The 60,948-nt window shown below is 46.1% G+C and overlaps 1 protein-coding gene across 1 annotated transcript; it reads right to left on the bottom strand.

Annotated features, from left to right (window-relative positions):
* Positions 1-22,223: 22,223 nt before the first annotated feature.
* Positions 22,224-50,814, bottom strand: MTURN (maturin, neural progenitor differentiation regulator homolog). Its single transcript, XM_040353055.1, has 3 exons — positions 50,452-50,814; positions 26,956-27,078; positions 22,224-24,235 (listed from the first exon to the last, which is right to left on the bottom strand). The coding sequence occupies exons 1-3, from the start codon at positions 50,611-50,613 to the stop codon at positions 24,125-24,127; spliced, it is 396 nt and encodes a 131-aa protein (XP_040208989.1). The 5' UTR covers positions 50,614-50,814; the 3' UTR covers positions 22,224-24,124.
* Positions 50,815-60,948: the final 10,134 nt, after the last annotated feature.

The raw sequence follows: 60,948 nt of genomic DNA on the forward strand, positions 1-60,948 counted from the left end.
TATATTCCTGTAATTAATGTGCTTCTGTTGAATTTAAAATAGGGTGTGTGTGATGTAATCTAATAAACAAATTAAATATAAAACTAATAGAGTTCATGTCATGGTCACACTTTTCTTTCTTCTGTTGCTTAATAGAGCAACATGAACAGCAAGAGCAACAGTGACATCTTCTGGATAATATAATGTATTGCTAGCACATTTAAAGTGACCCTAAACTCTGGTTAAAAAAATATATTATATTCAAGTGTATGTATTCTAAATTTAAAAAAGTACACTATATTGCTCTCAACCAAATATTTTTTTTTTCAACTTCCTGTTGGAGGACAGCTATGTTCATTCGTCATTCTACCACTGTATGTTGGATATTGGCCATGTATGGCATTCATAGTTGGCATAGAGCAGGACACATGATCACAACTGATGTGTACTGCTAATTACAAACTAATCTAAAAAAGAGGGGGACATTAGGCAACTTGAACCTCCTGCTCCCTCCTCATATTTTCTATGGGATTAAGGTCTGGAGAATGGGTAGACCACTCGTGGGCCTTAATGTGCTTGTTCTTGAGCCACTCCTTTTTTCCTTGGCCATGTGTTTTGGGTCATTGTCATGCTGGAATATCCATCCATGACCCATTTCCAATGTCCTGGCTGAGGGAAGGAGGTTCTCACCCAAGCGTTGATGGTACATGGCCCATCGTCCCTTTGATGCGGTGAAGTTCTCCTGTCCCCTTAGCAGAAAAACACCCCCAAAGCATAATGTTTCCACCTCCATGTTTGACGGTGGGGATGGTGTTCTTGGGGCCATAGTCAGCATTCCTCCTAGCGAGTTGAGTTGGTCTCATCAGGTCATAACACTTTCACCCAGTTCTCCTCTGAATGATTCAGATGTTCATTAGCAAACTTCAGACAGGCCTGTGCATGTGTTTTCTTGAGCAGGGGGGCCTTGCGGGCGCTGCAGGATTTTAGTCCTTTCCGGCATAGAGTGTTACCAATTGTTTTCTTGGTGACTATGGTCCCAGCTGCCTTGAGATCATTGACAAGGTCTATAATCTTGTGCCTGACATCCTTGGACAGCTTTTTGGTCTTGGCCATGGTGAAGAGATTGGAATCGGATTGATTGCTTCTGTAGACAGGTGTCTTTTATACAGGTAACAAGCTGAGATTAGGAGCACTCCCTTTTAGAGGGCTCCTAATCTCAGCTTGTTACATGTATAGAAGACACCTACTTATTTCACTCATTAAAATGCAAATCAATTTATAACTTTTTTGAAATGTGTTTTTTCTAGATATTTCTGTTATTCTTTCACACTGTTAAGAAAAAACCTACCATTAAAACTATAGACTGTTCATTTCTTTGACAGTGGGCATTTAAATGTACAAAATCAGCAGGGCAGGGGATAAAAAAAAAATCCCTCCGTGTACTTACCCCCTGCTCAGCATGACCTAGCTGTGGTCAGTCCCAGGAACCAAAACTCCAGCTTCTCGCCATGCTTTGTAAACAAGACATAGAAGACAGACTGTAGTAGTAGTAGTAGTAGTAGTAGTAGTAGTAGTAGTAGTAGTAGTGCTACTACTCAGCTGCATCTATATTTTCATGTTTTACATCATCATATGTAATATCTTTCTATGTGTTCTCTTCTGTCTTCCAGCTGCATAGATGAATGGTTTGAAGTAAACAGGTCTTGTCCGGAGCATCCATCAGACTAGAGCTTGAATGACTCATATGATAGGTACATTTCTATTAAAATGGTGGCCTCTTGAATCTGATGGGAGGGTCGCCGGCCTGAATGTATACACTACAATGACTGGTTTTGTGAAGCTTGTTGTATAAAGAATGCGTCTCCCCCAGAAAAAGTATATTTCTTCACCCCACCCCCCAACATTGCCTACCTCTGTTATTATGTACTGTACCGTGATGTGCCAGAAGACCTTTAGAAAAAAACATGCAGAACAGAAAAGCTAAATATATTGTTGGATATTTCAGTTTTTATTGCCCTCATGGATACTATCCCATTCATAGCCATAAATGTTGTTATAGCTCATTCATATGACCTATTTCAATCAAATCTTTTTGTCTCTCCTTCTAGCTTTATTTCCCTGCTGGTATGAACTGAGTGACCTGAGGAGCGGACATCTACAGAGGCTATCGTGAGGGGAGGCTTGTGAAGGCCTCACTGCCTTATGCCCCATACAGACGGTCGTTTTTTGTGATGAAAAAAAAATGACGTTTGAAGTGATGAAAAAAAACGACATTTTTGAAACTTCATTTTCAACAACGATGTAGCATACACACCATCGTTTTGAAAAATGATGAACAAAGTGACGGCACTCTAAAGGGGAAGTTCTATTCGCCTTGAGGCTGCTTTTAGCTGGTTACTTGTTAGTAAAAGATGATTCGTGCTTTTTTGTCTGTTAAAGCGTGATGAATGTGCTTACTCCATTATGAATGGTAGTTTTACCTCCCGTCTCAAAACTTGCTTCTGGGCATGTGCGGGTTTAAAAACGTCGTTTTGCCCACACACTATCATTTTCATTGACACAAAAAATGACATTTTGAAAAACGACACAAAAAATTCGAGCATGTTCGAATTTTTTTTTGGTCGTTTTTCTGAAGACATAAAACGACATTTTCCCCACACACTATCATTTTAAATGACGTTTTCAAAAACGTCATTTTTTTTCATCACAAAAAACGACCGTCTGTATGGGGCATTAGACCTTTGTGATATTGGGACTCTAAATTCTGCAAATATGAATGAAGACAATTTCCTCAGACTTCTGTGTGCCAAACATTCTCCAGAAGGACACACACACAGGGATTTCCAAAATGCTGCACAAAACAAAAAAAAAAAACACGTTTGTGCCCTGCCATTCCTGATGATGAACATTACTATAGGTGTGGCGTTACCCCCGAAGGAGCCGCTGATTCTTTTGGGATCGGGGTATTAAGTTACCCTGCAGTGTGTCTAGGGGTGATAGCAGTGAGCCAAAACAGTGAGCGAATGTCCAGTCATCAAATGGATTTTCTTGAATGCTTTATTCCAAGGCCCAACACGGCCAACATCAACATGAGGTAGGATAGGAAAGTTTGATGAAGCATGAGAAGAACAAAAGTACCAGGCCTTAGCTATGAAGAGAGCAATCAGTTCGTTGCCACTCTAGCCAGAGTGGGTGAAGTGCCCCCGGACAGACTTCTGCCACAAGCCTGGCAGCCGAAGTGTCACTTGCAGATCGCTGGGAGGAAACAGGCCTCTGCCACAGGCTTAGAAATTCAATGAGCGATGGTTGGATTGAGCGAATCCTCCCAGTAAATTCAGTTAGAGTCACCGGTAGACAGCTGCACTGTACCTGTCAGTATCTCGGTAACCAGACTCCTGATGGTTCGTTCAGAACTCCTGGGTAACCTCTCTCTGGGTTCTCCCTGAGCCGATCCCCCCACCGCGCAGCCTTCAGCCTAGGATCTTCCTAGTAAAGTTCAGGACCCAGCAAGTCGCTGGGGCCCCTTTCAACATCAGGATGGAGCTCCGCATGGTGCGCAACTCTGGCCAGGTAGGCCATGGTGGCGGGGTCCATGGATGCGCGCACCCCAAAGGTGGATGCCGCACCTGGAACTCGGACCCCGCGAAGAAGACCCGAATCAACGGCGTCTGCCACAGATATACCCCTGCCCAGCATGCCTAGCGAGGGAAAAACTCCTTCAATTGGCTGCTGGGGAAAAGTGGCTCTGCCAGAACCTCTCTAGCGCCAACTGTCGACCAGGGGTGGGATCGCACCCCTGGAACGCGGACTGACCCATATGACAGTTCCGGAATGACAGCAGCCCAACTTTAACAAATCGTGAATGGGAGCAAAAATTAACTCTCCCATTCCCCACTAACTTTAGTGTAGTGCCTGTACTGAAAGTAAGGGGGCGCTACATAGGCCAAAGTCAACCCGTCTCCGCATTCATTTTCTAACATGCTTCTAGCCAGGAGGAGCTAATAAAACTTTTTCCTAAGAAGATTCATCCGTAGGATCTTGAACTAGGCTGGGATGAGGACATCTCTAATGCCGCGTACACACCATCACTTTATGTGATGAAAAAAAGCATGCTTCAATTTTATGTGTCGTTTTTCAAAAGTGCACTTTTTACTTCACAGAAATTGACCGTGTGTAGCAAAAAACGTCGTTTTCTAAGACGTTTTTTCATCCACGCATGCCCAGAAGCTACTTATGAAGCAAGCTTCAATGGTAAAACGTGGTGGAACGTAACCTCACTTTGCAAGAACATTGTGAGAAAAACGATGGTGTGTAGGCAACTTCGTCTTTGAAAATTGAAGTTTCAAAAACGTCATTTTTTACTTCACAGAAAGTGTCGTTTTTTTTCATCACATAAAGTGATGGTGTGTACGCGGCATAAGAAATATTTTCTTTTTCTTTTAATCTTGATATATATATATATATATATATATTTTTTTTTTCTTTTTAGATGCCAAATTAAAATCAAAACAGTTTATGGTTTTACGGTACAGATCCAGTTTTTGTACTTGAATGTGAAATTGTACAAGTGTTTTCTGCTTCAGTAGTGTAGAAGTTCCCACATCTACAATTACCTGGTGTCCGTTCAGTGTGTGCATACATGAACAGCCACCGAATGCCTCAACAGAACAGATATTTTTTATGATTAACCCTTTCATCTCAGAGCACCTTTTCTGGGAACCTTAGCCTCTGACTGAGCAGGGATATCCCAGCTGCCTTGAGATCATTGACAAGATTCTCCTGTGTAGTTTCGGGGGTGATTCCTCACCGTTGTAATGATCAATAAAACTCCTCGAGGTGAGATCTTGCATGGAGCCCCAGACCGAGGGAGATTGACAGTTATTTTTTTTTTTAAATATATAATTCTATTACATTTTCAAAAATTGGGCAAGGCCCACAAAATACAATAGGAGCCATCAAAAGTGGAAGTCGCAGCCTCCTTTACAGCATGTCACAGTAAGCAGTAACATACATCAGACCAGTCAGTGTTCATATTGGGAATTGCACAAGTGACATTTACCGTCATACTATAACTCCACGGCTCTAGTGTTGCTTAATACATACACATGGGTATCAAAAGTAAATATCCCTAAATTCTAAACAGTTATTATATCTAAGAGAAGCGATAGATAAGTTATAGTAACTAAATAGAAATAAAGAAGAGAAAAAAAGAGAGCGAGGGAAGGGCTGGGGAAGGGGAGAGGGAAAAGGGGGGAAGGGGAGAGGGAAAAGGGGGGAAGGGGAGAGGGAAAAGGAGGGAAGGGGGAGGGAAAAGGAGGGAGGGGGAAGGGTGGGGTGGGAGAGGGTGGCGTTTGGTTGTAATTGCATTTCTGGTTCAGGTTAGTGAAAAACTCCTGTCTTTTATTTACTGTTCATAGGCTCAAGTCCCGTAAAGGGCCTTACCCTCCTCTGAAAGTATAAACATATTCCAAAGATTCCAGGTTTTCTTGTAAGTTTTATGTCTGTCTTGCTCTGACATTATCAGATCCTCCATCTTATTTATATCCTCCACCTTCTGCAGCCAAAACGCTGTGGTCGGTGGGTTTTGCTCTTTTCAGAGCAAGGGAATGCATGATTTTTCTGCATTCATCAGGTGATGCAGATGTAGCGATCTGCTCCCAAAGATGGGGGCGCTAGTTCAAATTTAGGGAATGTCTGGGCCAATAGTTGGGCCTAGACCTGTTGAATTGTGTACAAATTTGCCTCTGTTCTGGCTGTGGTACTATTTTCCCTTGTTGCCTGTGGGTGGCATTGCCACTTCAGGCCCATGTTGAAATGCAGGTGTACCATGGTGTATTGGCTGTCCCTCCTCGGCAGCAGTACAGTGGGAGTGGTGACCCCGCTGTGCATGCTGGGAGGGGATACTTAAGGGGCAGATGCCGTTTTTCGGGGTCTTTCGCCTCGTGGCCCTCCTGGCGCGAGGTGGGTATGCGTGATCTCAGTTTCGGGGCCACGTTAGCTTGAGGCTGTGTTCCTGTAAAGTATGCCCAGTAATCCTGGCTGGGGCCTATGCGTTGGAAGTGATCCTGTGCTGTCTGTCCTGTGGGAAGAAGCCACTCAATGAAGGAAGCCAGGGGAGGACCTGTCCCGGAAATGACCGAGCTGGAGGCTGGTACTTTGGGAGAGGCCTGGTAACTTATTGAAGGATGCACCATAACCTAGGGTGACCAGACATCCCCAGTTTCAGGGGACAGTCCCCTGATTGAGGACACTGTCCCCGGACCAAGTCTGTCCCTGGTTTTGTCCCCAGATTTGATTTAATAGGGGGCAGGGGCAATGTCAAAGACAGTCAGTGCAGAATTAAAATAAAAAAAATAGAATTACACACCCCCGCTCCGCCATGCCTACTAGCATAGGGGGGTTGTATTTTTCCCATTATCTGTTCCCCTTTCTGATGATCATGTGCTGGTCGGAGCGGGGGGAATATTTCTTCAGTTTCGGGCGCATCCCCATTCTGCTCCGCTCGCATGTTCATCTGCCTTGGCTCAAATCCTGGCCAGCCACCTGCCTATCTCCTTGCCTTCCCTGGTGGAGTGATCTTCCTCCGCTCCCCATCCAGTAGTAGCCGGGCCCTAAAGAGTAATACTTGAGAGGCTGTGAGGCGGGCGGCGACGGGCAGAGTCGCTGATTGCTGCCATTACTAGTAAAGAAAAAATATGTCCCCGGATTTCATTTTAAAAATCTGGTCACCTTACCATAACCTGCAACACCTTACAGTCCTCCGGATTGGCTTAAAGGCTCTTTAAATGTAAGGCAGAAAGTTCTGGACTTTAAATCCTGTGGCAGAGGATTCCTGAATATTCATTCTGTGCTCTCAGACGGTCTGTGGCAGAGACTGTTTCCTATACTTTCTGTGCATCATTCCAGCTACTAGGCCATGTGAGAGGGGTCTATCCGGGTGAGCAATACCCATTCAGGATTTCTCATTATTCTACAAAGCCAGCGACTGTGGATCGAGCACCCCGGAGCTCTGCTTTCCATGTGATGTATGGGTAGTAGCACTGACTTTTTTGTTTATATACTAGGCCCTTCAGTCTGCAAAAAACAGCGTAGGGGTCCCCCCAAAATCCATACTAGACCCTTATCCGAGCATGCAGCCCGGCCGGTCAGGAAAAGGGGTGGGGATGAGCGAGTGCCCCCCCTCCTGAACTGTACCAGGCCGCATGCCCTCAACATGGTGGTAGGTGCTTTGGGGTAAAGGGCCCTGCGCCCCCTACCCCAAAGCACCTTGTCCCCATCTTGATGAGGACAAGGGCCTCTTCCCAACAACTCTGGCCGTTGGTTGTCGGGGTCTGTGGGCGGGGGGCTTATGGGAATCTGGGAGCCCACTTACATAAGGGGGCCCCCAGATCCCGACCCCGCCCCTATGTGAATGTGTATGGGGTACATCGTACACGTACCCATTCACCTGGGGAAAAATGTTTCAAAAGTAAAACACACTAGACAGGTTTTTAAAGTAATTTATTAGACAGCTCCGGGGGTCTTCTTCTGACTTCTACGTGCTCTGCGGCCTCTTCTCCAGCTCTCCGGTTCTTCTTCCCGCGGTGCCTTCTGCCTTCTGCCAGGCTCCTCCACCATCTTCTTCCAGCTCTTTTACTAGCGGTGGCCCAGTCTTCTCCATCATCTTCTTCCCTTTTCTCTTCTCCCGATGCTGACACAACGCTCTCTCCCGCTGTAATGCCGTGTATAGGCATGGGGCGTGGTCACCGAGTGACGTCATCCAGTGACCCCGCCCCCTTATGATGTTACCGACAGGGGCATGATGGGACAGCCCTTAACCTGACCTTATCTGCCACGGTTCACTTGCTCCACCTATCGTCACTCTTTTGTTGTCACCGTGGGTGATCTACCCTCTACCCGCTTTCACCCCTCATTTAATTGTCACTCATCTCCACTGGCTACCCTAGATTCCCAGCCCTTATCCCAGCAAAACCCCCTTTCACCATCACCTGCTCCCTTTCTTACTTTCACCTCCCTCCATCCCTCAGTCTCATTTTTCCTTCACTTCCCTACAGAGATGTCCCGTGGTTTCATGCCGACTCCGGGTGCTGCATGTATGGGTCTTCTCCGTCGAGAGGTTTGCCTCGGCCCCCTATTAGGGATGTGCCCGGAAGCTCGCAAAACCCCATTACCACAGTACATGTTAAACTGCAACCCCAACCAGTAAGTGGCAATCTTGTTGTTGTTTTTTTTTATCTTAGCCTGTCCATGCCCTTTCACATATTCATTACTCACATATTCTAATTTTAGACATACCACGCGCATTCTCCTGATGAGTGGCGTTTAGCCACGAAACGCGTAGAACTTTTTGATACCTTTTCAGATCATGACTTTCAAGTTACTATGCTACATCCATCTTCTCAGGTTCAGTGAAGTCTTAGGTCTTGCAGGCAGTACCTTTAATTACGTTATTACTCAATTTGCCCTTGGTGAACCAGGGAACTTTATTTTAGTCTCCAATGAGACATGATTGTTATCATCATACTTATGTTTATTACCTTGCTTATCAAATCAACCATTATTACCAGTGAGATATTCTTGTTACTATTATGTGTATTGCCAGTATTATGTGTATCGCTGTATTTGATTTTTGCACCTGTATGTTTATACCTACAAAATCCATTAAAGCTCTGCTGTTGACCTATTATTAATTTGCTGCCATATATTTAATTTAAAGTCCCCCCCCCCCCCTGCTCCCTTTCTGGACTTAGAAAGAGAACATGTTCTCTTTTTTTCAGACTGAAATAAATTGTATCGGAAATTCCGTTCGTCTGTAAGGAATTCCGACAGAGAAAAAAACATGCATGCTCGGAAACAATTTGACGCATGCTCGGAAGCATTGAACTTAATTTTTCTAGGCTCGTCGTAGTGTTGTACGTCACCGCATTTTTGACGGTCGGAATTTTGTGTGTCCGTGTGTATGCAAGACAGCTTGAGCGGAATTCCGTTGGAAAAACCCGTCAGAGTTTATTCGATGGAAAAAACGGTCATGTGTACGCAGCATTACAGCCCACTTTCACCTAAGTAAGTGACAACTATGCGATGCATAGTAGCCCATTATGCTTTACCTTTGCAGGGAAACAAAAAAGAAGTAAAACGCATCAGTGTTTACTTCCTCTTTAAAGCAACCTCATAAATGCAAATATCACCCTCCAAAGAAAACCATTAACTTTCTAATGCATTTCCATCCCTACAATATATTATACCATATAGTAGTATTCCCTGTTCCTCTCCTGTTTCAGAAATACAAGTATGGTAAGTCTATATACAAAGAATGTGGAGAAATGCAGATATTGTTCTGTCATGGCTAAATCAGATATCTGAATGTTGAATACATTTTCCAAAATGAAGCTGAGAATTCCAAGAACACAGGAAAACACACACAGGATATTTCAGCATTATTAAAATGGGCATAGCATATGGAAAATTCTTTCGGTCAAACACCTTTAACATTACCTCATCCTAAATTCTGCAGTAGCCAAATATTTGAATTCCTAGCAGACTCTCTTACTAGAATCAATTGAATAGAATCAAGTGGAAGGTGGGTTTGAACTGCCAAATAGACAGATGTAGAACATATGAAATGTGGCCAGGGAAACCGGAGACTTAAATGAGGCTTATTGAAATTCCCATTGTAAGTGTTCTAAACAGAAGATTTAGGTTATCCAAGGTTCATACAGTATTTTAAGGAAGCCTGTGCTAGCTGGTTATTAGGCATATGTAATGGCATCAATAATTTCAGAGTCACTGACTTAGGACAACATACAGATCTGGTAGTATTAAGTTAATTTGCTGCATGCTTGTTTGGAGGACTGAAGAAGGAAGACCTGCTTAACTGTCATATCCAGGGCTGCTGATAGAAATCATGGGGCCCCGTACAGCCTACCTGATGGGGCCCCCTACAGCTCCGCCCCTGGTCCCTCCTTCAGCCCCACCCCTGGCCCCTCCCCAGACACTGCCTTGAAAGAAAGTGCAGGTTTGTCTACAAATGATAATTATTTTTCTCATCCATGCCGCCAATGCCATAATTGTGCTGCAGACAGTGCCAGTCATGACACTAATGCCAAATGCATGTTTTGCCTGCAGAGACAGTGCCACCCATGCTGCCTATGGCATTATGCCATTGGCGGCATGGGTGGCACTGTCTGCAGCACAAAATGGCATTAGCGGCATGGGTGGCACTGTCTCTGCAGCACATTACGGCACTGGCAGCATGGGTGGCACTGTCTGCAGCACAATATGGCATTGGCGGTATGGGTGGCACTGTCTGCAGCACAATATGGCATTGGCGGCATGGGTGGCACTGTCTGAAGCACAATATGGCATTGGCGGCATGGGTGGCACTGTCTGCAGCACATTACGGCATTGGTGGCATGAGTGGCACTGTCACTGCAGGCATTACATGTGTTATGGGCAGTTACGCATGTGCTACCTGCAGACAGTGCCACCCATGCCTCCAATACAATATTGTGCTGCAGACAGTGCCACCCATGCCATGCCGCCAATGCCATATTGTGCAGGCAGCACATGTGTTACGGGCAGTAATGCATGTGCTACCTGCAAACAGTGCCACCCATGCCGCCAATGCCATATTGTGCTGCAGACAGTGCCACCCATGCCATGCCGCCAATGCCATATTGTGCTGCAGACAGTGCCACCCATGCCGCCAATGGCATAATGCCATGGGTGGCACGGTCTGCAGCACATTATGGCACTGGCGGCATGGGTGGCACTGTCTGCAGCACACTATGGCACTGGCGGAGTGGGTGGCACTGTCTCTGCAGCACATTATGGCATTGGCGGCACGGGTGGTAACGCATGTGCTACCTGCAGACAGTGGCACTCATGCTGCCAATGCCATAATGTATAGATGCTTAGATGCTGGCTGCTGCAGTAGTAGTAGTAGATCTAGATTTCCCCCCCCCCCCCCCAAGCAAGCACACACACACACACACCTGTGTTAGCTGGGAGCCAGGAGTTACTTCCTCCCTGATCCTGCTGCTGCCTGGACTGGCCACAAATTATTCCTGTCAGTCAGATGTCAGGTGCTTCTTTTTATTTTCTGCCGAAGCCGCCGCTTGTGTCTCTGCTTCTTGTCTCTGCCGCGTGAAGAACATAGCAGAGCGCCAAGAGCGGAGGGAGAGGAATCGCTCCGCGGCCAGGGAAGCATACGCCGGCCGGGACTTGAGCCAGCATTAGGAGCGGGCGCGGAAGAGAGAACAGACATTCTTCCGCGCCCGAAATAGAAAAAATAGTCCCTTCTGTCACCTACACGGAAGGTTGTGTACTACAAAAAAAAAAAAAACGTAAAAAGCAATGTGGCGGGGGGATGGATAGGGTCGGTGTTACTTGGCAGGTGGTGTTGGGGGGTTTGGTCTGGATAATGTTCGGTCAGGTTTTTTTTTTTTTTTCTTAATTATTTTTCTGTTGAGATTGTCCGGGCCCCCCTGCTGGCCGGGCCCAGTACAACAGGGCCAGTTGTACTGGCCTATCAGCGGCCCTGGTCATATCTGTATACTCAAAAGGTCAGCAATGGTAGCTAGCCTCCATCTCGGAACACAGCATAATGCCTTGAACACACCGCCGGGAAAACCGAGAACCTGCTAGTAGCTTTTTCCCCCTACACAAGTCCGGTATTCCCGACAGGAAAACTGCCATGAGAGCTTTGGTCAGGAAACCCGTCCGTGTGTATGCTCCACCGCAGGTTTTCCCCATAGGGAAACTGCCGGCTTAAAAGCCACCGGGAAAAAAGAGAACATGTTCTCTTTTTTTCCCGCCGGGATTCCCGGCGCTTTTCCTGTCGGGAAAACTGTGATGGAGCATACACACGGACGGGTTTCCCGGCCAAAAGCTCTGGTTGATGTAGATAATGGTAGGTTAAATTATCCACAAGTTTTTCATAAAGCTTTGTTACTCCAGTAACAAGATTTTAACAACTATGTAGCAAGCCCCACATACCACATGCAGCCAGCCAAAACTGTCTAATTAACAAGGAGATGGCGGAAGATCTCAAGGGATGTAAGGAGCAGATAATGCAATCCAATATGGGGGGGGGTGAGGGGGCACCGAGACATCTGCACTGGGGGTAGGGTGTTTATACTGAGAGGTTGGTACTGGGGGGAGGGGGTCTTCTGCTCTGACAGGTCTGTATTGTGTGGGGAGGGCTGTGCTGGAGGGGGGGTCTGTGATGGACAGGAAGTCTGTACTGTTGGAGTGGGCTGGGAAGGAGGATAAGCAATGTTAGGGGAGATCTCTAACGCAAGGAATATGGGTGGGGAGTGAATTGCACTCAGCAGAGCGGGTTATTTTGGTGGTACTTTATAAAGCGGTCTGTGCATTAGGGATTGTTCACACTAGTGGTTGGGGGCAGTAAAATCCCTCGGAGGAGCCACAGTTTTATTACTTTCCAACCACTCCCAACATTAAGCTGCAGAGGCAGCAGCCAGGGATGTTTTGGTTCATGGCTGCAGGCTAAGTTCCTTACTTATTATTGGGGGCTTGCTAGTAAATTTATTTTTCTATTAATAAATGAAAAAGCTCACCCTGTGATCTTTGATCTCCTCTGTGTTGTTCAGGTAGATCTCCACCGCTTAAAGGTTGCCTACCCCTGCTCTAGGTCAAGCACAGAGCAACAATAAGGCTCAAAATGTGGACAGCCAAGAGTCAAGTGCCCAGGGGCCAACATTACAGGCTAGCTCTGCGAAGCTAAAGACTAGCCCGTATGCAAATTAGTCACCAAAAAAGAGCCTCAGTAGCTGTGGATATTGCAAAAAAAAAAAAAAAGGAGCCACTGTAGCTGCTGAAGAATCTTGCTTGTAGAAAAAAAATCTTGAAATCTCTGAGCAGGGAGAATATGTGGGTTCTCCTAAGGACACGTGCAAAAAAACTAAGCCTTGCTGGGAGTGGTAGGGGTTGTCTCGGCTGTCTTGTTGGTCAGCGTTCAAGCTCTTGAAGGCAGTTGCATAATCCAAGGTTCCAGAAGATTTCTCCTGTGCCCCGTAATGTACGATTAAGACATTAATTTCCTAGTTAACAAATACATTTCAGTCAGTTTAAAAAAAAACAACTTAAAAACAGCTCAGGGCTTTGGGTTTTACCCCAGGCATTCTAGTATGACACACATTTCCCCACTCCCTTTTTTTGCTTACCCAAGTACATACAAGCAGAAGGCACATTAATGTTAAAGTAGTGCAGTCAGTGCTCCTCAGCCTCTTTTATTTTATTTTTTTATATATATATGTATATATATGTTTTTAAAGCACACCTACAGGAAAGCACAACATTCACCCATATATACGCCACGTGAATACTTTTATCTATATTTCGTTTTTTAGATTCACGGTTTAGTGGAAAATCTAATAATTCTGATCCTGTTTCAGTCAGCTACAAATCTGCTTGCAATACCTTCGTCGAGGGTGTACAAAATATGCTGTAATGGTACTCGGATTGCTATACCTCCGAAGAGGTGTGTTTCCTCAGTGGGATTTTAAAGGTGGGAGATAGGTTAGAGTATAGGACTAAATTAGTCAACAAATATTTATCAAAAATATCAAATTTTATTTTAGTTTAAGAAGTGTTGTTCATAAACAACGAATCAAGGACAAAATACGTTAACAGCATAAGATATAAAGCCCCCAAATGACCAATAGAGAGAAGGAGGGCACGACCTAGGGCGGACAACTAACAAAGATACCCTACATCATTCATAGTAGAACACATTCAGAATTATATACCCTATTTATTCGAGTATAACGCGCACACGTGTATAACGCGCACCCCTAATTTTCGATTAAAAATCGGTATAAAAACATTGTAATTGCCAAAAATCATTTATTGTATTTCCAGCCATGTCCCCTGTATGTCCAGCCATGTCCCCCGTATGTGCAGCCATGTCCCCTGTATATGCAGCCACCTACTGTTAATCACCGCGGCGCGGGAACATTACAGACAGCGTTCATTTGAACAGCGGTTTTCCCTGCCGCGCATAGACACTCCCCCTTGCTCGCGATTGGACAGATCCGTCCAAGGGGGAGTGTCTATGCGCGGCGGGGAAAACAGCTATTCAAACGAAAGCTGTCTGTAATGTTCCCCGCGCCGCGGTGATTAACGTTGTAGCGGCGTTGGTGGCGGTGGGGGGAGGGGGGAAGTATTCTATTCTAGTATCGGAGGTATTAGCGGGAGTACGAGTACTCCCGCTAATACTCGGTATCGGTCCCGCCACTGCCATCCCACCCTAGTCCTTGTTTATAACGCGCACCCAAAACTTTGATTTTTTTTTGGGTATAAAATTTTGCGCGTTATACTCGAATAAATACGGTACGTGTACAAGCGACAGGGGAAAAAAAAAAAAAGCAAGAAGCCCTCTAAGAAACTGTCTCATAGGTATAGACAGGGATGCCAACGTTTCGAGGCTTTTAGGCAAAGTGTCGTCTCTTCATCAGGGCAGGGGCGGTGCAAAAGTGTCGCCGTACAGTCTAAAAATAAATAGATAAAGAAAAAACATAAATACAAAATACATATTGAAAATGGAAAACGTATATACATTTAAGGCAATAATTTACAGAGAATAGTACATACACACAACCACTGAACAAATCCTCATCATGGCTCCTACCTTGTCTGGGATGGTGCCAAGACAACATATGTGTGGATAGGATGCCTGGCATTTTGATGTTTTCTCCCTTTTCCCTGTCTGCTTTGCATATCTTTTTTACCATAGGCCACAACGTATGGAGATACCTTGTGAACAACCTGTGTTTTTAATGACCTAGGACATATTCCTCTTCTAACCGGCCCAGTAATCTTCATGGTCTCCACTTGAGACACATTTATCATCCAGCTACCGGTTAGTATTTGTTCATACAATTTTTCGGTCTTATCATATCCATACCAAGGGATGATTAGAAGTTTGCAAGCAGTATCTAAATATTAAATATTCTTCTGAATTGAAGTACAGTTTTGGGGATTTTCCTATCCACACATATGTTGTCTTGGCACCATCCCAGACACGGTAGGAGCCATGATGAGGATTTGTTCAGTGGTTGTGTGTATGTACTATTCTCTGTAAATGATTGCCTTAAATGTATATACGTTTTACATTTTCAATATGTATTTTGTATTTATGTTTTTCATTATCTATTTATTTTTAGACTGTACGGCGACACTTTTGCACCGCCCCCGCCTTGATGAAGAGGCGACACTTTGCCTAAAAGCCTCGAAACGTTGGCATCCCTGTCTATACCTATGAGACAGTTTCTTAGAGGGCTTCTTGCTTTTTTTCCCCTGTCGCTTGTACACGTATATAATTCTGAATGTGTTCTACTATGAATGATGTAGGGTATCTTTGTTAGTTGTCCGCCCTAGGTCGTGCCCTCTATTGGTCATTTGGGGGCTTTATATCTTATGCTGTTAACGTATTTTGTCCTTGATTCGTTGTTTATGAACAACACTACTTAAACTAAAATAAAATTTGATATTTTTGATAAATATTTGTTGACTAATTTAGTCCTATACTCTAACCTATCTCCCACGTTTAAAATCCCACTGAGGAAACATACCTCTTCGGAGGTATAGCAATTGGTCTAATTAGGGATGTGGTGAGATTTGGTTCTTTGTGTACACAAGTAAGGGACACCTACATTTTTCTAATGGTACTCGGTGGCGGTGCATCTATAAAGGGTGCAGGATCGCAGCCCTCCCCCTCTCCTGTCACCGCTCTAATTACTATAGATACATTCATACATTGCATGAATGTATCTATGGTCGCAGCTGACACCTCCTATTCAGGAACCCCGCCCCTTTTTGAGTACCGGGCGTCGGAATTACAGCTGCGGAGGGTATTTTTTTGGAAGCACCTGATTAGCCATGCGTTTGCTATTCACTCAGCTGTGTGTTAGCAAAGCGAAGGAATTCGCTTTGTTAACACTGACCCGCCTCTCAACCAATCAAGTGCACTGGGTGTGCCGCCCAATCGGCGTATAATTTGTTATATATACACATATTCATTCTCTTAACCATTTTCTATGGATGTTATGTTTTGTTTACATGCTGCCAACTAGTGACCTTTTGTGGTAATGCACAGTTTCTGTATTTTCTTTGTCTGATCTATTACACACTGCCTTTCGGTGTAATGCGCCACCCTTTTTCATCAGTTTTGTACTTCCTGTCTATGGAGACTGCTTACAGGCCACATGTAACAAGGGCACATGTGTTTTGCAAGCTACAGACAGTATCATCTTTTTACCACACAATACTACAACCTGTTCATCTGCTGTAACCTGTCATTTGTGTTGAATGTGACAATATGTACAGAATACTAATGTTCAGTTTCAACCTGCCCAGAGCAAGAGGTCACTTCCAGGGTTGCTGTAAACCAGGGGTAGGCAAACTTAAAGAGGTGGAGATTTACCTAAAGAACATAGGAGAAGTCAAAGATTACCAGGCACAGTGTTGCCTCCTCACACCCGATTTAAACCTCCAATTGTCGTACTACCGTGTCACAATCACATGCATTGCACGGCAATCATGGGTTTAGATCAGGTGGTGAGGAGGCACCTGTCAAACACACTCAGATTGCTTTTCACTCTTCTTTCCTGCTGCTGGCACCACTCTAGAGACCACTAGCTGGGATAAGATGTGGAGTGCAGTTGGTATCATTTAGAGGAGGCATCGGCTTATGTGTCAGTCCCACCTACCAGTGCCCACAATGTAACATCTAAATCGGTGCCTCAAACAGTGCTGCCCAGCATTGTCACCTACCAGTGCCCGTCATTGTCACCTACCAGTGCCATCTATCTGTGTCCCCCATCAGTGCCGCTTTATCTGTCCCCAACAGTGCAGCCTATCAGTGCTGCCTCATCAGCGCATATCAACGAAGGAAAAAAAAATTACCTGTTTGCAAAAAAATGTTAACAAAATATAAAACATGATTTTTTTTTTCCCATCTTTTTTTGTCTAGCAACAAATAAAACCCCCAGAGGTGATCAAATGCCACCAAAAGAAAGCTTGATTTGTGGGGGGAAAAAAATTATAAAAATGTTATTTGGGTACAGCGTTGTATGACAGCGCAATTGTCATTCAAAGTGCATCAGCGCTGAAAGCTGAAAATTGGTCTGGGCAGGAGGGGGGTTTAAGTGCCCAGTAAGCAAGTGGTTAAACAGAAAATTAAATGAAATTTCTTCTTAACCTAAAATGTCCTCATGAAAGAAACAAAGCATGTGGCCCAGGGGTCAAGTCCTGGGGAAAAAAGTGTGGGAACTCCCACCCAAGATCCACTCCCCCACCAAAAAAAAAAAATGATACGCTCATATGCATAATTACTAAAGCGCATGTTTTTTTTTTAAGCAAGTTCTTTCTAAATCCCGCGATAACTCTCGGCAGACCTCCGCAATGTCTCCTGGGAACAATGACAAAAGCTCCCAGGACACATTGCGGCATCAAGGAAGTGACGGAATACCCGCACACTACCCGATAAATCCATATACAGGAAGCGGCCAGTAACATAAAGGATTACTAAGGTTCGCCTGCCCCTGACAGTGACTCGAGCTGGGCATCGCCGCTCAGTGAAGGATTGGCTCGGGCGGCTCGGCTGCTTTAGTCCTGCAAAGGGAACTGCGTTCCTGCTGTGAAAAAAGTGCAGGAACTCCGTTCCCACGCGTTCCCGCAGGACTTGAGCCCTGATGTGGCCAAATAGATGGAACCTCCTGAGTTCCAATCAAAGTGTGTTTAGATATAGGCTTATTTACCGTGCACGCAGTCATACACACACACACAAAATAATCAGGTACATACACCACATTTTCGTAGAGTGTAGATGATTTATTAACCAAGACCCCAGTCCACAGATATTAGCAAACATTGTTTACATGCAATGTTACCACAAAACGTTTGTCTACATGAAATACAAAGCATTGTTTTACATAGAGCTTGGTAACATTTACACAAAAGAATCAGTTGTTGGAAGCAACTTCTGAAACAATGCAATTCTGAATATGGTTTGGTTGAGTTGTGAAAATACAGTAGACATGTAAAGGAAATATACACCCAAAACGGTAAGTAAAGCTTTACTACTGAAATCTGATTTGATTGTTATGGGTCACTGCACACAACTGCCCTTAAAGTGAACCTTGACACAAAACTTTTTTTTGGTTTTAGATTGAAAGACAGGATTTACTCCACTAATGGGTGTTAGATCTTTCCCCCCCCCACTACTCAGCTGACACTACCGCTTCATCGTGGCTCACCTGCAGATATTCCATACATTCCTATGCAGAATCCACCACAGCACAGGATCTCAGGCAGGAACACTCATAGCCCAATTGGTACTAATGGCCCCCTTCAAGTAAATTTATCAAAATATCATAGCGTTTCAGAAAAACTATAGATTTTAGGAACCATGTATAATTTTATGGGGTGCTGGTAATGATGTACACAGCGTCATAAGATACTAGAAGATAAAAGGGACTGGTATTGCTGACCTCCATCTGGAGAAGCTGTTAGGTTGACCTGCTGGCTTTAATATAGTCAAAATCTTTGACCTAAAACAAGTACTGTATGCAGATAGGAAAACATCAGAAGTCTGTGTCAGAACACCTTTTCCCTGTCAGTGAATATAAAATGGACTCCAACAAACTCATTTAATTTGCTCAAATACTTTGTGTAAGCCCTGGTTCACACTGGGCTGCGAGAGTGAAGCCGTGCGAGTTCAGCTGAATTCAGCCGATTAGGACAGTGTCATTGCCGACAAATGCCGCCGATTTGAGATGCGATTTCACATGTGTGGGAGGACCCCCTCACACACGCGCCATTGCCACCCGGGGCATGGAGAAAGGTGGCAGATTGCCTCTGGGGGAGGCCTGCCTACTCCCAAACTCCTGCAGTCCGGCTCCTCTCTCGAGTACACGCACAAAATACACTTTAGAATAAAAAAATAAAATAAAAAAATTTATAGAAATCAATCATATAATGTACCTGCAGTTTAGTTTCGTTTTTGCCTTTCTCTCTGATGTACAGAGCCAGAGAGCCAATAGAGGGCAGTGACGGTTTGTAAAACGAAACTGTTTTAGACACACAGTAATCACACCTCCTTGATTAGTCGCCACAGAGAGAAAGCTCCCAGTACTGTGGTCATCAGGAAACAGACAACCAGGAAGTGTCCAGAACAGAGAGGAATTACAGCAACATCAGAGCAAAAACGAACAATGAGGACATGAAACTAGGACTGCACTAAGGTAAAGGAAGCTATTTACTGTATTTGCTGGCGTATACGACTACCTTTTACACTTAAAAAAACTGGCCAAAAAGCAGGGGTCGTCTTATACACCGGGTCAGCTGCTCAGATGCCTGCTGGATGTGCGGTAATACTGTATGTAGCTTTGGCTATACCGCTTAGCCAATCTCAAATGAATACAGAGCCTGCTCGGATTGGAGTAACAACCTCTGCCAATCCGAGCAGGCTACATACAGTAGCCTGCTCGGATTGGCTTTGAGAGTCAGAGAGGCGTGGCCTGATGTTACAGCCTCTGCCAATCCAAGCAGGATTTGCATTCATTAATAGAATACATCGCTTGCTGTGATTGGCTCCAGCTCCAACAAGAAGAATATGTCTCCAGAAGGAAGAAATATGAAGCGTCGGAAACCTCAGAAGGGGGGTCATCTTATATGGAGAGTACAGGCAAAAAAAATGGGGTCGTCTTATACACCTGGTCGCCTTATACACCGGCAAATACGGTAGCTAAAAAAAAACCCTTTAAGCACTGGGAGGCCAATTAGAATGAAGGCACCGCATCACACATACGTATTGTAACCAAAAAGTGTGAATAGGCCCTTAGGATAAGGTGAAGTAAGCAACCAGGGGGTACTTGTCAAAAACTGCCAAAGGTGTATGTGTTTTAATACAGATGAGAAGCGCTGTATTAGAGGGCATGTAGAAGGGCAAGTGGAAGAATTTGTAGTGATGTATGGAAGATCCAATCCAGTGGTTTCCCAGAAAGCCCAGCTCTCTCTAGCACAGCTGGGCTGGGAATGGTGGAAGAGCCAGCAAAACACAGAAACAGAACTGGGCAGAGTTCTACACAAATTTACCTATACTGTAATCATTCAGCTATACACAAATACGATATCTAAACCAAACAACGGTTGCAGCTTGCAGTTTTTTTTTTTTTTCAGTAACCACATCTACTAAATATAAAGAAAATGGCAACTCTGTCATACAACAAGGAAACAAATAACTTAAAATGTAATTACTCCCAAATATAAAAATCGAGGGTGTATGCCTCCTTTACATGCACAATGGATATGAATCTTTGCAACTTTGGAGAGGCACAACAAACCTGAACCCCTTAAAACGCGCATGTACACAATTTGTTTATATAGAATAAAAAGAATATTTGAAAATAAATAAAGGTCCAAATATGCCTCAACTCCGTCTTCTCAGGTTTTTACACATACAGCAGTGCTATTACCACCCAACATTTTTAAATATTTAAAATAAACTCATTTTAAAAGAGTCTTTATCAATATGACCAATCTTAGACTCAACTGCATGAAACGGTAAGGCTGAAGACACAATGGAAGATCTTCTGTGTGGATACCTGCGCAATGATAAGAGTAAGCAAAATTGTTCTGGCAAATCGGTGTAAGAATGATCCTCTTTTTTTAACTATGGCTTCATTAGTACAGTGGGCACACTAGACATATTAATTTATTCTTAACAACCCAGTAAGCAGCTTAATAATGGAAAAGACTGTCATTAAATAACCCATTGATCATCTACATTTACCTCTCTTTGCTTGACATCTTCCAAAAGACAAATAAAGCTTCAATTAATTGCTAAGAGCTCTAGGAGCCTCAATTTGCACTTTTCACTTTGGAAGAGCAATGGTTTTATTACAAGATGCACCCGCACTACTAAACTTCTTAGTAGACCCTGCAGAAACTTAAAGGTTTGCTCTTTGGTGATGGTTTATAACCACAGTTTCAAACAGGTATAGAAATTAAAGCGGAGGTTCACCCCTACAATACACTTTTTCCCCTTAGATGGATGCTCGTTTTGTCTAGGGGAATCGGCTAGTTGTTTTAAAATATGATCCGTACTTACGGTTTACGAGATGCATCCTCTCCGTCGCTTCCGGGTATGGGCTGCGGGACTGGGCGTTCCTATTTTGATTGACAGTCTTCCGAGAGGCTTCCGACGGTCGCATCCATCGCGTCACGATTTTCCGAAAGAAGCCGAACGTCGGTGCGCAGTATAGAGCCGCACCGGCGTTCGGCTACTAGTGACGCGATGGATGCGACCGTCGGAAGCCTCTCGGAAGACTGTCAATCAAGAAGGAACGCCCGCTCCCGAAGACCCATACCCGGAAGCCGACGGAGAAGATGCATCTCGAAAACGGGTAAGTACTGCTCATATTTTAAAACAATTAGCCGATTCCCCTAGACAAAACGAGCAGGAATCTAAGGGGAAAAGAGAAAAAAATAAATAAATGGGTGAACTCCCGCTTTAACAGGTGGACCAAAAAGTTGTCAAGATTTCTCTAAACCACTACAATTTTGCTGCATGGGCCCCAGCGTGTCTCTTTTCGTAGGACATGGTCTTCAGATCTAATCTACCTTCAGAAGGAAGAGATGTCTCGACTTCTGTTTAGTATTTTACAAGTCAGGGTATGGAGCTGCAGCCATGGTTGAAAATATGCCCTGTATACACAGCAACAAATGCCACTTGCTGTGTGAAGTGGAAGGAACTCAGATCATCGGTTCCTAAATCGGAGGCCGTGCTACTCTTGAGAAAGAGCAGGGAGTAGGAAATTCTAAATACCACTAAAATAGGAAACCCCAGCCCAGAGGATAACGTGGAAGCAGGTGCAGGAGACAGAGGTGCAAGAAGAGCAGAAAGTTCAAGTGAGCAGCATGGGATTTATAGGAAGCGATTGTAGAAACAGGCACAAGAGTCAGGTTGTTACACCCTCCATCCAGCCCTGAACAAACCAATTACCTGCTAGGCTGCCGTTCTCCTTTACCAATCATTTTTAATGACTTTCACTCTCCCGATAACGCTTAGATTGCTGTAAACAAAAAACATCAATGCCAATATCCAGGGCTCACAATGGCGATGACAATTGTAGAGTCTTCACTCATTATTCTAATAATTATACAATACACTGCATTCTTAAGACCTATAAATAAGTTGATTCCATTAAAATCCATTACCATTTTAGGCTATTTTTTTTTTTTTCATGATTAAAAATGCAACACAAAAATCTGATAAATACCTGTTTTGATGTTGCAGTGCAAAATCTACCCAGTGTGTCAAATATATGAGCATATAAAAAAAGATCAATAATCCAGGAAAGTTGCAAATGGATTACATGCAGTATTGGGCTGACCCCCCCACCCCACCTTCGCTGCAGAGGTGGAAATTATGTATCGTCAGCCCCGCTAGCAATAAAGCAACAGGAGTCTGGGATGCAAGATACCTATGCATGCTCTATTAATATGGCAAACTCGGACATTGCTGTTACAAAGTCCTTGTCACAGAAAGTGTTCTGATACAATACGATGAGTGGTTAATAAGCATTTCTGCTAAATATATAAAGGTATACATTTCCTGCTCCGTGTAGTGAATTCCAGTTTACCCAAAACAGTGCAAATTAGGCAGCCCATTATAGGGCACCAGCATCTTACATATACAGGCGTTTGTTGTGTAACCATGGGCTGTTATCAGAAAAGCACTGGTACATACAACAGAAGGAGTTTTTTACACTTCGATAGCTTGTTCATAACATATCTCTTATGATACAGTTTAGGTGCACTGAGGCTACTGTACTGCCCCAATAGTAGCAAGTACATGGAGGGGAGGGCTGTTACTCACAAGAGCAGACTATAAACATGATCAAGATTCAAAAAGTATAGCAGTGACCTATCCTAACCTGTCTGATCATGAAATGTGTGAGAAAACCAAAAGGAGTCAACTTCCCCAGCTGTAAAGGGTTGAACGACTGGCAATGACTCTACCCTACTGTCTGCAGTTTAAGACGGGACCCTACTCACCATAAATTGGGGGCCAATTATAATCTCACTACCTGGCTTTTTTTTTTTTTATTATTTCATAAATCCATGAAGGTCATCAGCATCCACATTATTATTATTTACCCAACAGCGTGATTGTATGATTTGCTTACAGCTGAATACAGAAACCAGAACAAGACAGGATTTATCTATTACTAGCATGCTAACGTGTATTATGTATAACGCACTGCAAATTTCCAGGGCTGTGTTGCCATCTTCATATATGTTGTCTATTCTGTCCCCACAAAACAAATGAATGAACTATAGAATTCAGTTTTTGAATGCAAACATATTTGGTGGGACTGATGATCTGTGACCACAGTAATTAGTGGCAGATTAGTAAAGAGACACCGTGTCCGCTTAAGGGTTAGCAAGAGGGTTTACTTCACCAAGAGTATAAACTTGTTATTCTAATAGACTGTTTAACCTTTACCCATAGGCCCCAGATCACAGGTACACACTATAGCAGAAATCCCAGGTTACACTCTAGTTAGGGGCAATATAGAGTACCCAATATATGTAGTATTTCTTCGCCGTTAAACATGTTTAAATTTAGACTTTAAAATGGGTGTGCAAACCAGTGTTGGCACTAGAATTGTTGATACTTTGTAGAACTGAGAAAACGAACATAATGAATGTAAATAGAATTTTGTAGATTTATGTTACTAACAATTTACTTCGCACTGAGGGTAAATTATTTTCACCAAACAATATTCTGGCTGAACTTCTTCCTGTAGTTAGAACCAATAACAATCCCATAGATAGGCAACATTTACATAATTACACACCCACTGTCATGTATTCAGTAACCAGCACTTAAAAATCATCACATTGTAGAGCTGTTCAAAATGAGCTCAACAGCCTTAAAAGATACTATAGGATCAATAGTGATGGAAAGCAACAGAACTCCCATGGAAACGCTGCTGTTGGCAAGCCAGATGCCCTGCTCACTGAGTGGTTTCTGCACTTTTGTCATATATGTTTACTATTACAATATGTTGGGTTTGTTTTCTTTTTCTGTATAAGGAATATCCTAGATATTCTACTGCTGGCTGACCCCCATCTGCTGGTGATCTGCCTCGGGTTCATCCTCTTCCACATCCGCATTATATTCTTCAAACGTGTCATCATCCACGTCTGGGAGACCGAGTAGCTGTGAAGAAGAGAAAATGTCAGAGATATGGCCAAATCATACACCAGTATTGCAGTGCTTATTAAAAGTCATATGTGGGCAATAAAGACCAGTAAACTACATAACAAATATGAAGTTATCTGTAGGTCATAGCATACTGGTGGAACAAGTCTCGGTATTTGTTAACTTGACAGCAACATTCAAATATAACAAATGGCTAGAATAACTATGAACAAAGGGCCAGATTCCCGTACATCCTGCGGCGGCGTCGCGTAAGCTATTTACACTACGCCGCCACTACTTACAGGAGCAAGTGCCGTATTCTCCAAGCACTTGCTCCGTAATTTGCGGCGGCGTAGTGTAAATGGCCCGGCGTATGGCCGTGTAATTCAAAGGGGGCGGCTTGTATTCAAATTAAGCGCGCCCCCGCGCCGGGTGGAAAAAGAGCCCAGTGCGCATTCTCCAGCTCACGACGGAAAACGTCAATGACGCCGACGTGAGCGTCATTGACGTAAAGTCGTATTTGGGGACGACTTAGAAAAACGACGTAACCAACGGAAAAAGACGACGCTGACCCGACGCCTTACTTAACATGGCATACGGCGGACTGGCGTAAAGTTACCCATCATATAGCAGGGGTAACCTTACGCTTACGGAAGCGACGTAAACGACGACTACGTGACGCAAATTCGTTCGGGAATCGGCGTATCAGGCTCATTTGCATAGTCAAATGAGAACTGAACGTAAACGCCACCTAGCGGCCAGCATCGAATTACATCTAAGATCCGACGGTGTAAGTGACGGATTTTGGCCGTATCTATGCAAAAATGATTCTAGGAATCACTCGCATAGATACCCGGGGCCAAAAACAGAGATACGACGATGTTTCCTGAGATACACCGTCGTAACTCTTGAGAATCTGGCCCACTGATCTTTTAAAAAAAAAAATAACAATAAAAGGAAAACACTTTAGGCCCCTTTCAAATGGGTGGACCAGATCGAACCATCCATTGCCCTCTATGAAGCGGCGGATGTAAACAGACATGTGTCTGTTTACACCCGCCGATATCCGATCCAATCATATCCATTAAAACAGATGGATGGGGGACCCGTTTCCCATCTGTCTGGCGAATGTAAATGGATAGGTGGTCCAATTACAACGCGACCACTCAGAGGGAAGCAGGATGTGTTGTCCACATGCTCACCAGGGAACAGTGGACAGATCCCCCCTGGGCAGGCGGATCCACCGGCATAGTCCGCTCGTGTGAAAGAGCCCTTAGTCAGATGGTATATATGTGGCAACCTGTACTTTGCCTCTTGTACATAAAAAGTGTATAGTGATGGACTTGTTATGGAGAACCTGCTAAGGCTTCACGGTTCAAATCACGTTCGGTTTAGCAGGAACCAGCTGAGATTCAAACTGTTAATGGGAAGGCTGAATGTACCAAATTGATCGATCGTTAAACTTGGGTAAAACCAGCCTGCCGGATTCTTGCAATTCTTATTAGTGGCTGCAATAGCCGCTAGCAATAATCACTGTCTTCTCCAGGCCATACATGGTGCAATTTTCTTTACTGCAACCATGGGTTGAAGGAAAGAAATTTACATGAGTCCCCAATTAACACAGTGTTGACAGGGGAATCCCTCCTGCTGAGCAACTGTCTTCTCCCAGCAGGGTGGGGAGTTGAGGTGGATGGGGATGCCGTCCCTGTCTGGAAATAACAATTGCTCGGCAGCAGGGATTCCCTTGTCAACACTCGTTAGGCCACTCCAGGATCTTGATGTGCTTCTTCTTGAGCCACAGAACTCAAGCTGAAATTTACACATACAGCTGAAGGAATCATTGTAGTGACTCACCCCCTTCACTGTCTGCTCTTCTCAAATAAGGTCTTCTGGAGATTTAATCAGGGAGAGACAGTCTGAAGGCAAACAGCTTTTAATGTGATCCAAAGGCGTTGCTAGGGGGGTGCGGTCCACACCGGGTGACACCCGCTAGAGGGGTGACACCATCCCGTTTTTTTTTAGCTGACATGCCCAGCCTGCCCTGTACCACCCCAGCCTGCCCTGTGCCACCCCAAACTTTCCCATGCCACCCCAAACTTTCCCATGCCACCCCAACTTGCACTGTGCCACCCCAATCTGCCCTGTGCCACCATAACTTGCCCTATACCACCCCAACCTGCCCAATGCCACCCTAACTTGCCCTGTACCACCCCAACCTTTTCCATGCCATCCCAACTTCCCCTATGCCACCCTAACTTGCACTATACCACCCCAACCTGCCCTATGCAACCCTAACTTGCCCTATACCACCCCAACATGCCCTATACCACATTAACCTGTCCTATACCACCCCACTACACCAACCTGCCACTATACCACTCTATACTACCCTAACCTGCCACTATACTGCCCTATACTATCATTTACAGGGGCTGGTTTGGGGTGCGGCCTGTGCCCGTGCGCTGCCTGCTTGGTGCTGGGCAGCCTAGACAGGGGGGGGGGGGTGACACCATGTTTTACCGCACCGGATGACACCAACCCTAGTGACGCCACTGATGTGATCTCCCAGTAGTATATCATAATTTACTTGTCATTGTAACAGGTGTTAAAAGTAAAATAAAGATTTTATATAAAAAAAAATATATATATAACATTTCAAAGACTTATAAATACAAAATGTACAATAAAATTAACCACAAACCAGAATTGCTTGCCTTTAAGAAAGCCAACAAACTTACTGGTCTGAATGACTTGAAGACTTTCTCCAGTATTTCATGAAGCGTCTTCTTCCCACAGGAGGAAATGTAATCCTGAGCTAGCTGCAGGAAAGGCAAGCAGTCTTCACTTTCACTCCACACATGCTGTAACGAGAACAATAACAATGAATACTAACAAAGCAGACAACAATACAACGCATTATGTAAGATAATCAGCATGACAGACAACACCACCTCTTGTTGGGAGGTCAGAGGTCACCAGCCCCCTCTCTTTAGCTGTTGCAGCTAATCATGTTTGTAATAACAGAAGAGCGAGTGTTTATTTTTACCCATAGGACTGTCAGGACTTCTGCCTACATATGAGCAAAAGACAAAGAATGCCCCATTGTGGTCCATAATTATGACTGCATAATTACACCGACGAAGCAAAGGCTCCAACAATGACATTTTTGTTTCGTCTTTGATTATAGTCTTTTGCCAGCACTGTGCTGCTAACAGAGATAATCATCTTTGTGTGTCTACAGGCTTTTATTAGAAGAACTAATAAGAGAGTTCATCATCTCAGGCTGTACAGAAAAAGATTGAGTGCTGGCACAGCTGTTTACTTCCAGCAACAAGAACTTTTAGTATTTCCTTGCAGGTCCCTGCCAATGTCCACTAATGTCATTATCTGGGGACCATGGCTATGGAAACGAGGAGGGATAGTGTCTGGTTGCCCACAGAAACAAAGCAATCCCATAAATTAAAGTGTTTTTTTCTTCACTTTATGAAAGTAAAAAAACAAAAACAAAAAAAAAAAACAATGCGTGAAGCAGTGCCCCAGCCCCCCCCCCCCAATACTTACCTGAGCCCCATCGTGATCCAACAATGTGCACAAGAGCCTTGGCTCTCCAGGGACTCTCTCTCTGTTCTCACTGGCAGAGACAGCAGCAGGATCTATTGGTTCCTGCTGCTGTCAATCACAGCCAACGAGGAGAGAGAGGGGGCAGGGCCGAGCCACAGCTCTGTGTGTGAATGGACATGCAGAATGCGTGCTCTGGTGGCACTCGACTGGAGGAAGGGGCCAGGAGCGCCGGCGGTGCAACCGAGAACGAGGAATGAGGGCTGCTCTGTGCAAAACCCTTACACAGAGCAGGCAAGTATAAAAAAAAAAAAAAAAAAAAAACTTTAATATTACTTTAACCTCCTGGGACCCGCGCTATAGTCAAATGATGGCTGCAGCGCGGATCCCAAAATCCAACAGGACGTCAATTGACGTCCGCCCCTTTGGGCGTTCCCCGTGCGCGCTCCAGAGCGTGCAGCAGGGAAACTCTGTGTTGGCCGTATCCCTTGGACACAGCCAATTACAGATCGCCGCAAACGGCCAATCAGAGTGGCCGTTTGCGATGCGATCTGTGCGGCCAATGAGAGATGATCTCATATGTAAACATATGAGATCATCTCTCATTGCCGTTTTACACAGAGACAGCGGTTCTGTCTCTGGAGAGGAGACCGATCTGTGTCTCTTGTACATAGAGACACAGATCGGTCACCCCCCCCAGTCACGCCCCCTCCACCTACAGTTAGAAAACAATGCAGGGATACATTTAACCCCTTCCTCACCCCCTAGTGTTAACCCCTTCAATGCCAGTCACATTTATACTGTAATTAGTGCATATTTATAGCACCGATCGCAGTATAAATGTGAATGGCGCCAAAAATGTGTCAAAAGTGTCTGCCATAACGTCGCAGTCCCAATAAAAATCGCAGATCGCCGCCATTTCTAGTAAAAAAAAAAAAATAATAAAAAATAATAATTCTGTCCCCTATTTTGTAGGCGCTATAACTTTTGCGCAAACCAGTCACTTATTGCGATTTTTTTTACCAAAAATATGTAGAAGAATACGTATCGGCCTAAACTGAGAAAAAAAATGTGTTTTTTTTTTAAATTGGGATATTTATTATAGCAACAAGTAATAAATATTGTATTTTTTTCAAAATTTTCGCTCTTTTTTGTTTATAGCGCAAAAAATAAAAACCGCAGAGGCGATCAAATACCACCAAAAGAAAGCTCTACTTGTGGGGAAAAAAGGACGTCAATTTTGTTTGGGAGTCACGTCGCACGACCGCGCAATTGTTAGTTAAAGCGACGCAGTGCCGGAAGCTGAAATTTCACCTGGGCAGGAGGGGGGTATATGTGCCCAGTAAGCAAGTGGTTAATTAACTAATGCAGGCTTCCGTGCATCCGGATAGTATTTACAGCACTTCACCTTTTGCATATTTTGTTATGTTTCAGCCTTATTGCAAAATGGATCAAATTCATTATTTTCCTAAAAATTCTACAAACAATACCCCATAATGACAATGTGAAAGGTATGTAAATTTATTAGAAATAGAAAATGAAACAAAAAAAAATAAAAAAAATCACATGTACATAAGTATTCACAGCCTTTGCCACAACACTCAAAATTGAGCTCAGGCGCATCGTGTTTCCACTGATCATCCTTGAGATGTTTCTACAACTTGGAGTCCACTTGTGGTAAATTCAGTTCATTGGACATGATTTGAAAAAAAGGCACACATCTGTCTATACAAAGTCCCACAGTTAACAGTGCATGTCAGAGCACAAACCAAGCCATGAAGTCCAAGGAATTGTCTGTAGATCTCCAAGACAGGATTGTATCGAGGCAGAGATCTGGGGAAGGGTACAGAAAACATTTCTGCAGCATTGAAGGTCCCAATGAGTACAGTGGTCTTCATCATCTGTAAATGAAAGACGTTTGAAACCACCAGGACTACTCCTAGAGTGGGCCACCCGGCCAAACTGAGCAATTGGTGGAGAAGGGCCTTAGTCAGGGAAGTGACCAAGAACCCAATGGTAACTGACAGAGCTTCAGCGTTTCTCTGTAAAGAGAGAACAACCATCTCTGTAGCACTCCACCAATTAGGCCTGTATGCTAGAGTGGCCAGACGGAAGCCACTCCCCAGTAAAGGGCACACGACAGCCATCTGGAGTTTGCCAAAAAGGCACCTGGAGGACTCAGACCACAAGAAACAAAATCTCTGGTTTAAAGAAACAAAGATTGAACTCTCTGCCCTGATCGGCAAGTGTCATGTCTGGAGCAAACCAGGCAACGCTCATCACCTGGCCAATACCATCCCTACAGTGAAGCATGGTGGTGGCAGCATCATGCTGTGCTGGAGTGTGAACCCAGCCTTACTCTTTCTGGCAAGCCCACAACCCTGATGTAACAGCGTTACATTACGTTGACTGGGTGCTCCGCTGTGAGTTAGGGTTAGGGGGTGCAAATTGCTGGCCTTACCCCGGGCACTGACAAACCATACTATGCTTAAAAAAACTGGCTCCTAACTTGTTTAGCTGGCTCTTAGATTCAAAGCTTGCTTGTAATGCAAAGCACTTGCATATCAAAGCAAGTTTCCCCATAGAAGTCAATGGAAACAAAGATAATTTGTTCCACATTCACTTCTATGGCATGCAATACTGCATGTGGCCAGAGGTGGTGGGGGGGGGGCACCGGAGAGACTCGAAAATACTCGGGTACAGCACGGCTGATCTTGGAAACACTCGGTTATGGAGAATTTCCAAGTATTTCCGAAACCGTTCAGATTGTCACCGGCGCCCCCGCAACTCTGGCTAAATGTGGTACTGCACACCCCATTAGCTTGAATTCTGCTCGCTTTGCGAGACACCACTCACAAACTCAGAGTCAGAATTTTTTGTAAAAAGTTGCTCGTCTTTCAACATGTTTGTTAACCGCGTTACTCGTAAACCAAGGTTCCACTGCATTGTCTTGTTGGAGATTTTAACCAAGGACCCTAGCAACACTAGGCAGAATGGCTAATTACAATGAGGGAAAAAAGCATTTAAACACCTGCTGATTTTGTATGTTTGCCTACTGACAAATAAATGATCAGTCTATAATTTTAATGGTAGGTTTATGTTAACAGTGAGAGACCGAACAACAAAAAAATATCCAGAAAAACGCATTTCAAAAAAAGTTATAATTCGATTTGCATTTTAATGAGTATTTGATCCCCTATCAATCAGCAAGATTTCTGGCTCACAGCTGTCTTCTATACAGGTAACAAGCTGAGATTAGGAGCACTCTTAGGCCTTGTACAGATGAGCGGACCTGTCTGATGAAAACGGTCCGCAGACCGTGTTCATCGGACATGTCTGCTAGCAGATTTTGGTCTGATGGTTGTACACACCATCAAACCAAAATCCCCGCGGACAGAATACGCGGTGACGTGGCAGCGACGATGACGCGGCGACGTGCGCGAACCCGGAAGTTCAATGCTTCCACGCATGCATCTAATCACTTCAAAATCATGCACGGGTTCTCGGGCCAGCGGACATGTCCAATGAGTCGTACTGACCATCGGACATGTGCGGACAGGCTTCCAGCGGACATGTTTCTTAGCAAACATTTGTCTGCTGGAAACCTGTCCGGTCGGCCGGAAAATTGTCTGGTCGGCCCTACACACGACCGAACATGTCTGCTGAAACTTTCTCGGATGAACAGTTGTCTGATTACACCAATCGGGCACTCGTGTGGCTTCGTTATATTGACGATATCTTTATAGTTTGGACCGATACACAGTCGGCCCTGACTGATTTTGTCAATATGTTGAACAATAACAACTACAACTTGAAATTCACGGTCAGTAGCCACCCCCGTAGGATATCCTTCCTGGATGTTGAAATTTACATCGATAATGATAACCGCCTAGCGTCCACTTTATACCGCAAGGAAACTGCGGGTAATACCATTCTACACTCAGACAGTGCACATGCCATCCCATTGAAACGCAGTATACCCTATGCACAGTACCTTAGGTTGAGGCGCAACTGCACACACGAGGCACACGAGCGGACGTGTGTACGAGGCCTTAGGGTACGTTTACATTGGAGGCAGGTTTGAAATTGTGCGCATTCAGCTGAACTTGCACAATTTCAAACCCACATTTCAGTGCGAGTTCAGGGGCGATTTGAAAGACATCTGTGCGGGTTCATGCACAGATGTCTATTATATAAAAATAAAAAAAACTGCACTCGAATATGTGAAGGTTTCCAATAGCAGCAGCTCAACTGTGAGATAGACGCAGTAAAAAAACAAAATTTAAAACTAAGCTGCGCTAAACATTTGCCGAATACATCAAATAAAAATCCAAACACTGAAAACAGAATGTCCTAATGCGAAAAAGTCCATCCAAGCAATTAATCAAAAATACTAGTGCTACACCTGTGTGACAATGAAAATGATAAAATGAATAATATTGAATAAAGTCCAATTGTGATAAAGAAGGATCATTCCCGTGATGCCGACACCATCCAACACCAAAAGTGTAATGTGACCTCCACCGTAACAACAATGCCTGCTTACATGGACCTCTTATAAAGAGTTCAATAGCACTTGTGGCTTATACCCAGCCAGGGAACCGATACAGCATGAAGTCTGACCTCAGGGTATCACACACACATTAAAGTTCCCCTGGAAAAATATAAAACTCGCCATAGTGTAAAAACGTCTGGAACTTTAATTATGGCATATAAGGTTGCACTTACATTTGGAAAGCATAAAACTAAATGTATAAATGAATAGCCGGCTGGCTAATACACAAACACCCGTCCTTCCGGGATCGCAGAAGCATGGTGATTTCAGCACATCGCTCCGACGCGTTTCGTTACAATCTGCCGTCGTCTTGGGGCACGGGCGGCATTCTATCTCACCACATTTAATACTAAAGACCAGGGGTAGGCAACCAGTAGCCCCCCCAGCTGTTGTGGAACTACATTTCCCATGAAGCATTGCAAGGCTGGCAGTTACAATTACTCCCAGAAGCATGATGGGACTTGTAGTTCTGCAACAGCTGGAGGACTCCAGGTTGCCTATCCCTGCTATAGACCATAACAACCACGCCTCGGTCTGAGCCTCGGGCAGTCCCTTGCATTATTCGCCATTTTGGAGAAGGGGAATTTACTGCACTCGATTTGTCAGATTTAGAGCTTCCTCTCTATTGTATCTTTGTGGGATGCCCGGTCCCCACCAAACAAGTAAAGAAAACTGCAGAGGCGCATTGCGGGCGGTATTGCCGCGGTTTCCCATTGTTTTAAATGGGAAGGAGCGGTATACACGCCGCTCCAAAGATGCTGCTGGCAGGAGATTTTTTTCTCTCCCGCCAGCGCATTGCCTCAGTGTGAAAGCCCTTCGGCTTTCACATTGAGTATGCAGTGCAGGAGTTTTTCAGGCGGTATAGCAGCGCTATTTTTAGCGCTGTACTGCCTGAAAAACTCCTCAGTGTGAAAGGGGTCTAAAGCTAACAAGACCACCTCCAATGGTCAAACTAGCAAAACATCTATTATTATAAATGGCGGTCTTGAGGCTAAATAATGGAAAACCAGCAGTTCAAAGTAGGTTCCATCTAATACCCCAAGAAAAAAGGGGACTAAAGGGTATATATAAAATATCAAAATGACTAGCCCTGAATGACTAAACAACCAATTAGCACCACACAGATCCGGGGAACAGGAAGTGCCACCAAAATCAACATGGGCTCATGAAGTCACTATTACTTAAAGTGGAGGTTCACCCTAAAAACGATTTTTTTACATTAGAGCCAGCATAGTAAGGGCAGCCCTCAAAAATTCCACTCGCCTGCTCGCGATTTGCGAGTGGAATTTCATTCAGGGCGAGTGAGGAGCTGGGGTGGATGATCGTTTCCTGGCTGAAGCGATCAGCCAGGAAACTGTCAGCCAGAGGACACACAGCGGCAGGACCGGACTTCCCTGGCGCCGCTTTGAGCTGAGGAGGCTGCAGCGCTCACCTCCCCCTCTCTCTCTCCTCTTGTTTTCGTTTTATTGCGCACACACAGCGGGGATGTCACGCTGTGTGTGATGGAGCTGGCTGTGTCTGTTCGACGTGCAGTGTAAAAAGGTCCCGCCCCCCCTAGACCGGCGTTTGTAAAAAATAGTATCAGCATTCCGTCTATGGAACAAGCCAGCTAGAGGTGTGGGACCTTGTTACACTGCGCGCGCGGGGGGCTCGTTTGTTCGCGCGGGGGGGGTCATTTGTTTGTCCGCTCGCTCAGGAAAAAAAAAAAAGATGTAACACGCTGGAAGTGAAAGTCAGCTGACCAGCTGACACCAATGCAGTGAAGGGGGAGGAGCTCTCCCCTCTGCAGGAGATCCTATCATCACAGGAATATACCTGGAGGCATGGGAGTAACGATATCGACTGAGAAAGTAAGTGACATAATAGTCAGTGCACTGCAGCTGATCTCTGTCTCTTACTGACCCCCTTCACCACCACAGATCTTATCCCTATTCCTGGTGCCATCCTTCCCCACCACCATCACCTCTGCCTCTTACTGCCAACCCCACAACCACCGAACCCGCCACTGATACCACCACCACCCCTGCCACTGATCCCACCCACCACCACCATCGATGTCACCACCCCTGCCACTGATCCCACCCACCACCACCACCGATGTCACCACCCCTGCCACTGATCCCACCCACCACCACCGATGTCACCACCCCTGCCACTGATCCCACCCACCACCACCACCGATGTCACCACCCCTGCCACTGATTACACCCACCACCACCAATGTCACCACCCACCACCAATGTCACCACCCACCACCACCGATGTCACCACCCCTGCCACTGATCCCACCCACCACCACCCCTGCCACTGATTCCACCCACCACTACCGATCCCACCACAACCACTGATCCCACCCCCCATACGTCACCACTGCCAGTGATCTTACCTCCTTCACAGCCACCACTGATCCCATCCCCCCACCACCACCACGATCCCACCATGCCCGCCACTGATTCCACCACCACCACTGATCCCATCACCCCTCACCATCACCACTGCCAGTGATCTAACCCCCCTCACAGCCACCACTGATCCCATCCCCCCCACCACTGCTGCCACTCACCCCATCCAACCCACCACCACTGAACCCCCCGGATAAGAGGGGCAGCGGGCGGCATATAGACTGGAACCAATAGCCGTGACTGCAGGAGAAAAATGGAGGGTATTGGTTAATCTATATGCCGCCCGCTGCTTCTCCTATCCGGGTGTACATGGGTGAGACATGGGCCCCCTGAAGCATGGGTCTGGGATGAGTGACAGTGAGCGGTGGTAGCAGTGATGGGGAAATGGGATCGGGGATGGGAAAATGGAGGGGATCGGTTCCTCTGTATGCTGCCCTATCCAGGTGTACAGTGGTGACACATGGGCCCTCTGAAGTGAGAGTGCATTGATGGGCACAGTGAGAGTGCATTGATGGGCACAGTGAGAGTGCATTGATGGGCACAGTGAGAGTGCATTGATGGGCACAGTGAGAGTGCATTGATGGGCACAGTGAGGCTGCATTGATGGGCACAGTGAGGCTGCATTGATGGGCATAGTGAGGCTGCAATCATTGGCACCATAAAGCTGCATTTGATGGGCACAGTGAGGCCGCATTGATGGGCACAGTGAGTGTGCATTCATGGGCACAATGAGTCTGCATTTGATGGGCACAATGAGTCTGCATTTGATGGGCACAATGAGGCTGCATTTGATGGGTACTGATATGCTTTATGTTAATATTGTTAAAGTTGTTTTATTTTTGGAACTTAATTCTGCTGAAAACATTTAACAGTGTAATTTCATGACATTTACAAGGGCGTGTTTAGGCGCGGACTTAGGGGTGGGGCAAGTGGTGGCGAGTAACTGTTAAGGTCTGGCTAGTGGCTCAGGACTTGAAATTTTGAGCCCTGGTAAGGGCATATACTTTCGGCATGTTTTCATTTTTTTTTCTCCGTACTTACCTTTATATTCTGATTTGGTCCAGGGCATCCGCGTTCTGATGACTCCGGGACTGGGCGTTCCTATCCCTGCCTCAGGGTTCCGATGACTGCAGGACTTGGCGTTCCTATCCTTCCGTTCGATAATTGACGGCTTGTGAAACAGGTGACCTGTCGCACAACGCGCGTCACCAGATTTCCGGAAATAGACGAGCTATGAGTCGGCACTATACGGCACCTGCGCCCGCCGTGTAGAGCTGACTGCGCAGGCGCCGTATAGTGCTGACTCGCATCTCGGCTATTTCCCGACATCTGGTGACGCGCGTTGTGCGACAGGTCACCTGTTTCACAAGCCGTCAATCATCGAACGGAAGGATAGGAACGCCCAGTCCCGCAGTCATCAGAACCCGGAAGCCCTGGACAAAAACAGAATATAAAAAGGTATGTACGGAGAAAGGTATGTACGCTTTAAGGAGACTGGTCCCCAGTGGTCAGAGCCAAAACTACAAAATTAAAAAACAGCAATAAGAAGTGGTTATATAAAAAATAAGTAAAAATTCTTATTAAAACCCAAAAGTTCCAATCTCTTTACCCCACCCGGAAACTGGCAGAAAAGGCTGGATTATCTCATCGTAAGTGATACTGTTTTATTTATTAAATTACTAGTTTGGTTTTACCTGTGGCAAGCTTTTCCCTTTCTTTGGGTTACCGTGATCACGAGAACCGAGGACCTAATCTCAGCTTGTTAACTGTACATAATAAAAAAAAAAAAGAAGACACCTGTCCACAAAATCAGATTCCAATCTCTCCACCATGGCCAAGACCAAAGAGCTGTCCAAGGATGTCAGGGACAAGATTGTAGACCTACACAGGGCTGGAATGGGCTACAAGACCAATCGCCATGCAGCTTGGTGAGAGGGTGACAACAAATGGAAGAAAAAAATAAGTCAGGCCGCGTACACACGATCAGTCCATCCGACGAGAGAGGTCCAAAGGACCGTTTTCATCGGTTAACCGATGAAGCTGACTGATGGTCTGATGTGCCTACACAACATCAGTTTAAAAACCGATCGTGTCAGAACGCGGACACGTAAACCACGTACGACGGCACTATAAAGGGGAAGTTGTGTTAGTTAAAGACGATTCACGCTTTTCTGTCTGTTACAGCGTGATGAATGTGCTATCTTCAAAACGAACGCTAGTTTTACAAGAACGAGCGCTCCAGTCCCCTCATTTAGTCTGAGCATGCGTGGAGTTTGAACCGATGGTCATGCGTACTAACGACCGGTTTTGACCTATCGGTTAGGTGTCCATCGGTTAAATTTTAAAGTAAGTTCTCTTTTTTTGGACCGAAGGACAACTGACCAATGGGGCCCACACACGGTCGGTTTGGACCGATGAAACTGAACTTCAGTACGTTTTCATCGGTTTTGTCCGATCGTGTGTACAAGGCCTCAATCTATCTCAGTCTGGGGCTCCATGCAAGAGCCCAGCCCAGAACTACACGGGAGAATGTTGATAATGATCTCAAGCTAGTTGGGTCACCAAGAAAACAATTGGTAACACACTACGTCGAGAAGGATTTTAATCCTGCAGCGCCTGCAAGGACCCCCTGCTCAAGAAAGCACATGTACAGGTCCGGGTGAAGTTTGCTAATGAACTTCTGAATGATTCAGAGGAGAACTGGGTGAAAGTGTTGTGGTCAGATGAGACCAAAATTTAGCTCTTTGGCATCAACTCAACTCGCCGTGTTTGGAGGAGGAATGCTGCCTATGACCCCAAGAACACCATCCCCACTATCAAACATGGAGGTGGAAACATTATGCTTTGAGGGGGAGGGGGGGACAGGACAAGACAACTTCACCGCAATCGGGGATGATAGATGGGGCCAGGTACCATCAAATCTTGGGTTATAACCTCCTTCCCTCAGCCAGAGCATTGAAAATGGGTTGTGGATGGGTATTCCAGCATGAAAATGACCCACAACACACGGCCAACGCAACAAAGGAGTGGCTCAAGAAGAAGCACATTAAGGTCCTGCAGTGGCCTATCCAGTCTAGAGACCATAAATCCATAGAAAACATGTGGAGGAAGCTGAAGGTTGAGTTACAAAACGTCAGCCTTGAAAACCTCATGACTTGGAGAGGATCTGCAAAGAGGATTGGGACAAAATCCATTCTGAGATGTATACACACATGGTGACCACCTTCAAGAAACGTCTGACCTCTGTGATTGCCAACAAGGGTTTTGCCATAAAGTACTGAGTCCTGTTTTCCGAAGGGGTCAAATACTTATTTAGTCATTAAAATGCAAATTAAAGTGATTGTAAAGGTTCGGAAAAATATATAAAATATAACAAACATACCATACTTACCTCCACTGTGCAGTTTGTTTTGCACAGAGTGGCCCCGATCCTCGTCTTCTGGGGTCCCACGGCGGCTGTCTCGGCTCCTCCCTGCATCAGATAACCCCCTCTGGGAAGCGCTTTCCCCAAGGGGGTTACCTTGTAGGTGCGCTCCCAAGTCTAGCATTTGCGTCCATGGACATGATTGCCTGACTCGGCCCCGCCCCCAGGTTATTGGATTTGATTAACAGCAGCGGGAGCCAATGGCTGCCCTACTATTAATCTATCCAATAAAGAGCTGAGAAGCCCGGACCGAGATCCAGCACGTCCTCGATGCGGGACTTTTCGAGGGCTCAGGTAAGTAAAACGGGGGGCCTGTAATTATCGGATGTTTTTTCACCTTAATGCATAGGATGCTCTCGTAATCCAATGTACTACTGTATCTGAAATGTATTTTATATCTGTGCATTTAGCTTTTTATGTGAATTTCAACTTTAATATGTCTCAAACGAAGTCCACTGAGCAAATGTAAAAAGAAATAAATAGGACAAGGGTCTTGTCTTTGTAGTCTGAAGGAGGCGGGGTAGGAACATAAACTGAGGCTGTGTTGCAAATATCAGCTAATTTGAAAAGCAAATGTGCTTGCGGGACGGGGAAAAAAGTCCTGCAAAAGTCCTGCAATTAGTAACCAATTACCTGCTTCTTAACTCGAAAAGTCCCACCCTTTGTCTGGACCTGTTGTGCATTGTGTCTTGTGTGAATAATGTAGCAGAGGGGAGGGGAAGTGCTGCGATCTTATGAAATGGGCAGTCCGTGCCGTGGGCCAGGTAAATCACCTTGGCGGGCCGTAGTTTGAGGACCCCTGCTATAAATGCTGGTTATCTAGCTGTCCTGCTGATATTTCCAGTGACTATGACCTTCATGCACATAAAAAATAAAACATACCCACCCTGCTTTAATACTGAGTGAATTGCAGAAGCCGCAAATGACCACATTTCTCCTGTCACAGGTGTAAAGATCTTCCAACAGTTCCCTGAAACTTGTAAACAAATGTATGAATGATAAAGTGGAGATTAAAGTGGATGTAAACCCGGGAAAATTTGTATTTATTTTTTTTATGTCACAATGTAGGGTATAAGATTTCCTATCATCTGTGCCCAGTCTTGCCACACAGAGTTAATACAGCTCTGAGCAATCCTCTTTTATTGTTCAGTGAAATAAAACGGACTTACAGAGAAAAAAACCTTGGTCTGTTCCGCCCCCTTGCTGTGAGTGACAGGTTATTTACATATCTCATGCACTAGCCTGCAGACAGAGGCACAGCCTGTGTAAAAAGTTCACAACTAACATCCCTCTCCTCTCCCCTTCTCTCCCTTCCAGCTCTCCCAGGATTGGCTGCATTTACTGTGTTTTGACTGGATGTTTCTCATCATGGAATGTGATCCACAGTTCAGTGTGACGAGGAAATGCATGTATATTACAGTGAAAACACAAAACAGAAAGCAGAATATACACAGACAAGTGATCTGATTTAGGTTAGATGTATCTAGTGAGAGCTGGGCAGAAGAGAAGCTCGAGTGATCTGATTGTTATATTGCAGTGTGTGTGTGTGTCTGAGGTCACCTGATCACAGTTGCAACATCAGGCTATTTACATATCTCATGCACTAGCCTGGAGACAGGCATTATTTTTTACTTCCCACCCCCACTCCTTTTCTGAAGTCATGTGGTTACTTTTCTGGATTTTGACTGGATGGTAGTGATCATAGCAGAATTTAGTGTAAGGAATACACAAGAGAAAATGCATGTTGACAAGGGGAGTGTAGAGGTGGGCGGGGAGTCTACTTACATCACGACTCCACCCACCGAGCTCCAGACAGCAGACCCACCCGATCTGCAGTTTTTCAGGTTTTATACTAGACAGAGGGGAGACATTTGGCAGGTAAGGATACATGCAGGAGGCATGTATATCCTTATAGATCAGCACTATGGCAGTAGTTTAGAAAGGATGAGAGTGGCTTTACATCCACTTTAAAGCTGAACTCGAGGGAATATAAAAACCTCCCTTGCAGGGGAGGGTAGGTTCCAGAAAAAGCACTTTTTCTTACCTGGTCCCCTGCAGCCTCTTCTCCCCTATGCTTTAGAGGTCGCAGGTCCTCTAATGTCATCAAGTACAATGCAGCATCCAGATCTCTGCATTGGATGTGAGGACACCCAAGAGTAAAGTGAATAGGACCTGAAGCCAGGGGAGCAGAGGGTCGGGGTAAGTAAAAGTGCTTTTCCTTACCCTCTCTGGTCCATAAAGACCAAGTGGGCTTTGTCCCCCTCCGCCAAGCGGGGGACAACACGAGAAAGGTGATTGACCTAATTGACGTGGCGAGCAGGGAGGGCCCGGAGTCTTTGCTCCTGAGTCTGGATGCAGAAAAGGCGTTTGATCGCCTTGGCTGGCCCTTCATGCTCGCCACGTTAAGGCATATGGGATTTAGGGGACCTTTCCTCCAGGTGGTCCGACACCTCTACACCAACCCGATCTCACAGGTGAAAACACCCTTTGCCACTTCATCCACCTTCCCCGTTACTAATGGAACCCGTCAGGGGTGCCCCCTCTCCCCCCTCCTCTTTGCTCTCTGCGTCGAGCCCTTAGCAGCGACGATCCGAGGCAACCCGGACATTCGAGGAATCCCAGTAAGGGGGAGGGAATTTAAGATCTCCCTCTTTGCCGATGACATCATCCTGACACTGACGCGCCCCCGCATCTCCCTGCCCAACCTACACAGGGAATTGGAATGCTACGGGGCCCTTTCGGCATACAAGAGTAATACGTCCAAGTCTATGGCCATGCCGATCAATATGCCCGAACCAGAGGCCCTACACCTGCAGTCCGTCTTCCCGTACCACTGGGAGCGAACCTCCCTGAAATACCTGGGGATCCAATTGACCCCAAGCTTTGCATCCCTGTACCAAGCCAACTTCCCCCCCCTATACAGTTCAATAAGGGCGCTGATCCACAAATGGAAGTCCCATCAGATATCCCTATTGGGCCGGATAGCGGCAATAAAGATGGTTGTCCTCCCAAAACTACTATACCTCTTCCAGACCCTCCCTATCCCGGTCCCCTGTGCACATCTGCGAGCCCTACAAGCCGACCTCCTCCGGTACGTGTGGAACTACAAACGCCACAGGATCCCACGTTCGGTTATGACGACGTCACAAACCGAGGGAGGCCTGGCCTTCCCAGACCTGGTCAAATACTACCAGGCCTCACAACTCCGGGCAGTGGCATCATGGTTCCCCCAGAAGTCTTACAATAGATGGACGGAGGTGGAAAAGATCTGGTTGGCGCCTATACACCCCAACAACCTCCTGTGGAACGCAAATGCGGCAGTGGAGCCCGGACGTTTACTGGGCTCCATGCGGCAGCTTCAAAGTACCTGGAGGAGGCTAGCCCAAGACGGTCGACTTAAGTCCGATAGCTCCCTGCTGACCTCTTTCCTCTACAACCCTAAAGTACCGACCAGTCTCACCCACCAGATGTCCTGGCCCTGGGCCTCGCGAAACCTATTTCACTTTGGTCATCTAGTAGACCCCAGATCCCGCACCCTACACTCCTTCACTGATCTCCAAGCCAAACATGACATTCCACGACAAGCTTTTTTCAGCTACCTACAGATCAGGCACTACGCCCATACAATCGCCCCCCGGCTCCTCTTCTCAAAACCGACCCCATTTGAGCGAATCATTCTCGAGGGCACAGCCCGAAGGGGTCTCATATCAGATATCTACCAAATCCTCAATGAATACCCCATACAAACCAAAGGTAAACATGCATATATGCTCCGATGGGAGAGGGAGTTGGGGGAGGTGCTCTCGGAGGACGAGTGGAGGGCGGTTTGGAGGCAGGCGGCCAAGAGTTCGATCTGTACCCTTTATAAGGAAAATATGTATAAAGTGCTGTTCTTTTGGTACCTGACCCCGGACGTCCTCCACAAGATTTACCCCTCCACCTCTGACCGATGCTGGCGTTGTAGCCAAGCCAAGGGCACACTGTTCCACATCTACTGGACGTGCCCCCTGATTGTCCCATTCTGGACTCAAACACAAGAGCTCCTATCTCGCCTCCTGGAGGCGCCCATACCCCTCTCCCCGAAGCTGTTTTTGCTGGGCCTATCCCAACCTCGCATAGCTAAACCCTACAAGAAACTGCTGAGACACATAACCACAGCTGCGAGGTGCTTGATAGCGCTTCATTGGAAGAAACCAATCCTCCCATCACAAGAAGCCCTCTATGCCAGGGTCAAAGATGTAGAACTCATGGAAAAAATGACGGCTAGGATTCAGGATAGGTTGGAGGACCACGATCTGGTCTGGGAGAGGTGGCACGTGGTGGAGGACCCGCCGTGAGATGACAATAGGCCGCCAAGGTACACTGCTCACCCCGACATTCCTGCCTGCCCCCCCCCCCCATCTCTCCTGTCCCTTCCCCTCTTCTCCTTTTCCCTCTCGCCTCCCCCTCCGCCCTGTCCCCCCCTCTTCACCCCATCCCCTCCTTATATCCACCCTCCCTCTTTCTCTTTTTCTTTTTTTTCCTCTTTCTTTCTGATCTCCAATTGTGTTACATGTTACTGATAGCAGAAATAGATAAGAAGCCACTGTGTAAGCCCAGCTAGCTGGAATTTTGTACACCCTCTCATCTTTTGCACTTGAACTGCTGCTATATTTTGTACTGACCTTTTATGAAAATAAAAAACTGTTATTTGAAAAAAAAAAAAAAGTGCTTTTCCTTGTACCCTAGTCAAAAGTGATCATTTAACTCTTGCAGCACCACTCCACTGCAAGGGAGGAATTCTGTCTTCCCCAGAGACAGGCTTCAAACGTAGGTGTCTGCACTTTACAATACAGTGCAGGTACTTGCACATTATGGCAAAATGACCCCTTAAAGTGGAGGTTCACCCTTTAAAAAAAATTCTGACATCACACGGAGTCGAGCCATCCTACCGACAGAATGCCGGTGTTTTTTTTTTTTTCTCAGCACATACCTCGTTATCAGGATTTTCACCTCACGGCAATCCCGCGGGAGTGGGCGTTCCCAAGCACTGCCTGTGATTGACAGGCTCCCGAACGGCGCATACTGCGCGTCACAGGTTGCAGACAGAACCCGAACGTCTGTGCGCAGGCGCCGTATAGAGCCGCACCGACGATCGGGTTTTTTCGTCAACCTGTGACGCGCAGTATGCGCCGTTCGGAAGCCTGTCAATCACAGGCAGTGCTTGGGAACGCCCACTCCCGCGGGATTGCCGTGAGGTGAAAATCCTGATAACGAGGTATGAGCTGAGGAAAAAAAAAAAACACCGGCATTCTGTCGGTAGGATGGCTCGACTCCATGTGATGTCAGAATTTTTTTTGAGGGTGAACCTCCACTTTAAGGTCGCGGAGCCCTCTGATGTGGCCCGCGACCTCCTGCTCTGGAATGGAATAAAATACTATTGTTAAAGGTCAGTTTATTACTAAAATCACAGTGTATATATGGGCAGATCTTCTCTGCAGTGGTTACTGGGCTGCTTTCAAACCAATCCGCAGATGCAGAGCAGTGCACCTGCACTGAGCCATAGACTTCTGTTATTACTTGCGACTTTGGTGAGCTTTCTGAAAGTGTACAAAACCTGCACAATATAATAAAAGTCTATTGCAAAGTGCAGAAAAGACAAAGGTGCACTGCTTTGCAGCCGCGGTGCAAGTAAACCACAGCGCATCAGTGTGAAAGCAGCCATGGGCCCCTTTTACACGGTCAGTCCGACCTAACTGGACCCTCCATTCCCCTCTAAGGAGTGGCAGATGTAAACCGACTTGTGTCCTACCTCCAATCTGATCCGGCTGTGCCTGCAGAGCGGACACGGACCTGCCATCCGCCGCTCCTTTCATTGTGGCCCGCGACCAGTTACAAAGTCGCTTAAGTGGCCCTCGCGCTTCAAAACGTTGGGCACTCCTGCCTTAAGCTGACCACAGACAGTTCGAATCTCAGCCGGATCAGTAGGAACTGGTAGAGATTTGAACCATTTATGGGCAGGCTGACCAAGTTGATCGATCGGTGCAACCAACCTGCCAGATTTTACATGCAATTATCGCTAGCAGCTGTTACAGACGCTAGCAATAATAACTATTCCCAGTGGGGACAGCTTGCCCTGCCTCCTCCCCCGCCGACAGAGGACAATGGGTTTCCTCAACACTGTCTGTGTTGATGGGGTAATCGAGGGAACTTCTATCCTGCAACCCGTGGTTGTAGGAAAGAAATTTGCTCCGTCTGTAGCTGACCCCATTTTGCCTTCTTGTTCTGTGCTCTTCCTCACCATGTCTCTTTTCTATGACCACTGGACAGCCACTGATAATGTAACTCCCATACATGTGCGCTAAAGTTACATTATCCCAACTCCTGTCTCCTACTCTAGTTCTCGGAGTGTATATTGAGCTATGCATGTGCCGCAAGCAGTGTACATGAAAAGTCCTTTCTACTTAAAAACTCAACCCAGACTTTTTTTTTTTTATTTCTGCTTTAAAAGAGAACTATGGTCAAAGCTTTATTATCCATACTTTTTTTTTGGGTCACAAAATTGCACTTAAATTTTGCTCTCCTGTGATCCAGAATCAGCCAGCAGCATGCTAAAGCTCCAGGCTCTGGAAGATCCCCCAGATGTCTGATCGACAGCTTGCTCGGCCCCTCAGTGTGCCGCTGAGAGCCTAAACCAGCCCCTCCTGCCCCCACCCACAGCCCTGCACTCGAGCAAATGCAGAAGGGGTAGAGAGCACTTACTAAGGGTCACCATTCTCTGCTCAGAGAAGACAAAGCACTGAGCGATCAGCAGTCATGTGATTGCTCAGTTCTTGGGCTTAGAGGTGGCAGGGGACAGCTGCAGCACTGGATCGATGCTGTAGCAGGAAGGGGAGTATGTATGTTTAGTTATTTATATTCCCACACATCTCCTTTAAAAACATCTTTTATCAAACACAGCAACATAAAGTAAGGGAAAGAACAGCTGTTAATGTAAGGCCACTCACTGAGATCTGTCCATACAAGGGAAGCAGACTATGTGCACTTCACAGGGGTGTCACCAGAGACAGTTTTATGCCAAAGGGGGCAGCAGCTGTTGGTCTGAGGAGGGGGATGGAGACATAATGCCTGCTAATGACACCGTCTGGTTTTGTTTGTACCTGCTCTTTTGCCTTACGTAATGTACTACTGGTTGCATCCAGTACTGGAAATGGTTGTATTTTTTGCTGAATACTCAATAAAATTGTTTAAAAAAAAAAAAATGAATGCCTGCTAATAATATAAAGCAAATGCACAGCCATTACAAGCTACATGTTCCTAAAAACAGGTAGATCAGGGGCGGCCTGTCCATTGTGGGCACATGGGCGCCGTACCCCCTAACACCACCCTCCCTATCCATGCACCCGGCCCCTTTCAAGATGCAGGCGCATGAATTACAATTGTGGGGATAGGCGGGGGTGTGTATTTAGAAGCACGTGATAAGAGCCAGAGACTCTAATAGGCTTCAAAATAGGGTGGGGCTCAGGGCGCAGAGCATTGCGTCTAGAGCCCACCCAAATGTGTTGCAGCAGCAAATGAATATTTGCTGTTACAACACTGATCCTCCTCCCAGCCAATCAGGAAGTGGGTCTGGTACCCGTCACCCGATTGGCTAACAGTACAGGCGATCATATTGAATGCCTTGCAAGGAGGAGAGAAGAGACGCAGGGCGTCTCTATGAAAGGAAACAGAGCCACTCCCAGGACACAGCTGCCACAATTCACCCGCTGCATGACCCCCAACTAAGATGGGGTAAGTGTCAGGCAGACAGCGGGCGAGTGGTGATGGATGAGTGACTGCTGATAGCCGCAGGTGGGAGGATATTAAGGACCTCCTGGACCAGTCCGTTTTGTTGAATTTCATGTGCAGTCCTTTGGGATGTCAGGGACCTCACTTGAAGTCCCCTATATCAGGAAAGGGCAGCACATTTTAGTGGTTAGCACCTATGAATTGAAGCAATGGGGTCCTTGGTTCGAACCCTGCCCAGAACACAATAATCTGCATGGAGTCTGAACATTTTGGGCCAGATTCAGGTAGAAATACGTTACGCTGCGGCGGCGTAACGTATCCCATTTACGTTACACCGCCGCAAGTGCCCGATTCACAAAGCTCTTACCTGTAAACTTGCGGCGGTGTAACGTAAATCCGCTCGGCGCAAGCCCGCCTAATTCAAATGGGGCGGGCACCATTTCAATTAGGCGCGTTCCCGCGGCGAACGTACTGCGCATGCTCCGTCCATCAAATTACCCGATGTGCATTGCGCTAAATGACGTCGCAGAACCACTGTGTGTAGAGCCTAGTTGCTGGACCCCTACCTATGACATTCTCCTGTAGAACGGCCATTAGCAGTTGGTTCTTGAGTACTGGAAGGATAAATGTAGGTCTGCCTGGCAGTACATATCAACCCAGGTATATAAAGCCTAGTCACCGGGCCCTGCGCTGCCTATTTGTGGCATTTTGCATGTTCCTGATACAGCTGCTAGGATGTACAGTATTTATGTTTGCCTGGCAGGCCCCTGGTATATAAAGCCTAGTTGCTGGTCCATGTACTGCCTAGGCAAAGCATATTCCTCTAGCACTGCCATTACCAGCCGCATGTTCCAAAATACAGGAAGAATATACTACAGTATATAATACATTTTAGGCCCCCAGTGTATGTCATCAGCCATTATCAGTTGGTTCCTGAGTACAGGAGTGGTAAATGCAGGTTTGCCTGGCAATACTACTACTGCAGCACTTACCAGATCCCCCAATGTATAAAGCTTAGTCATTGGGTGCCCTGTACTGTCTATGTATGGCATTCTCCTATACTGCTGCCATTACCAGCCACATGTTCCTAAATACAGGAAGAATAAATGTCTGTATGCCGGGCAATTCTGCAGCAGATATCGGGTCTCTGCTGTATAAAGCCGAGTCACTGGGATCCCTATACTGTGTATGGCATTCTCCTCTAGTGCTGTCATTACCAGCTGCATGTTCCTAAATACAGAAAGGATACATTGTATGCAGAATAGTTTAGGCTCCCAGGGTGTGCCATTCTTCTGTAGCACAGAAGTTGGTTCCTGGATACAGAAAGAATAAATATTTGTGCCTGGCAGTCCTGAAGCACATATCAGACCCCTGTAGTATACAACCTAAACACTGGGCCCTGTTCCCTGCCTGCTTGCTGCATTCTCCTCTAGTGCTGCCATTACAAGGTGCCTGTTCCTAAATACAGGGGGCCGGATTCAGGTAGAATTGCCCATTATTTACAGAGGCGCAAGGCAACGTTTTTGCCCTGCGCCCCTGCAAATTTGCTCCGCTGCCCTTGATTCACGGAGCAGAAGCTCCGTGAATTGCACGGGCGCGCCGGCAAATTGCCCGGCACAAGAGCACGCAATTTAAATGATCCCGTAGGGGGCGGGAATCATTTAAATTAGGCGCGTTCCCGCGCCGCTCGTAGAGCGCATGCTCCGTCGGGAAACTTTCCCGACGTGCATTGCGGCAAATGTTGTCGCAAGGACGTCATTTGCTTCAAAGTGAACGTGAATGGCGTCCAGCGCCATTCACGGTTCACTTACGCAAAGTACGTAAAATTCTAATTTCGCGACGCGGGAACGACGGGTATACATAGCAGGGGCAGCCTTGCGCGAAGACCGCCGTACGTAAACAACGTAAATTGCGTACGCAGGGCTCGCGCAACGTTGTGAATCGGTGTTAGTATGCAATTTGCATACTATACACTGAGCACAACGTGAACGCCACCTAGCGTCCACCGCAAGAATGCAGCCTAAGATATGCGGGCATAAGAGCCTTATGCCGCGCAGATCTTGGGCTGCAGTCAGCGTAACGAGGTTCCTGAATCAGGAGCACTCGTTACGCCAGGGGAAGTAAGCAATTGCGCTGTGTAACCTATGGTTACACAGGCGCAATTGCTTCTTGAATCTACCCCAGGGAGGATACATTGATCGCAGGCTCCCAGTGTATGTCATCCTCTTGAAGCACAGCCATTTCCAGTTGGTTCCTGAATACAGGAAGAAGAATAAACATGTATGCCTGGCAGTACATATTAGACCCCTGTAGTATACAACCTAGTCAGTCACTGGGCACTATTTCCAGCCTGTGTTCTGGTGCTGCCACTATCAGCTGCCTGTTCCTAAATACAGGAAGGATACATGTCTGTATGCCTGGCAATTCTGCAGCAGATATCAGGCCTCTGGTGTATAAATACTAGTCACCAGGCCCTGTCCTGCCTGTGTATGGCATTCTCCTCTAGTGCAGCCCATTGCATTAGGGTGTGCACCCCAAAACTCAAACACACATGCCTTTCTGTGCAGCCTCAGCTGCACATGACAGGGAATGAATGAGAAGTGCTCTGTGCTGAGCGGCATCCTGTTCATTCACAAACTGAAGTACAGTATTGTAAACACAGTTGACTATCCCTCCAATATAAATAAACAGAGCGTTTGTTTATTTAGAAAAGGAAGGAGGTGGTAAATGGCATATTTACTATCCCCTTCCCCCACTCTCCATCCTGAAACTTCCCCTGCAGCAGCTGGGGGGAGAGGAGTGAAATGAAGCCAGCAGCACTGTGGTGCTGGGGGCAAACCTGGGCAGTAGGAGAATTAGTAATGATTAGGGTGTGCCCAGGCACATCCCCTGCACACGCCTATGAGTGCTGCCATTACCAGCTGCCTGGTTCTGCATACAGGAAGCATAAATGTATGTCTGCAGCAGATATCAGGCCTCTGGTGTATAAAGCCGAGTCACCAGGCCCTGTACTGTCTATGTACAGCATTCTCCTCTAGTGCTGCCATTACCAGCTGCCTGTTCTTGAACACAGAAGGATAAATGTTTGTATGCCTGGCATTTCTGCAGCAGATATCCGACCTCTGGTGTATAAGGCCTAGTCACAGGGCCCTGTACTGTCTATGTATGGCATTCTTCTAAAGCACTGCCATTACCAGCTGCCTGTTCATGAACACAGGGAGGATAAATGTGTTGCAGGGCATTGTAGGCCCTCAGTCTGTGTTGTCACCCTCCTGGGGCAGAGCCATTATCAGCTACTTCCTGTATACAAGAAGGACATGTATATGTCTGTATATCTGGCAGTAGTGCACAATGTAACAGATGCTGGTGTATGGAGCCCAGTCACTGGGCCCTGTCCTGCCTGTGTGTGTGTGGCATTCTCTTCCAGCACTGCCAGCCTGTTCCTGAATACAAAAAGGATACATGTTGGTAAGCCTGGCAATGGTGTAACATGTATGCTGGTCGTGGTGTATGAGGCCCAGTGCCTGGGTGTCCTGTATTGTATGTATGGCATTCTCCTGTAGTGCTCCATAAAGAAAGATAGAGCCCAGTCACTGGGCCCTGTCCTGCCTGTGTGTGGCATTCTCCTCCAGCACTGCCAGCCTGTTCCTGAATACAGGAAGGATAAATGTGGGTATGCCTGGCAATGGTGTAACATGTCGTGGTGTATGAGGCCTAGTCCCTGGGTGCCCTGTACTGTATGTATGGCATTCTCCTGTAGTGCTCCATAGAGGAAGGATAGGTGTGTATGGATCCCAGTCACTGGGCCCTGTCCTGCCTGTGTGTGGCATTATCTTCCAGCACTGCCAGCCTGTTCCTGAATACAAAAAGGATACATGTTGGTATGCCTGGCAATGGTGTAACATGTATGCTGGTCGTGGTGTATGAGGCCTAGTCCCTGGGTGCCATGTACTGTATATATGGCATTCTCCTGTAGTTCTCCATACAGAAAGATAGAGCCCAGTCACTGGGCCCTGTCCTGCCTGTGTGTGGCATTATCTTCCAGCACTGCCAGCCTGTTCCTGAATACAGAAAGGATAAATGTGGGTATGCCTGGCAATGGTGTAACATGTATGCTGGTCGTGGTGTATGAGGCCTAGTCCCTGGGTGCCATGTACTGTATGTATGGCATTCTCCTGTAGTGCCCCATACAGGAAGATAGAGCCCAGTCACCGGGCCCTGTCCTGCCTGTGTGTGGCATTCTCCTCCAGCACTGCCAGCCTGTTCCTGAATACAGAAAGGATAAATGTGGGTATGCCTGGCAATGGTGGAACATGTATGCTGGTCGTGGTGTATGAGGCCTAGTCCCTGGGTGCCCTGTACTGTATGTATGGCATTCTCCTGTAGTGCTCCATACAGGAAGATAGAGCCCAGTCACCGGGCCCTGTCCAGCCGGTAGCACATCCCCGGGGAAGTACATGGCACTGCGATGGGTACCATCTTCCTCCTCTTCATCACACCCCCTTCCTCCCCCTGTGCCCGCACTCACAAAATTCTCCCCGCAGCCGTTGTCCGGGCACAGCACGTAGAAGGAGACCCCGGGATCGGCGTAGAAATCCATCCTCCGCTCGGTCTCCTCGGTGGCGATGAGGTCGAAGGGGGTGTTGGAGCACCATTTATCTGCCACGTCCGCCAGCTGCTGGAAATCCATGGTGGCCCCCGCGGTGTGCCGAGTTCCCCTGCCGCTCGCCTATGTCTGCATTGTTTACATGCTGCTCATGGAGAGGACTGGGGGGAGGAAGAGGGAAGGCCGCGGCGATGCAGCGGATACTCGGGGTATTGTTCGTCGCCCCGAACACAGCTGCGGGTTGGGTTGCTGCCGTGTGACGCGGGCGATGCAGCTTGGTGACGTCACGGCTGGCCCTGCCTTGACAGCAGCTGGGGTGGTAGCCGTCGTGACGTCACCAAGGCGGCGCCCAACCGGCTACTCCGCTGGGAGATGGAAGCCTGCGGGATGCTAGCTCGGCTCCCTCTGCGGCATCCTTCGGGTATAATCGGGCAGAACGAGAGCTGCGCCCACCCGATACCCTCCCTGCCCAGGCCAGCTTCCAGCGCTGTTACACTTTGAATGACAAATGCGACACTAAACACATATGACATGTGTATCATTTTTTCTGAGATATTTACCCACTACTGGGGTACTTATTTTTTGCTTACCAAATTAAAAAAGTGCAAACATTAAAAAAGAAAAAGTTTTTCTTTTTTTTAAATAAAATTTTGCAAATAAGTATTTTTTCTTCTTCACCGATGTGTGCTGATAGGGTGGCACTGATAGGGTGGAACTGATAAGTTGAACCTTTGGGGCAGCACTGATGGGGTGGCACTGATAAGTTGAACCGTTGGGGCGGCACTGGTAGGTTGCACTGATAAGTTGCACTGATGAGGCGGCACTGATGGATACTAAGTTGCACTGATAGGGCTTCACTGATAAGTTGCATTGATGGGGCGGCACTGATAAGTTGAAATGATGGGCACTGATAAATTGAACCATTGGGGCAGCACTGATAAGTTGCACTGATGGGTACTGATAAGTTGAACCGTTGGTGTGGCACTGATAAAGTGGCACTAAGTTAAACCATTGGGACAGCACTGATAAGTTGCACTGATGGGGCGGTACTGACAAGTTGAACGATTGGGGTGGCACTGATAAGTTGCACTGATGGGTACTGATAAGGCGGCACTGATAAGTTGCACTGATGGGGTGGCGTTGATAAGTTGAATGATTGGGGCGGCACTGATAAGTTGCACTGATGGGTACTAATAAGGTGCACTGATAAGTTGCACTGATGAGGCTGCACTGATAAGTTGCACTGATGTGGCTGCACTGATGGGGCGGCACTGATAAGTTGAACTGATGAGGCTGCACTGATGGGTACTGATAAGTTGCACTTATAGGGCGGTACTGATAAGTTGAACTGATGGGCACTGATGGGGTGGTTGCACTGATAAGCTGCACTGATAAGCTGCACTGATAAGCTGCACTGAAAAGTTGAACTGATGAGGCTGAACTGATGGGTTCTGATAAGTTGCACTGGTGAGGTGGCAATGATATATTGAACTGATGAGGCTGCACTGGTGCGCACTGATAAGGTGAACTGATGAGGCTGCATTGGTGGGCACTGAAAAGTTGCACTGGTGGGACGGCACTGATAAGTTGAACTGTTGGGGCAGCACTGATAAGTTGCACTCACGATGCAGCACTGATAAGTTGCACTGATGGGGCGGCATTGATAAGTTGAACCGTTGGGGTGGCAATGATAAGTTGCACTCACGATGCAGCACTTATGAGTACCGATAAGTTGCACTGATTGGGCAGCATTGATGGGGCGGCATTGATAAGTTGAACCGTTGGGGCGGCACTGATAAGTTGCACTGATGGGGCGGGAAAGATGATGGGTACTGATAAGTTGCACTGATGGGTACTGATTAGTTGCACTGATGGGGCCGCACTGATGGGTACTGATAAGTTACACTGATGGGGCAGCACTGAGGTTGTTCGATTATATAACCACCCACGCATCAAATTTAATAATTCTATAAATAATTTATTGCAACTAAAAACTGATATAATGAGCAAAAGATATACACCAAAGAACCGCCATTTGATTGGTTTAGTGCTCTCCATTGATTCAGCTAAAACAACAGGGATGCGGTTGAATTTTGTCGATCGCTTCTTATCAAATATCTCCATATGCCAGACAACTCATCGTAATTCAGACTGATCCAGGGGCAATATTAATAGATCCTTTTCTTTTACAATGGATAAATAGTCGTTTCGATACATATTTTCCGTCAACAGCAAAAAGTGGAACAATATTGTCTGCCTTTGATCTTTTATTCAATGCTAGATCACTTATTTGTGATTACTCTGTGTATTTTTATGGCCACCCCAAAGGTAGCCACACATTAGGGATGAGCCGAACACCCCCCCGTTCGGTTCGCACCAGAACCTTCGAAACGGACAGACCATTCGCGTGAACATTTAGAACCCCATTGACGTCTATGGGACTCGAACGTTCGAATTCAAAAGTGCTAATTTTAAAGCCCAATATTCAAGTTATTGTCGTAAAACATCTTTGAGAACCCGGGTCTTGCCCCAGGGAACATGTATCAATGGAAAAAAGTTTTAAAAACGGTTGTTTTTCCTGGAGCAGTGATTTTAACCACTTCCCGACGGCCGTACGACTTTATACGGCCGCAGGGTGGTTCTAAATCTCCGGGAGACCGTGTTTTTACAGCCTCCGCTCCTCCTGGCCACTGGGGGGCGCGCGCGCCCGCCACATCACTGGGATGCCGATGCGCGTGCCTGGCGGCCGCGATGTCCGCCAGGCTCCCGCGATCGGCGGTTACAGAGACAAGGACGTGGATCTGTGTGTGTAAACACACAGATCCACGTCCTGTCAGGGAGCGAGGCGACCGATCTGTGTCCCTTGTACATAGGGACACAGATCGGTCACCTCCCCCAGTCACCCCCCTCCCCCCACACAGTTAGAACACTAAGCAGTATACACATTTAACCCCTCCCTCACCCTTTTGTTAACTCCTTCAATGCCAGTCACATTTATACAGTAATTAGTGCATATTTATAGCACTGATCGCAGTATAAATGTGAATGGTCCCAAAAATGTGTCAAAAGTGTCCGATGTGTCCGCCATAATGTCGCAGTACCGATAAAAATCGCAGATCGCCGCCATTACTAGTAAAAAAAAAATAATAATAATAATTCTGTCCCCTATTTTGTAGGCGCTATAACTTTTGCGCAAACCAGTCGCTTATTGCGATTTTTTTTTTTACCAAAAATATGTAGAATACGTATCGGCCTAGACTGAGAAAAAAAAATGTAAAAAATGTAGCTATTTATTATAGCAACAAGTAAAAAATATTATTTTTTTTTCAAAATTGTCGCTTTATTTTTGTTTATAGCGCAAAAAATAAAAACCGCAGAGGTGATCAAATACCGCCAAAAGAAAGCTCTATTTGTGGGAAAAAAAGGACATCAATTTTGTTTGGGAGCCATGTCGCACGACCGCGCAATTGTCAGTTAAAGCGACGCAGTGCCGAATCGCAAAAAGTCCTCTGGTCAGGAAGGGGGGTTTAAGTGCCCAGTAAGGAAGTGGTTAATGATGCTTAAAGTGAAAAAAAAAATTCCTTTAAATATCATACCTGCTGGGTGTCTATAGTATGCCTGTGAAGTGGCACATGTTTAGAACTGTCCCTGCACAAAATGAGATTACTATAAGAAAAAAGTTATTTAAAACTGCTTGCGGCTTTAATGTAATGTCTGGTCCCTGCAATATGGATGAAAATCATTGAGAAAAAATAGCACAGACACAGACAGTACACACACCACGTAGCTTTAGGTGCACACTGCAGAGGACACAGGCAGTACACCACGTGAAAGTACTTGCAGCAATATCCTCTGCCTGTAGTATTAATATGAGCAGATCGATCACTCTAGGAATAAATATGAGAAACACCAGCATTACGTTAGGTGCACAATGTGCAGAAGACACGGACAGTACACACACCTCATAGCTTCAGGTGCAGACTACAGAGGACAAAGGCAGTACACACCTCATAGCTTCAGGTGCAGACTACAGAGGACAAAGGCAGTACACACCTCATAGCTTCAGGTGCAGACTACAGAGGACAAAGGCAGTACACACCTCATAGCTTCAGGTGCAGACTACAGAGGACAAAGGCAGTACACACCTCATAGCTTCAGGTGCAGACTACAGAGGACAAAGGCAGTACACACCTCATAGCTTCAGGTGCAGACTACAGAGGACAAAGGCAGTACACACCAAGTAGCTTTAGGTGCAGACTACAGAAGACACGGACAGTACACACACCACATAGCTTTAGGTGCACACTGCAGAGGACACGGGCAGTACACCATGTGAGAATATTGCAGCTAGCACAATCACCTGCCTGCCTGTCAGTAAATTAGGAAGAACTGATCTAGCTAAACTATACAGTGTATAAATATATATATACACAACACCTGGGATGCATATATATCCTCTACACCAAGGATCCTCAAACTACGGCCCTCCAGCTGTTGCGGAACTACCCATCCCATGAGGCATTGCAAAACTCTGACATTCACAGACATGACTTTGCATGATGGGAATTGTAGTTCCTCAACAACTGGAGGGCCATAGTTTGAAGACCCCTGCTCTACACACTGTGGGCCAGATTCACATACCTTTGCGGCGGCGTAACGTATCGTCTATACGTTACACCGCCGCAAGTTTTCAGCGCAAGTGCCTGATTCACCAAGCACTTGCGTGTAAACTTACGGCGGTGTAACGTAAAGGCGTCCGGCGCAAGCCCGCCTAATTCAAATGGGGCGTGTACCATTTAAATTAGGCGCGCTCCCGCGCCGGACGTACTGCGCATGCTCCGTTTTGAAATTCCCGCCGTGCTTTGCGCGAAGTAACGTCATTTTTTTGAACGGCGACGTGCGTAACGTACTTTTTGTATTCCCGGACGTCTTACGCAAAAAAAATAATAATTTGAAATTCGACCCGGGAACGGCGGCCATACTTTAACATGGCTCATCTAAAGTTAAGCCATGTTAAAGCAGGCTTAACTTTGCGACGGGAAAAAATTACTAGCGACGACGTAACGAACGCGAAAACCTTTGTGGATCGCCGTAAAACCTCATTTGCATACCCGACGCTGGAAAACGACGCAAACTCCACCCAGCGGCGGCCGAAGTATTGCATCCTAAGATCCGACGGTGTAAGTCAATTACACCTGTCGGATCTTAGAGCTATCTATGCGTAACTGATTCTATGAAATAGGTCGCATAGATACACTCAGAGATACGACGGAGTATCAGGAGATACGCTGTCGTATCTCTTCTGTGAATCTGGCCCTGTAATTCTAACTGACTAGCCTGCCTGCCCTATCTACCTACTAAAAATGACACTCTCTCTCTCTCTGTCTTCTCTCTCTTAACTACCGCAACACACTACACAAGGCCGACCTGCAGGCGACCTTTTATAGTGTGGGGCGTGTACTAAACCCCCTGAGCCATAATTGGCTCTCCGTTTTTTTTGCGCGCTGTGATTGGCCAAGCATGCGGGTCATAGTGCATGCTTGGCCAATCATCAGCCAGCAATGCACTGCGATGCCGTAGTGAATTATGGGCCGTGAAACGCCACTCGAATTTGGCGCGAACGGCCCAAAACGGTCGTAATTCGAACAAAGCTCATCCCTACCACACATGTATCAGTTTAATCATTCAATGCAACTGACAGGATGGAAGTGGAAAACTGTAAATCACAGACCCGCCATTCAATTATTTTCAATGCTGGCAAGTCAAGCAATGGTGACCAAAGTTTATTGAGCATTTCTGATTGATTGAACGAATATCTGCGCGTGTCTCAGACAATTCATCATAATACATATTGATTGAATATTGGTTTTCAATACATCGTTCCTGATAGATCATATTTTCAATCAATGTGCACCTATCATTCAATTATTTTATTTGAATTGCTTGTCAGGGATCACTCATACCTAAATTGATATGTGTATGGTCTCCTTCTCCCCCCCCCCCATTAATTTTACTGTTAACCCTTTACACAGTGTTATGCTCATATAACATACCTACATGCCAAGCATTGTCCTGCCCCAACACACCAGGTTCCACACACCAGGTGACATCATTGGGAGCTGGCTGCCTCTTTTGTTTTTTTGCAGCCATACCCAATGATGTGCCCACAGGTCTGCCCTATATTACTGAAACAAATAGACCACTATAGAGGGGTTCATACACATACCAAAAATTTAAAAACAAATCAATGTCTTACTACATATTATAGGCATTTCAAGTGGAGGTCCACCCTAAAAAAAAAAAAAAAAAAAAGACACCAAAATCCTACAAAAAAATTGAAAAAAAAATGAGATTTTTAAAAAATGTTTTTACTTACCAGAAATTGGGGTTGCTATGCGGATCTTCCTAATCTGCCTCTTCCTAGTCCGCAGCAGGTCTTCCTCGTCCTCCTCGCGGTGTCTTCTGGGGAATGGGGCGCGCTGCCTTTTGGGAACTGTGTGTATCCCAGAGAGCAGCCGCCCATTCACAAAGCGCCTTGAGACTAGTGCATGCGCAGTAGGAAACGGGCAGTGAAGCCGCAAGGCTCCACTGCCTGTTTCCCTTAGTGAGGATGGCTGCGCCGGGACCTGCCACGATCGAGTGATCGGCCTCGGGTGGCTGACATTGCGGGCACCTAGGACAGGTAAGTGTCCTTATTAAAAGTCAACAGCTACAGTGTTTGTAGCTGCTGAATAAAAAAAATCGTGGGTTAAACCCGGCTTTAAATACAATTAGACCCCTTTTTACACTGAGGGCGTATTGCAGGCGCTATAGCATTAAAAATAGTGCCTGCAATACGCCCTTAAAAAGCTGCTCCATTGTCTCCAGTGTGAAAGCCTGAGGGCTTTCACACTGGAGCCTTGCGCTAGCAGGACAGTAAAAAAAAGTCCTGCTAGCAGCATCTTTGGATCGGTGAAGGAGCGGTGTGTTTACCGCTCCTCCACCGCTGCTGCCCATTGAAATCAATGGGACAGCGCGGCTGCGCTGCTTCAACAGCGCATTGCGAGCGGTTTTAGCCCTTTCTCGGCTGCTAGTGGGGGTTAAAAGTGCCCCGCTAGCGGCCAATATGCGCCGCAAATCCGCCCATAGCGGCGGCTGTAAAAATAGCGGCATTTTACCGCTGACACTATGGGCGGCTCAGTGTGAAAGGGGTCTTAGGACTTATGCACATGACCATGTCTGGCTGAACTATGTAAATTTCAGTGCATTTCCCCGCCAGGTAGCCCACAGGCGCTGTGTACAGCCACCTATAGAAGTCAATATCGGTACGCATGTATATGCAAGCACTTGCTTGAACACACATACAGCGGGTAAAATAATTGTTGAACACGTCACCATTTTTTCTAGATAAATACATTTCTAAAAGGTGCTATTGACATGAAATTTTCCCCACATTTCGGTAACAACCCAAGCAATCCATACTTACAAAAAGAAACCAAAACAAATAAGTTCATAAATGAAGTTATGTGTAATAAAATGGAATGACACAGGGAAAAAGTATTGAACACGCTAACTGAAGTTTATTTTTAATACTAGGTACAAAATCCATTCATCCTTCCTTCAAGATGAAGTTTGTTAGTACCGTATGTTGAAAAACAGCTCCACACCATGATGTTCCCACCTCCAAACTTTACTGTTGGTATTGGGTTTTTGGGGTGATGTGCAGTGCCATTTCACCTTCAAACATGGTGTGTATTATGGCATCTACTTTGGTCTCATCTGACCAGACTAGAGCGGCACATAGTTATGCTGGCGTAGCGTATCGAATATACGCTACGCCGACGTAGCGCAGAGCGGCGAGCAACGTCAATTCGTAGGCGTAAGCCGGCCTAATTCAAAGTAGGTGGAAGTGGGCGTGATCCATTTAAATGAAGCGTGACCCCATGCAAATGATGGGCCGAACGAACGGCGCATGCACCATCCCGTGGACGCATGCTCAGAATCACGTCGGAAATACTCCTTAAGATACGTCGAATCACTGCCTACGACTTGAACGTAACCTACGCGCCCCCTATTCACGTCCTACTACGTAAACAACGTAAACTACGACGGCTGTTCCCTGGTCCATACCTTTGCATGAGTTGCGCCTCATAGATGGGGAATAACTTTACATCGGAGGTACGACCTACGTAAATGCGCCGGGGGCAAGTACGTTCGTGAATTGGCGTATCTCACTCATTTGCATATTCAAATCGTAAATCAATGGGAGCGCCCCTTGCGGCCAGCGTAAATATGCGCCCAAGATACGACAGCGTAGGAAACTTACGTCGGTCGTAGGAAGCCTTTTTTCAGGCGTATCTAGTTCAAGATACAACGGTGCACATTTACACTTATGCGGCGTATCTCGAGATACGTCGGTATAAGTGCTACGTGAATCCGGGCCCAAGCCTTTTTCTGACATTTGTTGTTTATAAGTTAAAATCAGTGGCCCAGATTCAAGTAGAATCGCGCAATATTTGCGTGGGCAAAGAGCAAATTTTTTTCTCTGCGCCCACGCAAATATTGCGCTTTGCCCGCGATTCACGGAGCAGTTGCTCCGTAAATTGCGCGGGCAATATGCTAAGCAGCCGGGCGCAAGGCTGCCTAATGTAAATGATCCCGCCGGGGGCGGGAATCATTTAAATTAGGCGCGCTCCCGCGCCGAGCGAACAGCGCATGCTCCGTCGGGAAACTTTCCCGACGTGCATTACGGCAAATGACGTCGCAAGGACGTCATTTGCTTGTAAGTGAACGTGAATGGCGTCCAGCGCCATTCACGGTTCACTTACGTAAACGACGTTAAATTTGAACGTCGCGAGCGGGAGGCGCAGCTATACTTTAGCATTGGCTGCGCCTGCTATTAGCAGGAGCAACCTTATGCTAAAGGCGCCGTACGGAAACTCCGTACCTTGCGTAGGGCCCGCGCAACTTTTGTGAATCGGTGGTAGTATGCAATTTGCATACTATACGCCGATCACAAAGGCCGCGCCCCCTAGCGGCCAACGCAAGAATGCAGCCTGGGATGTGAAGGCATAAGGAGGCTTATGTTTATCACATCCTGGGCTGCATTCGGTGTAACGAGGTTCCTGAATCAGGAGCACTCGTTACACCGGAGCAAGTAAGCACTTGCGCCGCGCAACTATGGTTGCGCGGGCGCAAGTGCTTCTTGAATCTGGGCCAGTATTTTTTGCTATAAAAATACATAGAACCCCCAAACATTATATATATATTTTTTCTCAAAGACCCTAGAAAATAAAATGGCGGTCATAGCAATATTTTATGTCACACTGCATTTGCGCAGCAGTCTTTCAAATGCAATTTTTTGGGGAAAAATGCAGTTCAATGAAAAAAAAGTAACGTTATGCTGCGTACACATGACCGTTTTTAGGGTTCTAAAAAATGAAGTTTTTTTAAAAAATGTAATTAAAAACGATTGTGTGTGGGCTTCAGAGCATTTTTCACGATCTAAAAAAATGGGCATTAAAAATTTCGAACACGCTCTATTTTTTCACGACGTTTTTAACGTTGTCGTTTTTAAGGTTGTAAAAAATGGTCGTGTGTGGGCTTTAACGGCATGAAAAAAACGCGCATGCTCAGAAGCAAGTTATGAGACGGGAGCATTCTGGTTCTGTTAAAACTAGCATTCGTAATGAAGTAAGCACATTCATCACGCTGTAACAGACTGAAAAGCGCGAATCGTCTTTTACGAACACAAAATCGGCTAAAGCAGCCCAAAGGGTGGCGCCATGCGCATGGAACTTCCCCTTTATAGTGCCGTCGTACGTGTTGTACGTCACTGCGCTTTGCTAGAGCATTTTTTTTTCACGATCGTGTGTAGGCAAGGCCGTTTTAATGATCGGGTTGAAAAAAAACGTATTTTTTTCTAGACCCTTAAAAACGTCATTTTTTAGAACCCAAAAAACGGTTGTGTGTACGCGGCATTAGCCCAATTTTTTTGTATAAATGCGAAAGATGATGATACGCCAAGTAAATAGGTAGCTAACATGTCACGCTTTAAAATTGCGCACACTCGTGGAATGGCGACAAACTACGGTACTTAAAAATCTCCATTGGCGATGCTTTAATTTTTTTTAAAGGTTACCTGTTTAGAGTTACAGAGGAGGTCTTGTGCTAGAATTATTGCTCTTGCTCTAATAATTGCAGCATTACCCCACACTGTTTACATTTGCAGGCGCGATCTTCGCGTGCGTTTTCTTTGGCACGTGAGCACAGAGGTATGGGGCGCTTTAACCACTTTTTGACACATTGTTTGGCGGTCCCTCCAGACATAACCCTCCTCACTGCAGCATGCAGCCTCAGTTCGTAACAAGCAGTACAAACCTAAAAAGGAGGGGTGGGAGCTGTGTCCGTCCATGGACGTCAGAGAAAAGGATTTTACGG

The sequence above is a fragment of the Rana temporaria genome, chromosome 5 (genome assembly GCF_905171775.1).
Source record: "Rana temporaria chromosome 5, aRanTem1.1, whole genome shotgun sequence".
In the NCBI taxonomy this organism is placed as follows: domain Eukaryota; kingdom Metazoa; phylum Chordata; class Amphibia; order Anura; family Ranidae; genus Rana; species Rana temporaria.

Bases quoted from the DNA above. Each gene is read 5' to 3' on its own strand.
- MTURN (XM_040353055.1), bottom strand. From the start codon at position 50,613: ATGGATTTCCAGCAGCTGGCGGACGTGGCAGATAAATGGTGCTCCAAC. The intron at 27,079-50,451 runs GTGAGTGCGGGC...TTCTCGTTACAG, and splicing joins ACGGCTGCGGGGAGAATTTT to CATGTGTGGAGTGAAAGTGA. The intron at 24,236-26,955 runs GTAAGTTTGTTG...TCTTCTTCACAG, and splicing joins TCTTCAAGTCATTCAGACCA to CTACTCGGTCTCCCAGACGT.